Below are 71348 nucleotides of genomic sequence, written 5' to 3'. Positions count from 1 at the left end.
CTAGTGGGTCCCTTGGCATTTGCTTCTCCTCCCATCTGGGGCCTACTTCAAGAACCCGCTCCATCATCATGCTCATTTAGGGGTGTCAATGATACCCTTTTAGCCGTTTACCTGATTCGTACCGTATTCGATAAGGTTGATATGAGTAAAAAAAAAAATTTTCGTTAATTTATTGAATATGGGTATGAGTAAGGAATTTTTTTTGTTACCTAAACAGGTAAGATTACGGATAAAAGTTATTTCGTACTCACTATCCTATAGAGTAATTATATAAAATATAATAATATGATAATTTTTGAGCAATAATTAGTGAGTACTTTTATTATTTAGTGTATTGTTTTTGTTGTAAGAAAAATATTAAATATATTATTTTTATTTGTATGTCTTGTTCTTTAATTAAATAATTAAATTTGTCAAAAGATATATTTTTGTTTTTCAATTATCTTATTTTATAAAAAATACAATTTAGTTGAAATTGATTGTATATTTATTTTTATTTTTATTTTTTATCAGTAATATTATTGTTTATGTGAAAAATAAATGACTTTTGATGTTCTATTTGTAAAATATAATAAAACTAATTATTATAGTAGTATTATTCGTTATTCATCCGCTCCTGTTTTATTTTCCACGTGTCATTAATTAATCAATGACCGTCGGAATCGGTGATGGCGAACACGTAATAAATGAACCTGGACGTGGTCTTTCGGTCTCGAGCCAGCTACTTCTGAATCAGGCAGTTTTGTCATTCGTGCTCTCCTATCCTATAATGGAACTGATTCGTGAACCGTATGTGAAAGCAGTGGGCATTGGGTCCCAATGGCAGGTGGTTCCGTGTACTTTTTTCATTTGACATATTCTGTATGTTTTAGACCAGGTCTGTTTTTCTGGGTCCATAGTTAATCCACGTAGACGAAGTCCAAGCATCGTCGGCAGGAAATTCCGTCCAAGTAGTAACGGCTTCCTTCTGTAACTGGAAGCTCTCATGTAGTAGTTGTAGTTCCGATATTTGTAAAAGCCGAAAAAAAAAAAATTGTTGATCTGATTACATTTAGATGGTGGGTCGTTATTCTAACTATTCTTAAACTTGGTATGGTGTCCGTTATATGGAAATTTATACTGGAATGTTGTACAGAATAATTGGTACTTAACCCCTTCTCCTTTAAAAAATGGCAAAGTTACTTTTACTTCCTTTATACACTTTACCCTTGGAATCTATCTGTCAAACCAAGATTCCCAGTTCTCAATCCAACGGCCCAGATGTATCTTTCGCGTAGCCCGATCTCGTATAAATGGACCCTAATCGCCTCCACTGGAATCTTTACCCTTTTCCAATCTCTTTCCTAAATCAAATTCAAAATCTTTCAAAATAAATACAAAATAGACGAGCATTCAAGCTAGCAATGTCGGAGCACAAGGAGGAATCCGAATCGGTGGTGGAGAAGATATCTGAGAAGATCCATGGCCACGACGATTCATCGTCTTCGTCTGATTCCGACGACGATAAATCCGCGGCTTCGTCGGCCGCCGCTGCGGCGAAGGAGATGAAGGCAAAGGTGTTCCGCCTCTTTGGAAGGGAAACGCCTGTGCATACTTGTTTGGGTGGTGGAAAGCGTACGATCTTGATCCTTTTAACCTTTTTAATTATTTAATTGGCAGGTTTGGATGCGATGTAGTATAGGACTTTAAGGCGATTTACTTTCTATATATGAACTAGGTTAGATTCATTTCATTTACTAGTTGGGCTTGGTTAGGTTGCTGTTGCCTGTAAGATCCCTGACTGTAATTACATATTCGTATATGTGGATTTAGGCTTTTGCCTGTCCAAACCTGCAAGCGATTATATATTCACATTCCTGTTCTTAGGTCTTTCTCATTTTCGGTTTTTATTTTTGCTAGTCTTTATAAAACCTCTTATACTGGTGAATTAGGACACTGGAAAATTATTTCCTAAATAGTAAATATTTTTTTTTATATATGTTTTATTTTTGTGGATCTAGGTGATGTCTGGATTTTTAAACTTACTTCTTCTAAAGATCCTAACAATTAAATGATACAATTAATTTAATCTCATGTTTATTTCTAACTGAGATCAAGGGAATTGCATAAGTTCTACGGTAGTGTTCGGCAATCATATGAAGCTTAAATTTTAAGCTGCACTGAGGAGCACCCATTCAGCAATAAAGTTGAGAAGTAACTTTCTTAAGAAAGCTTTAAGCTTGGCAAAATGCTTAAGCCATGTGAAACTATGGCTTAAAAATTTGGGCAAGCTTAAGAAAGGTGGGCAAAAGGAGTACTAAGGAGGTGGCACTAAGCTTGATAAAGGAGCACCCATTCGGTGAGCTTAAGACTCCTTAGAGCTCTAAAGAGCTCTAAGCCATGGTTGCCGAACACTACCGGCTTGTAGGAACTATTAAAATTTGTAGTTAATAGCAGAGCAGCTGAGCATATCGTGTATTGTATTCCTTGGAAGAATGAATATCTAATCAGATATAGAAATCTCCCCTTTCTTAATTTCTTTGGACTATACCTGAGCTATTCTTTCTTTGTTATTAGAAATTGTGTTCTTCTATCAAGAAAATGATATGACTCACTCATATGTTTCCTTTCCAATGAATCTTCTACTTGTTAAAATCTATCTAATGTGGTAAGAAAAAAATTGTAACAAATGTTCTGGGCATCTAAATGCAGCTGCTGATCTGATTTTGTGGAGGAACAAAAAGCTCTCAGCCTCAGTACTTGGTGGGGCAACAGTCATCTGGATTCTGTTTGAAGTACTGGAATACCGCCTTTTGACATTTGCCGCCCACAGCCTTATCATGTCCTTGGCTGGCCTCTTTATCTACTCTAAGGCCTTGACATTTATTCACAAGTCAGTTCTCTCTGTTTTTTTTCTTTTTTCTTTTGAGTGAAGCTATGGTATTTTGCATAGTGCGGATTGGTCCGTACTATAAATCTATATCTTCATTTTCAAAGTTCAAATAGTCGATCTGAACTGTTCAACATGATCACCATAAATTTTACATTTTTTAAAATTGTTTTACTATTTTTTAGGTAGGTAGAAAATCACTACTATTGAATGGTCTAGAATTTTTAGATCCAATGATATTCTACCTATCTTATAAAAATGTTTAGAATTTAAAATTTGATCTACAAGTACATTTCCATACGGAGGTCATGTTGAACGGTTCAGATCAACTGTTTGGACTTTGAAAACGGTAATATTGATCCATAGTACAGACCAATCGGCGCTATGTATAGTGTCATAGCCTCACTCTTTGCTTTTAGTATTAGATGGTTATATGTGGTGCCTGTCTTCAAATGGATGCAGTTTTGGAATGTGAAAGCTGTATTCTCAGTTTGCCATTTCTGTCAATTGGATTTCTGTTTGTGGTATTGATGATGACATTAAATTTTTGGGAAACCTTCTTCTAAGTATGCTGGATGTAATGATATATGGATTTGTTTGAAGGCGGGCAATAGAGACAATTTAAGTTAATATAGGGTGTGCAACACTTTGTGTTTGTGTACCTGAAAAAAGATAAAAGAACCTCAAGTGGTATCCTCTTTTTGATGCTTCTATCTTTCCACATTTAAAAATTGCAGAAGTGCACCTAATATTCCAGAGGTGAGCATTCCGGAGGACTTGACGATCAAAATTGCACGCTCTTTGTGCTACGAGATTAACAGGGCTTTTGCTGTGCTAAGACAAATTGGGCTGGGACATGATCTAAAGAAGTTTCTTATGGTGTGTGTTTTTCTTCAGATTCTGCTGTTCTGTTTTTTGTTTCTTTTCACTATGGTTGATTGAATTTCTTAGGTTTCTTTTATTGGATATACAAATATGAATTAATGATGAGTTGTTGCTTATTATTATGCAGGTTCTTGCAGGTTTCTGGTTTCTGTCAATTATTGGAAGCTGTTGTAGTTTCTTGACCTTGTTCTACATAGGTAATTATCTCTCCAACTGATTTATTTTTATTTTACTAATTTGTTTCTTTTTTTTATACCCTTGCATGTGCATAACTATCCTCCAGAGTATAGATTTCTGAATTGATGTTTAGCCGTAGATAAAATATTAAATGAAATTAACTCTTTCCATCATTTGTTTTGCTGGAACAGTGTTTGTGTTGCTTTACACACTACCAGTTCTGTATGAGAAGTATGATGACAAGATCGATGCATATGCTGAGAAAGCCTCAATTGAATTGAAGAAATACTATGCCATTATCAACGAAAAGTATCTATCCAAAATTCCAAAAGGCCCGTTGAAAGAAAAGAAATCTGAATGAGTTAGAAACTCGATTCTACACTATTGATTTGATAGCTAGCATCTTTTTGTAGTGTTGATGTGATAGTGTGTTATCATATCATCTTTATTGCTGCTACAGATTGTTAAGTCTTCCTTTTTGCCACTATTTTAGTTTGATTATTATTATTATTGTTGTTATTTGTTATGGTAGTGTGTGTTCAGGCGTCTTGTGCTGTACTGTGTTATTGTTATTCTCAATATGAGTTCTTGTTGAAGCTATTGAAAACAATGCCATTCACTATTGAAGTAATGGTGGGAAGTAATGAGGAATTGAGGACCATTTTTGCTTGTTTTTTGTTTTGTTTTGAAATTAGTAGGCGAAACACCTTGTAAATTGAAGTTACAAGATAACCGTAACTACTGTTCTTGTGGTTTATTTTTAATCAACAACATGAGTCTTTCTCAATACAAGAGCGTATCTTCATTTTTATTTTTTAGCTTAATGAGGGAGAAAAGGTTTCTGTCCACTGGGTTTTGTCCACCACCTGTTCACAACCTTATCAACTCCCATTCTAACTGTCGGTCCCCATCTCGTCTTGCTTTTTAAACACCAATCCCTCAAAAACTTTCGATCTCTCTTTCTCTCTTCTTTCTCTCTTCACCTCTGACCCCAACCAACTGGATTCATATTGATTCCCTCAAGATTCTCTAAGCCCGTAACGGCTTAGACATGATTGTTCGTCAAAATCTGGAGAAGGCGAGTTTGAACTCTGGCATTCAAAGACCGCTTGTTGCTTTCAAACATTCCGAATCTCACGAAGAGTGCAAAGCGGGTGGTCCATCATTGTGCGTGGGAAATTTCTGCCAATTGCCTTGTCCAAGCTGATGGAAGATGCTTACTATTCTTGTGTCTAGGCTTCGGCCTTACTCACCCAGGACCTGAAATGCTTTCTTCCTCGCCTAGGTGTGCTGCTATTGATTGGTGCCCTATCTAGATCTCTCATTCTGATCTCTCCTTCTCTCTTTCTCATATCTTTTTTAGCACAAAACAAAACAAATCAAAGTTCCGATCTCCTTTTATCTTTCTCTCTTTCTCAAACAAAACAAATCAAAGTTCCGATCTCCTTCTCTCTTTCTCGTCTCTCATTCTGATCTCTCCTTCTCTTTTTTTTATCGAATTGGTTATTATTTTCTTGCATTACTTGATCAGTCTAAAAAAGAGATGATCGGATCAGATCGGATTGGAAGAATAATCTGGATCGACTGCGACGGCAACGAAATCGTAATTGTTGTTTTTTTGTATTTACCTTCTCTGATTCATTTTTCCTTTGCAATGTCGATTTTAATTGAGATTACTGACTCGATCTCGTTTTTTATACATGATCGCAATGAAACCTTCAATCGTGGAGCACGATCGAATAGAAGTTGTTTTTGTTGAAGAGCACGGCAAAATTCAAATCTAGTAAGTTATTTCTGTTGAATTTGTTATTTTTGTTGTATGCAGTAACAGATCTAGCATTTCAAATGAAATCTGGAGGAAATAGATGATAGAGAGGCGATATGGAGTATTGATCTGTTAATTTTATTGTATTGCCCCGTTAATTTTACAGTATTCATCTTGTCATTTTACAGTATTCATCTTGTGAAAATCTGTAGGAAATAGATGATAGAGAAGCGATATGGAGTATTAATATGTTAATTTTACAATATTGCCTTGTTAATTTTACAGTATTCATCTTGTCATTTTACAGTATTCATCTTGTAAAAATCTGGAAGAAAAAGATGATAGAGAGGCGATATGGAGTATTGATCTGTTAATTTTATAGTATTGCCCCGTTAATTTTACATTATTCATCTTGTCATTTTACAGTATTCATCTTGTGAAAATCTGGAGGAAAGAGATGATAGAAAGGCGATATGGAGTATTGATTTGTTAATTTTACAGTATTTATCTTATAATTTTACAATATTCATCTTGTATTTTTACAGTATTCATCTTATGAAAATCTGGAGGAAAGAGATGATAGAGAGGCTTCTTACTAATCCGAACAATGAACACAAGAGGTTTTTAATGTAAAAGTTATTTGTCCATAGTTTTTTTGTTGCTATTATGTTATTCTGAATGTTGCGGTGAATATTTTTATCTTGTGTTGAACAAATATTATTTGTGGTGAACATATGTTGTTTTGTGGTGAATAGATTTTGTGTGATGATGGATGTATGTATAGATTTAGCAATTTTAGAGTATACATGGTATTATTTTATGGTTTATATTTTGCAATTTTACAGTATACATGATTCTTTGTAGGTTGTAGTTTAAATTGAAATGTAGCATTTGTTACATTTTATCTTACAATATAGATGGTATTATTTTATGGTTTAGTTTTAGAAATTTTACAGTATACAAGATTCAATTGAAAATTTACAGTATTATGTGAAAATTTTACAGTATACAAGATTCAATTGAAAATTTACAGTATTATTTGAAAATTTTACAGTATACAAGATTCAATTTTACAGTATGCAAGATTCAATTGAAAATTCTACTGTATACAAGTTTTAATTTTTACAGTATACAAGATTCAATTGAAAATTCTACTGTATACAAGATTCAATTTTACAGTTCTGCTGATTCAATTTTACAGTATACAAGATTCAATTGTAAATTTTACTATGTAGAAGATTCAATTTTACATATACAAGATTCAATTGAAAATTTTACTGTATACAAGATTCAATTTTACAGTATACAGGATTCAATTTTACAGTATACAAGATTTAATTTTACAGTATACATGATTCAACCCAGTGTGGACGCTAATAATTAACTCTAACTGCCAATAACCGCTAATAACTAACTCTAACGGTCAATAACTTTCTATAACTGTAATTTCCGAAAGTACAGTTTGAAAGTACATTTATTTTGTCCTGTTATGCAAGTTGCAATCTTTTTCTAACTATCATGATCACTTCAAATAGTTGCTGGATGTTTTATGATTAATAGATATATTTTATGTGACATATTGTCTAATTATACAGCATGTAGAAGTAATTTTACAGTATTCGCGCAAGTCAAAGCTGTGAACAAATGGTGGACAAAAAACTATGGACAATTAGACGCCTCCGAAATGATGTAGGCATCTCACATATAGTCTGGATGCATAATTAAAGATATATGCCAACTAATAGTGGGCCTATTTGGAAAGGCGCAATTATTTTCACAGAGCAAGGTCCTTTACCATTTTTACCTTCCAACTTCCAAGAATCCAAGAACAATTAATTATTTCTCCGAGGCTATAAATTCGGATATGAACCATGCATATGATCGCCTCTCTTTTGGTACCAAATGAAAGAGCCACAAAGTGAGGTGAGAGAAGTGATTAGGGTTCCGGTATGGGACTGCGGGAGCCATCTCTACGACTCCTACGAGCTTGTCTCTTTCTCTCACCTACTAGACCGGCATGTAACCTTGCTTCCCTTCTTAAAGAATTCATCAAAACAGCTTGACTGCACAAGGTTTTGTGAAACTGATGAGGTGGCAAGAAGCCGGCATCAGAAGAAAAAGGCAGTGATGGGGCGTAGAATCAAGAAAGAGAAGGTCAAAAGGAAAAGTAAGGTGATTATGTCTTCTGTGGTTAAAGCCATTGCATGTTGGAGTGACTAAACAAACTCCTTTAGCTATGTTAAAGGTTCTTTTATCAAGTAATATTTGAATTTATTTTGTTTTGGACATCTTTTTTCTTATGTTTTATAATAATACATGGATGATTTGCAAAAATGGGATTACTTGTTGCTTCATAGAATTGTTTTTGCTTTTTGATTAAAAGCCTGTCTCGTTTCCTTGAATAATCGTCGCTTTCAATTAGATAGAAAAAGCCTGTTTTCCGGTGATTATTACTTTTTGTTTACTGATCCGTCCAATTCACTAGTCTTTCTTGTTGCTTTTGCAAATATTGATACAATCATATCCGTTTGATAATCACGACAATCGATAATACGATTATTAAAATAGAATATTATTTTTTTACAAACTTGTTGATCATATTGTAGATATATTATTTATTAAAATTTAGAAAATGATCGATAAAAGTATAAGACTAACATTTAATTTTTAAACTACTTAATAGGCGTTCAATTGATTTTTCAAATGTATCAAATTTGATACATAATTTTCTGAACTATAAAAGATAAGTGAACTTTATTTCTTTGACTTTGATAACTATTTGATTTGTTCAACTATTATTAAATAATATTGTTATAAATACAGCCTATGCTGATGAGACTTACTAAATAATCAGTAATAACAAAGAAAAATTTGGTTGAATCTGTCAAGAATATTCAGGAGAGATATGGTTGCTTGGATTCTTTATTAGTAATATTGTAATCTAGTTGTAGAAAGTAATATATATCTAAATAAGATCTTGCAAGATATAGATGATCTTCTGTGATTTAGATACGTTGAATGTAAACAACATCTTTGGATTATATAAAGAATCTCTTACTCCATTGTACGACACTACGACGTAACGATTTGAGGATAAAAATGAATGATTTTGTTTAGGAGTTGAGGAACTCTTTCTTTTTCTTTCCCTCTTTAAATTTCGGTCCGCCGCTATCTCGTTTGAGAAAATAATCTTTTAACATTAAAAATTGTAGCAAGTTTGCAATCTTTGACACCTCATGTCCGTATTAATGAAAACTGGAAGTCCGAGTCTATTTTTTGTTACAATTGTAGCAAGGTTTAAATTATGGGATCATTAATGAGGATATGTATTGTTCTTTCTTGATTAAATTTGAAATCCCCAAGCGCTAAAACTGCTATGGTAAGGACAAATGGACAATATCTCACTCTTTGTAAAATGTTACTGCTGTCAATGCACTATACAATATTCAAGGTTTTTGAGGGATATACGTGAAGTTCCCCATTCAATATAGTGATTCTCCCTTCTATGAACAATATCTGACTTTTTTACATGTATAAGAAATTCTCCAATTTTATATCCAATGCATAATGTCAGAATCAGAGATATAGAGGCCCACTATTAAAGCCCATTTTAAAGCTTAAGTTTTTTTAAAATTAGCTTGAGAAAAGATGAGTGTATCATCACTCATCACTCATCACTCATCACTCATCACTCATCACTCATCACTCATCAGTATAGTTGATAACTTGAGATTAACAGAGAACCTATTCCATCTCTGAGCTCTGGAGCAAGCCCACCCCGTATTCCAGCCCCTATCTTTGGATAGAATCTTGTTTAATTTATTTGTCACTGTATCATAAAGCAAGCAAAGATGCAAATCAGTTCTTGTTGCTTATTTAATGAAATAGTCGGTCTGATTTAATCGGAATAAAATAAAATTTTAAAACATAAAAGAAGAAAAATGAATTTGAGTTGGTACAAAACCTTAGGTGTATTTGAATTAGATATATATAGCGGTGACTTGTATATATGATAAGCATAAATTATATACACATTTGATCTAGATTTTATCATAAAACAACCTCATATATCTTGTATTTATAATATAAAGTGATTAAAATACACCTGGAATCAAGTTACTGCGGTTGTTTGACTTTAAATGCAGGAAAAGGTGAAAAACAGAAGAAAATGACCTCCAGTGCGGACGCACTCAGCACTTAGCCGCATTTCCAACATCACAGCAAAACCAGAAATTTTTCCTAAGCGTAATGCGTCCGCACTCAGAAGCCAGTGCGGGTCAACCACCCGCACTCAATACTTAGCCGATTTCTTCAAGCTCCAGAACAACACAGAAATTTCACCAGTGCGGGTCAGCCACCCGCACCCATATCCAGTGCGGACGCACTGAGGAGATCTCGCAGGAATTGTCTAAGTTTAAATAAGGAAACTCAGAATCCAGTGCGGACGCACTGGATCCGCATAAAGCCAAATTTACACAGTTTCAACATGGTTTCTATTTTTGACACTTCATGGACGCATTTTACAGCCAAATGTGGACAAGGCGTCCTGAGAAACAATCCAAATATAACACCCACTAACTCCACTTTCTAGGCTCTTAATTGGGCATGATCCTTGGCTATAAAAGAGGGGGTTCATTCTCCATTCAAACAATCTCTTCCTCTTTCATTCTCTCTCTACACACACAATACTTAGCGATAAATTCTGAAGTAAGGAAAGCTTTCAAGCAAGGAGAAGAAGGGTTTCCTGAGCAAGAAGTCGGCAAGATAGAGGTTTTTGATTTGTTAAAGGGTGTAATTACTTCTTTTATTTCATTTCTTCTTACTTTGCCAATTTTTGTAATGGATCTCTCCATGAGGGAGTAGTTCTCTCTCTAGGGGTTTAGGTCAATGCATGAACTTGTTTAATTGTATCTTATTCGGTTATTTGTCTTTGTTATGATTGTTTATTGGGATTTGATGTTAATTTCTGTGATTTATCATTTGTGTTAATTACATGATTAGTACTTGAAATCGCAGTAGTCCCGCTTTGGCATCTCTTTGTCATGCAAAAGATCCAAAGAAGTTAGGATGAGAGGAGAGTACCAAATTATGAATGCAAATACCCTAGGTTTGGATTAGGATCTAACCAATTTGTAATATAAGCCGGAACTACAGAAATTAAGGTTAGGAATTTGGTGAAGTACCTAACCGTGAAGGCAAACCCTAATTAGGACATCTCAAATCGAATCGGGTATTGGTATGAAGGACTTAATCGTGAAGTATCAATATTTGAGGAGAGGAGAGACTAACAAGAGCTTATGGTCTAAGTAGCTAGGGTGAAGGACCTAACCGTGAAGTCCGAATTACTTAGACACGTTATTAATTCATGAAAGTGACCCTTAATGACATATTAGGTTAGAAACCTTATCAAATCATACATGAACTTAAACAAATACCGAATAGATAGAATTAGCAAGGGATTGTAGACCGAATACCCTTAGATCTTCTCATCTAGAAAGCAATTCAATCTTTCTTTCATTCATTTACTTTTATTGTTTTAAACTCTCTATTCGGGTATTGAACCCAACTTTAGGAATTGTTAGAACAAACCCCCCAATTTACTTTTATTGCACTTTACTTTATTTTATTTTCTGAAATTTATTACTAAATTTTAAACTAAGTTTTTATCATACTCCCTGTGGTTCGACACCTCAAATACTACTTTGATAGAATTGTGCACTTGCAATTTAACTCAAACGTGTGTTAAAGGTTTAAAAAGTACATCTTTGTACTGAAACTTTGCACCATACCCTTTGGACGCATCAATATAGATTGGTTGTCAGGTCATATTCTGGTAGAATTTTAGATTAAAATAGTAAAATGTCACGATCTTAATTGGAGCACAATCAGAGATGAGGAAATCAAGCAACAATCTAGTGATTTTTTTGAAATGGAAAGAATTCGGATACAACTCAAGCTTTAGCTAACTATAGCTGTTGCTAGTCTATTTGACAAGAGAAATGTTCTGGTACCCAGAGCCACCAAATCTGAGCCTGTCCTCGAACTGATTTAACTGGGTTTAACCGTCCGCTAATAACGGTAATTTATTAATTTGTCATTAATTAACACATCGTTATTTTAATGCATCGCTGTTTTAATTTGATTGTTTTAAACGTTAGCTTTGGATGCTTTTGTACTGTGTTTTAATTTCGTGAACAGTTTGTTAGGAGCAGTTGTAATCATCAATCTCCGAGCTAGTTCCCTAGCTTGTTAACGGTCCTCTAATCATTTGCTAACTACTTAAGTACTTTAACTAGTTAAACTAGTTATAAGTACTTTAAAGTACTTTAGTTTACTTTAAAGTACAAGTTATAATCATTTGCTCTATTATCTTGTCATCTGGAGACACTATTAGAGTGCTCTAAACACCTTCCATTGGAGTGTTGTATTAGAGCTGTGAATGCCCTATTATCTTGCTATATAGAATCACTACAAGACTGCTTGAAACAATTTCAATTGGAGTGTTGTATTAGGGTTGTAAATGTCTTATTATTTTGCTATATAGCGTCACTAGTAGAGTGCTCCAAATACCTTCAATTGGAGTGTTGTATTTGCGTTATAAATGCCCTGTTATTTTGCTATATAGAGTCACAACTAAAGTGCTCCAAACACCTTCAATTGAAGTGTTGTGTTAGGGTTGTAAATGCCCTATTATCCTACTCTATAGGGTCACTACTAGAGTGCTCCAAACAGATTTAATTGGAGTGTTGTATTACGGTTGTAAATGCTCTATTATCTTGTCATCTGGAGACATTACTATAGTGCTTCAAACACCTCCAATTGGAGTGTTGTAGTTGGGTTGTATATGCCCTATTATCTTGTCATCTGCAGACACAACTAGAATGTGTTGGAGAGTGGTCTTGAAAAGCCTCACCAATCAAGTTATCAAAGCATCGATATCGATTTCGGAGAGTGGTCCAATGCTTTTTACTGCCAAAAATATAAACCTACCAGATTTTGTTCACATAGTCAACAAAGACCAACCTATTGCGTATATAATAGAACCAATAGATTTATCAATTGAATTGATATTAGAACGAGATAGAGGGTATCACCCTCGACAAAGTGTCGTCAATGACAATGTCAAATATGACGATTATAGCGATGAAAATTGCAGTTTTACTTTTCCCATAGATAGCACATTTACTTCTGTGCTACAGGTCAATTATACGTATCATGCGAATAAACAGTATTATGATCTGCTTAAAAAAAAATTGACTCCGAGGAAATAGAATTTCTCGAGATATGCACGAATGGAAGTTTGACTCCTGTAGAAGCACTTCGTGAAGCTTGTCTTCATTTGATTGATTCTTTTCAAATTTTGCCCTTCTTATGAAGAAGAAAATCTCTTTTTGAGAGAAAGGGATGAAAAGGATTTTGATATTTCAACCAATTTTTCAGAAATATCTGCGTATGGATATACAAAAGTTATGGTATAATAAAAAAAATACTTCTTCACTTCACCATCCATATTTTTTTGCAAAAAAAAGGACATAAAATGAATGAGTAAAATATTATTTTAATGAAAAAAAAGAGGAAAAAAATGAAAAAAAAATTATTATGTTCGTTTCTATTCGGTTTATGGAATCATTTTGTTCTATTTTTTATTATGTTTTGCTCATTTTGGTTTGAACCACGATTTTATATCGTAGAATTTGATTATTTCACGAACAATTTTGAATTGTACATTTTTTCTGTGTTCTATAAATTTGTAATAGAGATTTTTCTCTATTTTATAGGATACATTTTCAAAATGTTCAAATTTTAAAATATTCATTTCGAAATATTATCTTGCCATCTGGTGACACTACTAAAGTGCTCCAAACACCTTCAATTGCAGTGTCGTGTTTGTTATACTAGTTGCACCACTAATTGCTCTAAAAAATTGAAAATAATTGCAATTAATAGTAAATAGATGAGTTTAGATAAATTTGACACGTGGGATGTTAACGAAGTTCAGCAAAACAAAGGCCTACGTCTCCGGGGCTTCGCAACATCTTGTGGGTGTGCCTTTCTATTACCTAATACAAAAGGATTACAACTTGTGAACCGTTGAGCCCTTACAATCAAAGCGGAAAGTCAACCGACCAACTCAAAGAGATGAGAACAAGGTCTCAAAGTTTAAGCTACTCAAGAGAAACACTCAATAGATCACTCTAACCTAATCTAACTCAAGATTAGTGAAGTGGGTTTGACGTTATTTGAGAGATTTTGAAGTTTTAAGCTCTCACAACAATGGAGTGACTAAAGGTCTCTGAAAAATGTGTTTTAGAAGATTAGGGTCGACTCAGATGCTTTGGGAAGAAAATCCAAAGCCCTATTTATAGAAATAGCTCAAAAATGAGCTAATTGAGCTAAAACGTTACTAACGTTTTAATTCAAAATGCGATTTAGGGTTTTAATTTTCTGACAGCTCAGCTAATTGATCAAAACATTGCCAACAATTGTATAACGTTTCTATAACGTTTTGCACTGTAAAATCTTGATAAAAAATAAGAATTTCTGAAGCTCAGATTTAATTAAAACGTTACAACTTTTGTCAAACGTTACAACGCTGCTTTAACTAAATCGTTGTAACTATTAACAAACGTTACAATGTTTGTAACTTGAATTTTGAATTTTATACAGCTGTACTTAACGTTCTGACATTCCTAAAACGTTACAACGTTTCAAGTTGATTTTGTACAACTATGCTTCAAGTTTATAAAAACGTTATAGCGTTTTAAGTTGTTTCTGAGTTTGATCAATCTGTCACTTCAGCGTTTCTGACAAGCCTAAAACGTTACCAACGTTTGATCCCTGTTTAAACAGCCTCAAACTTACTTTACCAAGCTTTTGATTTTACAATTTGTATTCTTGATAAATGTCTTCATGATTTCTTCAGTCCAAGTATTTCATAATGCAATTCCATTTGACTTGAACCTACATATATTTCAAAAATAGAAGAAATTTTGAGATACGGGTCAGGTATCAAATGGGAATTGGAATGAACTCTTACCTGAATTCACTCCCCCATTCCCAAAGGAAATATCGAAAGCACAAATTAAGATTTCAATGGCACTTTTTTTATCCATTTATCCGACCCGTACCGTATTCAAAAGGACGAATAAGAATAATTTTTTTTTTCTGTTATCATTACGGGTATGAAAATGCTTTCACCCGATCCGTACCGTACCCGTTGACAGCCCTAGTTCTGGGCTTGTTCATAAAAACTTTAATTTAAAACTGCCAAGGCTTAATTTAATCAATTAATCTAGTATAAACATTCTCTCTGTGATCATGAAAGCTAACAGTCTAGTGTCTTTATTATAACTAAAATTCTTGAAGAACAAAATTTAGAAAAAAAACAAATTAATTTATAGGTTGTATTTATCACCCTTTTCTAGCTACCTTCTTCTACCATTGAATGCAATAATAGTTTGTAAAGAATTTATTCGGTTATTTTGGTTTACAAAATTTAACAGCAATATAGTTAATATCATTTTGCAAAATCTAATTGATTAAAATTTTGTGATATCTTAAATTCCAGAGATAACTTTTATTCATACTTGAATTCTCTAGTACCATAATAAATTACCGTAGTATGCATACAAATACATAATATAATTAAAATCAGCTTTTTTTTGTAATCTTTCATTAACTTTCTTCTTTTCACTAATAATTGTATTATTATTCTTTTGAGGAAAATAAGGATCAAAGTCCTTATTTGAAAATTATTGATTATCGGAGGGTTCGGGTTTTGAATAAAGACCTGTTTTACAAAAACAAATCGAAAAGATTCTGTCAACTGAGTCCGCTAATTTGTAAAACAAAATGAGAAAATTAGAAGATAAGAATGATAAAAACAGGAAAAGAATAAAATAATCCTCTGAATCAACCTTTGCAGATTGGTATTTATTCTTCAAAAGAAAAAAAAGTTTATTATTATTCTTTTTAGTAGCAAATTTTAAGAGCAATGAAATAGTCCAATCAAAATGAGAAAATTAGAAGATAAGAAGGATAAAAACAGGAAAAGAATAAAATAGTCGTCTGAATCAACCTTTGCAGATTGGTATTTATTCTTCAAATGAAAAAAAAATGTATTATTATTCTTTTTAGTAGCAAATTTTAAGAGCAATGAAATAGTCCATCCTGTTTAAAAGTAATGAAACAGTTCATTCACTAGGATTTCTTACTCTCATTTTTGAGGCAGACAATTTAAAATATAGTAAATAATAAATAAATAAACTCTCTATTATTCATATTGCATCCCCGTTTGCAAAGTGATAAGCAAATTATAACGTAAACAACCACACCCACACACACAAAAAAAAAAATTATAGAGAGAGAGATGGGCTATGGTGCATTGCAATGCATAGGCACCATTGTGCATTGGATCATAAATCAACGATTCAAAGTCCAAATGACCGATCCAAGTCGTTCATCTTGTTCTCCATATTAATATGTTCTTGGAGACCAAATTTTACATTTTTTGAAATTTTTATACTATTTTTTTAGATTTATTGAAAATCTGAAAATCCGGATAAACAGTAAAAACAGTAAAAATTTCTGAACCACCGGATCAACGATTTTCAAAGTGGCTTAATAAATAGTAAAAAAATTCCAAAAAATGTAAAATTTGGTCTCCAAGCACATATTAATATGGAGAACAAGATGAACGGTTTGGATCGGTCATTTGGACTTTGAATCGATGATTTATGATCTAATGCACGAGGGTGCCTATGCATTGCAATGCACCATAGCCCATCTATCTCTCTCTCTCTCTCTCTCTCTCTCTCTCTCTCTGTGTGTATATATATATATAAAATATGATGCTCTCATGGCAATCTGAAAGATCTTCTTCGTTGAGTCTGTATTCTATTGATCATTTGATCATTTACCCAAACCAAGACACCATAAAGCATTTTTAAGCGACCACTTTCCATGGACGAATAATCCCCAGAGAGATTCAGATTAGAAATTCCATTTCTCTTAAGAACCTTTATCAGATGCGGTATCCTTTTATCAGACTCATGGCATATTACCTCAACTGAGTTCAGATGTCGGCATTGGAAACATAAATCACTAGATCCATTAACCGATTTCACTTCATTCAATTCTCCAGGACCCTGCAAATAAAAAAATAAAAAACAATTATAAAAAGAACAACTAGTGTAGAATTCCAGGTTAAACAGTCAAGATGGTACCAGTATGTACAGGTTGTACCAGATTGAGAGTGGGCAAAACACCAATTACTTGCACAAACACTTACAAAAAGATAGCAAGCAGTTGCTCACGTCTGGTTCCATTGTGTATGACTTGGGAGTATACCAATAAAAAGATACCTGGCTGCAGATCAGAGTAAGCTTTTCAAGCATCGGTGAGTGCCGAAGAAAGAATGGGACGGCATCAGGGTAACTTGCAACCCAATCATATCCTCCAAGTAATAAGCTCTTCAAATTTGGGACATCTAGCTTAAACTGGTAATTCGAAAAAGATATATATAAAGATCAAGTTAGAAATCTCCACATCATATCAGTTGAGTCACTATACAATTACATAACAACCGGAAACTGCCTATGATCCAATCTCCTTATTATGTTCTCTCTTTCTTTTGTGTGTGTGTGTGTTGGTTGAACAGTTTTGCCAGCCACCCAACACCCCCCCCCCCCCCCAACAAAAAAAAAGAAAAAAAAAATCACATATATGCTGCCCCCTTACCCCGAATCCCAAACTTCATGATCAAATCACCATCTGTTTTTTACAGTTTCTGAAACATAAGGGAGAATGAACAGGTTAACTTCTGTATACTTTTTGAACAAATTAGATGGGCAAGATTCAAAAGTTCTTAATAACTTATATAACTATATAATATTAAAAACATACCATTTCATCAGAATTCTTGTGGCGTGACAATGCTCCACATCCTTGATTAAAATGCAAATGTGTGAGGCTTGGTGCACAAATGTAAAACTTGTGCTCCCTCTTAGTCTGTATTCTACAATTTTCCAATATTAAATTTCTCAATGTCGTAGAATATACTCCTGAAAAGGTTACTCTGCAAAAATGCATATTCAAATTTTCAAGCATTGGGCACCCTAAAAGTATCTTCTCCAAAAAAGCCGAATTGACCTCCATTCGTTGTAGGCTCAAAATTTTCAGCCGGCTTAAACTTATAACACTTGGTGTAATTATTCTTACATTTGGGGAAGTAAATAAACCCAATTCCTCTAACGACTGACTGACTAAAGCAGATCTCGGCAAAATCACATTTCCGCCAGAATTTTGAAGCCGAATTATAATGGAAAGAACCCGAACATCGTTTTTAACTGCGTGACTGATCCATCTTGTACTTTTTGCGAGATTAGTTGGAGAATCACTGAACAAAAATGTTTTAAAATTTTGAAAGTCTTGTTTTGGGCGGTGCGGCAGTGCAGCATTGACATATCTGATGAAGTTCTCAAGCCCAAGATTCACAAATTCGTCCATGTAAAACGTCAAATTTTGCATTGAGGCCCATACATTCCTCCACCTATGAGACAATATGCTGGTCCGTCCGGCTTGTTTTAGTTGGAGAAAGGAAAGGATATGATGTAAGAGATGATCTGGTAATTTACTTATCCTGTCAATGGTAGTTGGATTTTTTTTGGGTCTGGTACCAACAGGTCGTTGTTTTAATTTAGGCTGGGTCATGTGGCCTCTTTTGTTTGTAGATTTCAGTGATTTTTCACGACTAGTCATGGTCAGTGCCTTGGCTTCTGAAAAGAAAACAAACATAAGAACAAGTAATAAGTACCAGCATTGAAATATTAAGTACAATACTGGTTTGACTGAGAATAACCACGATTTTACAACTCTACTTTCAAGTTTGACTGGGATTTGAAATAAACAGTTTAGAAGAGTATATAAATTGGTTGTTATTTGTTAATCAGTATATTATACAATGAAGCAAAGAAGGTGCAGTGGTAACTCATAGAAGCAAAGATTCCATCATTACTACATATCCAACAGTAACTCTAAATCTTTCCTCACCTATTACTAGCTATTATTAATCAAACTAAGAAAACTAATCATGCAATTGATATTAACTAACAGCATCGTGCCTTTTTACAAAGCAAAGAAATTAATGAGAATCAACATTGAAAATGAATAAGAGTATAGGGTAACAGTAGGCCAGCAATCAGTCCCCCAGCTAGGTATCAGAGCCAAACCAATATCACATGAATAAAGAATCAAATTGCTAAAATGTGCAGTTTGACGGATTAAATTAAAAACCGGACCTAAAAATTTGGGAACAGCAGTGAAGTCCCAATTAAAATAAAATTAAGAGGCTTAATCCAGGTTTTGCTCAATCCCGACATAGATAGAAATCTCTCCCATGATACGAGCTCTATAATTTCAGAAATTTTGACCTAAAATCAAATAACAAAATAATTGTCAGCATTCAAAGACAAAAATCATAAAACCCGGTGGTCTGTGTGTGATAGCGAGACTACGCGCGAGAGACAGAGAACAAACCTCGATGTGGATTAAAAGCTGAGTCGAGAAAAAGCAAAAGAGGAAGGGGAAAAATGAGAGGCGACGAGGGTCGTGGAACAGGAGATGATTACAGGGAAAGGTGTAATTTGAAGAGGGTCTGTCAAATGGATCGGATCCTCTGATAGAGCGTGTAAATATATTGATAGAGCGTGTTTCACTATATGCAGCAAAATATAACAAAAAAGGAAGTTTAAAAGCGGGTAAATATATTGATAGAGCGTGTTTCACTTTATGAAGCACATAAGTTCCATGCAGCTTTCTTCGAGTTTTGTTGTATGTGCGCTATATGAAGCAAAAACTACTATGTAAATATCTGTTCCTGTAACAAGCTCCACAAAGAATGTAACTCGATTAAGATTCGAGTTAATAATTATAGTTTATTGATCAGATTGATGGGCTACTTTTCTAAACGGTTATATTTTTCTAAAATAAAATATTAAGTATATAAATTATATTTTGAAAATGACAAGTATATCAATATGAGAAAATTAATTCATATTCAGTCTTCAGAAAATAAAATAATTACAATACTACAATTAATTTGTACACAGAAATGAACAAATAGAATGAGACTAATGTTTATCATTATTTGTTTATGCATTTGTGATACTTTTGATGTTGCTAAAGTACTTTTTAAATAAAAATCAGATTTGAGCTCATGAAAATTTAAATTTATTTTATTATTGGCCCTCCATATTTACAAGTAGAATTCTAATATAATTAAGTGAAAATATCAAAATATTGTATGGTAACTCGGTAACTCCGCATTTGACTATTACATATATCAAGTGATACTGCAACGAATCATCAAACCATTGTTGTTTTAATTCTCGAATATTATTTCAGGATTTGGGGTTTTAAATTAATTAATTTTTAGCATCACATACAAAGACAACATAGCATGGTCATAACGGGTCCTACTCATAGGCGTAATAAACTTTGATTTGCTAATTAATTCAATGTATCACATCTCCGAATTTTCTCAAGAGTTTTATATGTTCATTCATTTTTATTTTTTGGGAAGAATGGCTGTTCGAGAAGTAAAAAAAAAAGAAAAAAGAAACAGAGATGTGAATTTGACATGTAAAAGGAACTAGATTTTTGGACTTTAGTGGTTGTCTTTGTTCACACTATGTTTCAATTTTATTTTATTTTTCTGATAATTTTGGTGTGAATTTTAAAATTGGTACATATTTTCAAGCCGTGAATAAAATAAATTGTATGTGAAAAAGTTACTAGTTATATCTTTAAGTTGTAATTTTCAATTCACTATGTTGGTCATGTGAAATTGTTAATCGCTATTAAATATTAATATATTATTTGTTAAAAAAACACTTTTAATATAACTTACACAATTTTTCATCTTAGATATGCCAGTGAATCAAATATTAATATAATTTTCTGCATTATAAAAATTAATTGTTAAGGGTTGTGACCCAACAAGAAATGAGTTAATACTCACTAAGATAATTTTCATCCTGGATTACATAATTGCAATGTCGGTCGGTCTTAACATGTATGCACAAGCATTTGTTCTAAATAACACCATTTTTATTTAAGCTTTTTTTTTTAATCTTGACAGTGGCTGTTAAGTATAATTTTTCATTAAATAAAAATAAAATTACATTATTTCACATTACAACACCCTCATTCAAATAACGTAACAAATCTAAAACACACATCAACAACTAAACAACACCGCACAACACAACATTTGACAAACTAACTTCAAGCGATTGTCAATCTCTTCTCTCACCTTCTTACTCTTCGCTTATATATACATATACATATATTATATTATATTATATATACATATACATATACATATATTATATTATATTAATTTTTCTTACGGTCGTAAAAAATCCGGCATGAAAAATGTTAATCCGAATTATTTGTAGCAGTCTTTCAAATAAATCAAATTATATAGTATTCCATGTATTTTAAAAAATATATATTAAATATTTGTAATACTTCAATACAAAAAATAAATAAATTATAAAAACTGAAAAATGAAAAAAAAAATCCGGAAAAAAAAAATTTCCTAAAAAAACAAATTTTCGGAAAAAAAAATTCCTAAACAAAATAAAAAAAAAATCCTAAAACCGGAAAAAATTATTCTGGTTTTAATATCCATTTACCGGAAAAAAAAATTTCTGGAAATTGGTGTTGAAAACGGAAAAAAAATTTCCGGTTTGGGTAGTTTTCAAAATAAACAAGAGGTTTGGTTAGTTTTTTTAATTTATATATATTTTTATATAAATAAAAAAGTCGGCTAGTATATTATTTGTGATTTTAAAATAATATTGGACAAAAAACTATTATAGTGTTTAACTGTTTATGTAAACGTAATAATAAGATTTATGAGTTCTAGCTTGCTGTAAGATATTTTCTAATTTTTGTCTTAATTTTAGACACTTAATACTTTTTTTTTATTCCAAATTGGATAAAATTTTATTTTGTATAAAAAAAGCTAATGTATTCTAATATAAATGAATCAATATGCACCGCATTGTTTATATTATTGTAAATATTAAAATAGTTTATATACTCTCAATTAAAAATATTAAAGCAATTAATATAAAAATTATTGTAAATATTAAAGCAATTTATATATCACAATAGAACTAAACTTACTTAAAGGGGATTTATTACCATAAAATAATTATTGCTTAATTTTTTTCAATAATAAAATAAAAAATTAAAAAATTTATTAGTTAGTAAGACCATAAATTAATTAAAGAACATACGGAGAGCTTTATAGTGAATTAAATTTCACTCAGATCGGTTTTAAAACGACAAAATTATTATTATACTTTTAAAATTAATCGTATTAGAACTATACAAAAGAAAAAAGTTTGGCTAAGACCTACTGACAATAAACTATCGAATTGCACTGAATCTTGGTATTGGACCAATCTATGTCTCCTTAATTATCAGTTATACTCCCGAAATTTTTAAAAATACCATTTTCGGAAAATTAATAAACCAAAACACCATTTTCAGAATTTTTTATTAAAAACAGCATGACCGCTTCTGTAGAAAGCGGCCACATACAATCGGGCCGCTTTGGAGGGCAGCGGCCACTGGAAAATTTCTGTTTTCCAGTGGCCGCTGCCCTCCAAAGCGGCCCGATTGTATGTGGCCGCTTTCTACAGAAGCGGCCATGCTGTTTTTAATAAAAAATTCTGAAAATGGTGTTTTGGTTTATTAATTTTCCGAAAATGGTATTTTTAAAAATATCGGGTTATACTCTCCTTATTGGTATTGGACCTAATTCGCATGACAATACCAAGTTACCAAATCGCATGAACACATAAATTATGTTCCTTCTCATACAATTTGATTCATTATTGTTATGAAACTATTTTGCTTCCATTATTTAAGTGATTATCCTAACTTCATTTCAAAACGTACAAGTTTAGTATCTATTACTTCTTTATGTGTTGCATCCTAATAATTTATTACAAAATTTATTTTTATATTATAAATAAAATTAATCTTCGTACTTACCTCTTAAATAAATAAATATTTTTTAAAATATTCATTTAGCTCTTGCAAGTAAAACGATATTAATATTGAAATTTTTCGAGATCATTTGGACGGTGGAAGATTTGTTGTGTATGTTTAGAAAATATAAAAGAGTGAGAGTAGAACTAGGTGTTACTAAGTTCATTAAGTTTCTTTGTGAACTCAACTCTAAAATCTATTGAATTATTTTCAAATGACGAATTCATATTGTTGAAATTCTTCTAGCTTTCGAGTGATGCGTCTACATGTGAAAATTTTAAATTTTAAAATTAATTTTGTATAGAGTCCAGTGATCAAAAGGCGTTCAAAAATGAATGCATTAAAATTAATTTATAAACCTTCTAATTTTGACTACTTGACTTTATACTAAATTAATTTGAAACTTAAAATTTTTTATATGTAGACGCATCACTCGTAAGGTAAAAAGATTTTAACAGTTTGAATTTATCATTTGAAGTCAATCTAATAGATTTTAGAGTTGAGTTCACAAAGAACCTTAGTGAACTTAGAAACACCCTAGTTCTACTCGAGAGATTGTTACAATCCGAAATTTTAAAACATGATTAGATGGATAAAACGATCATTTGACTTAAATAAAAAGTTTAATTAACTTAACGATCGTTCAGAAATTTTCTGACCGACTAAAACGAAACTAAAATTTTGAAATATAAATGAATCATAAAATTATGTACATTTAAAATTTAGAGGGTTAAAACATAAAATAAATAGTTGTATTGAGTTCTAATTTGGAGAATAAATATACAAAATTATTGTACCAATAAGATTAATATAAAACTTACGAATTTCATTCAATTATGAATTTTAGATATTTGATTTGATATTTATATATACACTATTTGATATCAATTTTTTCGGGTTCTAAAATTGAATTATAAACACTTGAAAATATTCGTACGTCTTTATAATAATTTACGAAGCCTCGATTCGAAATTTTATAAACATTGCGGATCTTAAACAAATTGATTGAGGCAAATTAGATCTCTGAATTAATTGAACCATTGATTACCCTTCTACACGAATCTTAAAGCAAGGGATTTAATTACCCCTCCCCACTCTCTTTTCTCTCTTTCCCTCTCTGTTGGCGAACCCCACACAACAGACCCCCCCTCTCCCCAACCCGTCCCCTTCTTCTTCTACGCCAAAGAAGAAAAAGAGAGACAGGGGCTCCGCCCCCTCTCGTCGCCGGCGAGCCGCCCGCGCCCCAGCCCCATCTCTCTCCTTTTCTCCTCGGTCCGACCCGCCAGAACCCGCCCCCTCTTTCTCTTTTTCCGCCTCCCCCCCTCTCTCTCATGAAACCCTAGAAATTAGGGTTGAGGGGTTGGCTCGGTGCTGACCCGGTGCTCGCTGGATGCCGTGCTGGTTCGGCTTGGTGCTGTTCTGGTGCTGCCTTGGTGCCGTGCTGGTGGTGGCTGGTGCTGCCCCGGTGTTTGCTTGGTGCCGTGATGGTGGTGGCTTGGTGCTGCACTGGTGCTTGATTGGTGCTGTCTCTCGGTGCTAAATTGGTGATTGGAGACGCTTAATTGGGTGTTGGCTGAGTCAATCTTGACGGCCATGAAGTGAGGCCCCACCTCGAGATCCAGCCGTTTTTATCACGTACCCTGCTGCCTTATGAATTCCTGTATCGAGTAAATATTCTAATTTTCTATTTGACTTCTCGATTGTTGTTGTATCGAGTTTATAAAGTGTTGTGCTTGTTGTGCCTTGTTGCTGTTCTGACTTGTGTGCACCTTGCTGTGATGTGTATCTGGTACCTGTTTTGCTGTATGGTTGTTGATGGTGCTGCGAGATATTGAATTTTTACGGCTTGTGCGGGTTGTTGATTTTCCCGGCAAGCCGATGCATTGGCCGTGTTGTCGTGCCCTCTGACATGTTGCTTGACTCTGTTCTGGTTCTAATGCCTTGACCTGTTGTCCCTCTTTGCCTCTGTTACGATGGCCATCTGATGTGTGTGCCGTGCGTTGTGTTGCTTGGCTTGTGCCTTGCTACTGCCTTGTTGATGCCTTGTTTGATGTATTGTTGAGTTAGTGGTGTTGTGCTAATTACCCGAAATTGGTACTGTCTAGTTTTACATGTTTACCAGAATATTGGATTGACAGGGACCAAAGTTTAAAACTTATGCTATTTGGGGCTGTCATGGGAAATTGTAGGTCATACGTGAATTGTAGAAATTATAAGGGCCTAAGTGAAAGAATGTAAATTTTAATATGATGGCCAACCATATACGTGATTTGAATAAAATGGGCCATGAGTGAATTGGGCTTGTATTTTATAAGCCTTGGAAATGAATTAATTGGGCTCTGATTTTTGTTGGGCCTATGTCTAATTTATTAATGAATTAGAACAAGGCTTGGGCCTTGGTACTAATGGGCTTGCCAGATTTTTAAAAACGGATAAAAAGAATTATTACGGTACCTGGAATTTTTCTAGAAGGCATAATTGTCGGATAAAACACGGCTTTAAAATTTAGGTTTTTATAATGTAAGTGAATGGGGGCCAAATTGTAAATGTGGTGAAATTTATGTATAAGACCGGCCATATGTATGCATTGGACTAAATTAAATAAGTAGGCCATTGGATTAAAATGTATGACATGCATGAGAATTTTATACATGGGCCTTGAAAGTGAAAATAGTTATAATGGACTTGAAATGAATTGTGAATTGTTAATTAGAGGCTTAAACCTTTGCTAAATTATGGGCCTTTAATTAAATTGAATTGGAATAAAATAATTGATACGTCAACAGGACCAAAGTGTAATAAGGTGAAAGTTTATATAAGGGCCGACCATATATATATAATTTTGGAATTGGACTTGAATTAAAATGATTATAAATGAGCCGAAAGGTATAAAAGAATTGACGAATTGAAAGACGGCTTTTGGAATTTAAGTTTTGAGAATGTAACCGAACTAAACCAAGTAATCGTATAATATAGGTGTAGGCTCAGTCGAGCAAGATATCGCGAGGTAATTCGAGACGCCCGATCCGTAACTAAGCGGTACGCTCGTCATAATAAGGTGCGGGATTCTTGGACTTGTTTGATACTTTATTTTCAGGAATTAAACTGTGTATTCGTTTGTCATGTTGAATATCATTGATTGCATCATTGAATTGTGTAAAGCATTTGCATAGCCCAATCAAATTAAACTCGAATTGATGTGACTTGAGTGATTTGCATGCTGGTATGGTTGTAGGTTGTGTCGATATATTATGATCTGATTTGATTGAAAGTCACCACGATTTGATTTGATATGTATGTGAATGGATTTACGAAGTTAAGCACTTGGATCCAATGAATTTGCCAAGTCGGGCTGTATGCTGACTTGGATTCCCAGGATCCTAAATGGCCTTAGGTGAACGGCCCTCGATGTTCCCAGTACCGGTTGGGACGAGGGAGGGTGATTATGTTATGAGATGTGATTGGAAATCGTGGGTGACTTGTGTAACGTCTATGGCTCGGTGGCATTCTCCTACGTGTTAATGCATTTGGAAGGTCAATTGAATATTACGACTATTGGAATGATTCCAAAGAGGATTTTCTTTATATGATTCGAACCAGACCTTAATAAACTGTTAAGCCAAGCGATTGCAGATGGGTGTCAGATAAAGGGTCCAGCGGTTGGCCATCTGTAGGTGTCAGTAACCCTACAGATGTGGGTTTGATAAAGGGTTCAGCTCGAAAGAACATCTGCAATTGCTATAAGCCCTAATTGATCGAGTTAAGCCAAATATATGTTGTGTTTGAAATTCATCTTGGAAATTCCGTAAACTGTGTTGCAGGTTGATTAAATTGTTGTCGAGCATTGGCATTCTGTTATTTATGATTATATGTATCTGTTTGCATTGTTTATTTTTTGAGTTTCATTTTTGAATATAGAGTTTGATTGCAAGTCCAATAATCTAAACTGTGGCAAATTTCGCACTGAGAATTTATTCTCACCCCACCCTCCCGATTATTTTCAGGTTTATTTCACAGATGCAGCAAATGAGGATATTGGTAATGCATATAAAAGATCCACTGCCTTGCGTGTATGTGTGACGCTTGATTTATATACGCGGCAGGCTGTCAGACCCGCGGGATTTGGGGTGTGACAGAGATGGCCATATAATTAAGCTCATCACATTATGTAATTGAGACATTAAAATGAATAAAAGTCTCAATTTATTTTGAGTAATTTTACTCTTATCCCCTCTCGCTCCATCGTTCCAATCTCAATTGCAAATAGCCAAATTCCAAAATCAATTCCATTTCTTCCCTCAATCCAATTTCGTTCGGAGGCTGTTACATCTTGGATGTAACAATTGGATGGACCAATCACCTTGGCAGCTTCTGCTAAGTTTATCACAAAAAAAAAAAAAAAAACCAATTGGATGAAGGACCAATCACCAATGCTATCGAATCAAACTGAATGTAACTTAGATTGAGATTTGACTAAAATTTTGATTCAAAAGAGAGAGAGAGAGAGATTTGACTAAATTAATAGTTTTAGTTTACTGACCGGGTTCATGAACTACTTTTCTAAACAGTTATATGTTTATAAAATAAATGTTAAGTATATAAATTATCTTTCTAAAATGATAAGTATATTAATCTTATTTTTTATCATATTCAACATTCAGATTTTTTTTTATCATAATATAAATTAATTTAATTTTTAAATAACAAAATTAATTATTTGATATATTACTATGCACAAATAAACAATTATGAAATTCGACTTTATTTTGATATGCTTCGAGATAACAAATCTAACAGTTTTATGTTGTTAGTTTAAGCACAAAGGTAAATTTTGCTTGCAATGGAGTCTGCACCGGACTACTACCGGTCCAGTACCCATTGAATTAGTATGTTGTATGTAGGTTTTTTAGATGATCTCTAACAATTGTGTGTGCTCTATTGAAAGCATTTGCTACAATAATTAATAATCTAATTTATAATGTTATCACAAAATATCTATGGAGAGCATATTCATCCACACGTACCACAAATTATTTTGTCAGATTCTCTCTCTGGAAATACCCGGCAGACCTTTGTTGTTACAAGGATTTAATCAACAGTTGGATTGATGTGACACATGAGCTGGTCACTAATTCATTATGTGCATATATAATCATACTTTGGTTTGATCATGCTGCAGGAAACCACAGATAGGTTTTGGTTTGAGCTTCCAAATGACATGCTGAGTGAAACTATTAGTATAAATTCTCCAAAAAGATTACGTACATTTCATTGCTGTTTGTCAAAGATGGCACTCAATTGCTCATGCTCTAAATTTAGATGCATGAACACATCACATGCCCCACAGAAAAAAAAAAAAAAAAAAAAAAAAAAAGTTAAGGAAAATAATATGATGTTCTCTTCTTTGTTGAGCAAGCTCCAAAGAAGAACATATTTTTTCTCTTAGCAGTCCAAAAGATCTTCTTCTTCATTTAATCATTTATCCAAACCCAGACAACATAAAGCATTTTTAAGCAATCACTTTCAATAGAACTATAATCCCCAGTGAGATTTAGATTAGAAATTCCATTTCTCTTAAAAACCTTTATCAGATGAGGTATCCTTTTATCAGCCTCATCGCAAATTATCTCAACTGAGTTCAGATCTCGGCATTGGAAAACATAAATCACTCAATCCATTAACAGATTTCACTTCATTCAATTTTCCAAAATCCTGTAAAGAAAAAAGAAAAACAATTATACAAAGAACAACTAGTTTAGAATTCCATGTTAAACTGGCATGCCTATTCTAGTTGGCACAGGCATCAAATATGGTACCAGTAGGTACAAGTGGGTACCGGATTGACAGTGGACAAAACACCTATTACTTGCCCAACAATTACAAAAAACTTAGCAAGAAGCGATACCTTGCTGCAAAAAGACCAAAGAAATGATACCTTGCTGCAAATCAGAGTAAGCTCTTGAAGCATGGGTGAGTGCCGAAGAAAGAATGGGACAGCATCAGGGTAACTTGCAACCCAATATCCACCAAGTAATAAGCTCTTCAAATTTGGGACATCTAGCTTAATCTGGTAATTCGATAAAGATATATATATATATATATATATATATATAGATCAAGTTAGTAATCTCCATGTCATATCAGTTGAGTACAATTACATAACAACTGAAAACTGGCTATCATCCAATTTCCTTATCATGACGTCTGTTTTATTTTTTATATTTTTTTTAGGTTGGTTGTAGACCTTTTCGACCCCCCCCCCCCCCCCCCCCCCCCCCCCCTTAGGGAGAATGAACAGGTAACTTCTGTATACTTTTTGAACAAATTACATGGGCAAATTTCAGAAGTTTCATAATAACTAATCAGCTAGAATATTACATTAATAACATACCATTTCATTAAACTTCTCATGGTGTGACAATACTCCACATCCTTGATTAAAATGCAAATGTACGAGGTTAGGTGTACAAATGTAGAACTTGTCCTCCCTCTTAGTCTGTATTCTACATTGTTCCAGGATTAAATTTCTCAATGTGATAGAATATACTCCTGAAAAGGTTACCCCGCAAAAATGCAAATTCAAATTTTCAAGCCTTGGGCACCCCGAAAGTATCTTCTCCAAAAAAGCCGAATTGACCTCCATTCGTTGTAGGCTCAAAATTTTCAATCGGCTTAAATTTATATCTCTTGGTGTAATTATTTTTACATTTGGGAAAGTAAATAAACCCAATTTCTCTAACGACTGACTAGCTAAAACAGGTCTCGGCAAAATCACATTTCCGCCATAATTTTGAAGCCGAATTATAATGGAAAGAACCCAAACATCGTTTTTAACTGCGTGACTGAGCCATCTTGTACTTGTTACGAGATTAGTTGGAGAATCACTGAACAAAAGTGTTGGATTTATTAATAGGTACACCCATTATGGGAAACCCAAATCCAAAACCTAACCCATTATGAAAAGGTGTTGACCCGTTATGAAGAGGTGCATTGGTTTTTATATAAACCCAATCCCTCTCTCACTCTCTGTTATTTAACAGAAATAACAGATTCATTAATTTCGTAATACAAGAAAAACACCAAGAAGTACTCTGTTAATACAAGAAGGTCTTAGGTCGTGGAAAACGCAGGGCTTTCGGTTTCGGCTTGTGATTCCTTGCAGAACCAGTGATACTGCTACGTTTGCAAGATCCGCTTCCGCACGAAGATTAACGGAGTAATTTGTAAGTTTTATCCGTTAATTAACAAAAAATGTTTTAAAATTTTGAATGTCTTGTTTTGGGCGGTGCGGCAGTGCAGCATTGACATATCTGATGAAGTTCTCAAGCCCAAGATTCACAAATTGGTCCATGTAAAACGTCAAATTTTGCATTGAGGCCCATACATTCCTCCACCTATGAGACAATATGCTGGTCCGTCCGGCTTGTTTTAGTGGAAGAAAGGAAAGGATGTGATGTAAGAGATGATCTGGTAATTTACTTATCCTGTCAATAGTAGTTGGAATTTTTTTGGGTCTGGTACCAAGAGGTTGATGTTTTAATTTAGGTTTAGGATTAGTCATGTGGCCTCTCTTGTTTGTAGATTTCAGTGAAATAACATGACTACTCATGGTCAATGCCTTGGCTTCTGAAAAGAAAACGAACATAAGAACAAGAAATAAGTACTGGCATTGAAATATTAACAATACAGTACACTAGTGAGGCCAAGAATTTTATGAAATAAACAGTTTTTAAGAGTATATTAATTTGTTGTTAATCAGTATAAATTATGCAATGAAGCAAAAAAGATGCAATTGTGACTCGTAGAAACAAAGATTCTATCATTACTTACATATCCAACAGTAAATCTGAATCTTTGTTCACCTATTACTAGCTATTATATATTGTCTCGTTTTGCCATTAAAAACATTATTTATTGTTTCATCTGGTTATTATGTCTCATTTCGGTCCGCCACTATCATATTTGTTTTCCTCATGCTCGTTAGAGAATATAATGTTCTAGACTTCGCAGCATGATTTCAAAAGAGAAAATAATCTTCTAACATTAAAAATTGTAGCAAGTTTGTAATCTTTGACACCTCTCCTGTCCAAGTCAAATTTTTGTTACAATTGTAGCAAGGTTTTATGGGATCATTAATGCAAATATGTATTGTGCTGGCCTGAAACTGCTATGGTAAGGACAATATCTGACTTTTTGCACAAAGTTACTGTTGTCAATTCACAATTCAATATTCAAGATTTTCGAGGGATATACGTGAAGTTCCCCATTCAATATGGAAAAAATGGGATGGGAAATGAGAATGGGAATTGAACTAATTTTTACTGTGCTTGTGGAAAAAAAAAAAAAAATTCAGTCTGAATAAAATTTTTTTTCTCATACACACAGTAGCGCACCGAACAGGCCCTAAAGTGATTCTCCCTCCTACTAACAATATCTCACTTTTTCAGCCTTGACAGCTTCGGTCAAGTTCTTCAAAAAAAAAAACAGTATCTCACTTTTCTACATGTGAACTACTGAACAGTGAAGTCTTTCTCAACTTTTTGGATGATACAATCCTAATACAATCTTAATCTTTTTCTCTTTTTCTCTTTTTCTCTTTTTATGGTTTTTCTCCAATGCAAAGGAACCATATACATTGAATAGGAAGTTCTCCAATTTTATATCCAAAAAGATAAGCCCAATGCATAATGTCAGAATTAGAGATATTGCCGAAATTTTTATTAATAGAAAATATATTAATTAAATATCGAGATTAGATAACGTTTTTGCGTTTTTTCGAGATATAGGAAAAACGTGATGATTAATCATGTCCACTGGCCGTTATAGACTATCACGGCCAAGTTTAGCACTAATCACCGCACTTCTTAAAAAAAAAAAAAAATTCCTGGCCGTGATTATCAATCACGGCCAGACATGCATGCCATATTAAAATGGACAAACTCATATCTCATTCTACACATCAGATCTCATTCTACACGGTCAGATATTGCACTGGATTTGAATTCTGGCCATGATTATCAATCACGGCCAGGAATTTTTTTTTTTTTTTAAGAAGTGCGGTGATTAGTGCTAAACCTGGCCGTAATAGTCTATAACGGCCAGTGGACGTGATTAACCATCACGTTTTCCCTATATCTCGAAAAAACGCAAAAACATTCTTCATTTTGGATATTTATTTAATTAATTTCCTATTAATAAAAATTTCGGGAGATATTGGCGAGTAAAAAAAAAGAATCAGAGATATTGAGGCCCACTATTACAGATTTATCATAACATACTTTTTCAAATCCCACCAAGTCCATTTCAAAGCGTCATCTTTCCTAAAATAAGCTTGAGAAAAAAATGAGTGTATCATCACCGTAGTTAAGAATTAAGATTTATAGAACATATTCAATCTCTGAGCTCTGGAGCATGTTCATTCAAAAATATCCAGTTATTTTAGTATTTATTATCTCATTTGTTGAGGATTTATAGGACGATTATTTTGTGTTTGAAGGAAAAAAAAAAAAAAAAAAAAGTCTAGCCGACGGGCATTGTAGTAATAAAATAAAATAAAATAAACATAATGAAGTCACAATCAAGTGGCCGTGCGCGCGCCACTTGGCAAAATGCCAATATAGCTATCGACGCCGACGCGGACAAATCCATTTTTCTTCAGAAATCGGATAATGCCGTAACAATCATTCTTTCAAGTGTGAATTGGGTCGGGTACAAAACAAATCCAAGATACCATTATCCATCGAGTATAATATAGGCAATATTTTAACCTAGCAGTTTATTTTGTGCTCATAGAAAACTTATTTTCCCTCCAATCTGACTTCATGTTTTATCGATTGCTGAGTTCTGTCTTAACATGTATACTCGGATTTAGTGAGAGCTTTAACGGGTTTGGTAGGAAAATGTGAGTCGGACCCGGTATAATATCTCTAGGTTTTGTTTTCTCAAGAAGTCTGATCCACAATTTTCTCCCCTGGCCCTGGCACTGGGACACCAACCAAGCAAAGGGCAACTATTCTTGATCAAATATGAAAACAGAGTTTTGGACATGGTCTAGCATTTAAGGAGGTGTGTTTTTTTTTTTTGGTAGTGCCTACAAGGAGGTGCGTTTTCATTATTATCAATGAATAGTAATGTGTTATCAATGATCATTTCATCTTGTTCAACAATTTGTTTAGTGTTTACATGTAAATTCAAAACAAAATAATTCTATACCCTTCAAATAATCATGTATATCCAGATCTAAATATAGTTATATATTGAGTTTTGTAATAACTTGCTATTTTTTTGAAATAGACTGAATAGTTTCTAAGCTTACGAAATTAAGTACGTATTGTTCTCTTTCTAATGTATATTTTTGTCTACTAATTGTTTTAGTTAATAATAAGGTGGGTGGCTGAAATATTTCATAAAAAAATGTCAATCCACATCTAATGATCTAAAATAATAAAATTTTGATGAGAGTTACTTAAGGTTGGTTTTTTTTTTTATACTTTGACCTTGTATGTATGTATTTTTGCATGTATGGGTGGGTGTGTAATTGTGCATGTGCTTACAAGTATGTATTTATTTTTTTCCATATTATACAATTTAGACCAAAAATAGAATTTTACGATTAGATTATATGCAAATACAAAATGAAAAATTAAACTTAGAAACCTCTTACAATAGTGGTATTTATTTTGACAAATGTATATAATACTAACTTTGTTTTATTATATGATTAAACTGTATGGCCTTTATGTTGAATGTTGCGATTCTATTTTGTATAAAATCAATTAATAACAAATAACAAAATTGAATTACTTCTATAAAAGTACTTAAGAACTTGCAATAATTATAAAATTATTTTTACTACATCCTTATAAAATTGGAGATAAAATTTAAAAAATATATCTTTTCTTTTTACATAAGAGTCATCTTATCTAACACTACATCCTTATAAATGATTAAATTTCTATTCAACTACATTCCTGTGAATACCCTCAGAAACCACTATACTTCTAACACTATAAAATAAAATTGTTAACATACCTCTAGTGATAAAATCATAGTTACTCTGTATGTTTATGCGTCAAAATTAAAGAATCCAACAAATTAAGCAAGCTGATATCCAGAATTACGTATTAACAAGTAGACCGAGTGTACTCAAAATGTATCAATTTGGGAGCCGAATCACTGCCTCCTCTCTCTGGCTCTCTGCTGCCCCCACTCATTCTTCTCTCGCTCTCTCTTTTCTATAATAACGGATAGCCGCCACTGATACCAAGCTTCTACCCTTCCCCACAGAAATACCAACCCCACAACAAAATTTAGCCCAAACCTCAATTCGGAAAACATATAAGAACAGCAGGGGAGACAAATACAAACGATCGCGCAAAGAATCCATCCAATTCATTCCGATCGGATTTCCGTTTGATCCGACCTATCCATCTCTTCCTTTCCCTTCTCCGATCGGTGGGATCACCGTTCGGTGAGCGCCTTCGGTTTTACTTGTTCTTCGTCAAGGAGTTAGGGTTTGGGTTTTGGAATGACGTCAGAGGATGTGATGGGGAAGAGCACCGGCGAGACAGCTGTCTCTCGCATCGTGATTACGGAGGAATCCAAGGCGACACACGCGGTAGTCACCGTGTGCAAGTCTCTCTTCGCTGGTGGTGTCGCTGGTGCAGTGTAAGCTCTTTGCATTTTCCTTTTGTATCTCTCTGTTTTTTTTATATGAGTTGACTGGTGTTTTGTTTGTATGGTTTGTTCCTTTCCCTTTTCTGGTGCTATTGTTATTTTGGAGTTATGATATGATGAAAATTATTTTTCTTGAGGAAGTGGAAAAGGGCTGTCAGAAATTGATTTGAATTTTTGGTTTATTACTTGCTTGTTACCTTGCAATTCAATATGTTGATATGTTATCGGCAGAATATCTCAAGTAGAGTTTTTCTGGATAAACAAGATTTTTCTTTCTTTTTTTTAAATAAGGTTCTCTTTGGCTAGTAATGGCAAACTTAGGTTTTGAGGGTATAAATGCATAGTTTGGTAGTAACTGATGTAAAGAATCTTTCCAATATTCATGTCCTTCTTTTCATTATGGAAGAATTGATTCTTGCTTCAACCCCCAAAAAAGCTTAAAAACCTTTTTATTTTTATTTTTTAACAACAACAAGAGCATTCATGTCCTTTTGTTATTATATTATTTATTGATTGATATACCATATTTGGTATGCTTTTTATTATTAATCAACCCGTTCATGGTGCTTTATATAGAACCTGGCTTTCAAGATGATGTCATTTGTTAGGGATTGAAATGAAATTTAAGGTGATAGGTACACATCATGTAACAAGTGGGATTTTGTGGAAAATAGTTCACGGAAGTTCTATCTAGTTGTGTCCAAAATTGTTACTTTTGTTTTGTGAGGTTGCTGCAAGGGCTTTCTGCCTTTTTATCTAGTTGTGTCCAAAATAGTTGTGTGCTGATTGGTGATTGAATTTACCAAATGTTAGGTGCATAGACAAATATTAAAGTGTTAGTGCAGGGTCACTTGTGGTCATTTAAGAGATCAAATTAAATTTGGCCGTCTTATAAGAAAGGACTCAATTATGGTATTCCTTGACCAAGGGACTCAATTATGGTATTCCTTGACCAAGTTGTCATTTCCCAACTAATTATATTTTTTGAAGATTGTAACCTATTTGGATATATTTGTTGTCTGGGCCTTTTGTGCTGTTTCCTTCTTTCTGTGTCACTTGCATTTGCATGTACTTTATTATCATTTCTGATACTTAATTGCTCATTTATGTTGAGAAGTACTTTTCACTTTGCAGAATTATTTGTTTTTCATTTTTGCCTGTAAAAGAACTAATAAGATAATGTTTATACTTCTTCACAAGTAATATAACCAAATGGAAATATTCTGTACTGTTTATACTTTTTTCATTTTGTCTCGTTTTCAATTCGATAAGGAGTAGTCAGGTTTATGATACTTTAAACAACACTATAATAACATAAGTGAAGTTCTTAATATGAATATATAAATGACAAATATTCGTGCAATAGCATTCTATATAATCCAACACAATACATTTTTAACTAACAATAAAAACATCTTACAGTAAACAACACTAAATATAATGATGAATTAACAAATTGTTTTAAGCAAAATAAAAGATAAATAAATTCAAGGATGCATAAGCATAATTCATTATAAATTTATGTTGATTAAAAACATAATTTAGAGCTCCGAAAAATTATGATAGAGACAATATTCAGTTATATGCTGTCAGATTTGGTTTTAACCAATATAAATTTAGAATCCATAATCAATATGTATTTTTAGGGTTTATTGAAATTCAATCCACACCTAACCAAGTAAAATTTAAATCCGTTATTTTTCGGGTTAGGCAGGTTGATCGGGTCAGGGGGGTTGGTACACCCCTACAACTTTTTCATGTGCCTTTTTTATTTCAATGATATTTATAATGATTTTTTTTATGTACTAACCAATTTTTATATAAATGTTACATATAATAATCTTTTTCTTCAATCTAGGTCCCGCACTGCAGTAGCTCCACTTGAACGGCTAAAAATCTTGCTCCAGGTATGAGCTCTCTCTCTCTCTCTCCCTCAATTTTTTGCAGCGGCTGCCAAATAAGTCCTTAACCTCTATAGCACAGTACATGTCAAGTCCTACATACTAAAAAAAAAAATCTCTCTCTCTCTCTGTGCACCCTCTTTTCATCCATCAATCTTATGGCATTGTATCATTTCAGGTCCAAAATCCCCACAATATAAAGTACAATGGTACAATTCAAGGCCTCAAGTACATTTGGAGAACTGAGGGGCTTAGAGGTCTTTTTAAGGGAAATGGTACCAATTGTGCCCGAATTGTACCAAATTCAGCTGTCAAATTTTTCAGCTATGAAGAAGCATGCAGGTTGCTTTTTGCTCCATATTTCCAATGTAAACTTCTTTTTTTACACCTTGATTATTATTTCCTAGAGAAATCACTAATTCCTCATTCCTATTGCCACTTGTTCTGGTACTTAATTTTGGCAGAGGGATTTTGTGGCTTTATCGAAGCAAGACAGGAAATGGTGCGTAACCGGTAACTCTGGTTTTTCTGATTTAATGTTGTATTTTTTATAATGCAACATATCTTCATTTCCTTGAGAAACTAAGATTTTTAGAATTCTCTATTTACATATCTAAATATTTCTTATATAGAGCGTAAGATATCCGTTGCATTTATATCCTAGAAGAATGTAATTAACACATCTTTCGCTAGTCCTTTTTTCTCCCTTTACCACGAGAAATGTCACCGAGTGTGTGAATTTTAGTTGTCTAGTTTGCTTAATCAATGGTAGATTTTAACACTTGTTATATAATAATGAAATTGGAAAACTAATGTTATGTGAAATTAAAATAATACAAGTTTTACCATGTAAGAGGCCGTATGTTTGACTTCATTAATAACTGCAGAGGATGCTCAACTGACTCCAGTGTTGCGGCTTGGTGCTGGTGCATGTGCTGGTATAATAGCTATGTCTGCCACTTATCCCATGGACATGGTTCGTGGCCGGATTACAGTCCAGGTAACTCTTTTTAAAATTTCTTGCACCCCTTCACAATCAATCCTAGTACAGGTAAGAAGATGCTTGTCACCATGTGATCTTTTCTTGGCCTGTTGGGGCTACTTGTCCCGAGTTGAGGTTTTCTGAAGTTAGTTGAGATCCAAAGTTTAGAGTGTTGTGTAGCTGGTCCTATCAATACCTGCATGTCAGGTTTAGCATCTTTATGTAAAGCGTTTAACACCCACTGCATACTGGTACTGGTACTGGTACTGGGCATTATGGTATCCCTTCTGAATTTATTGTACTTGGTGGATTGCTTAATCTTTTTGTATTTATGGTTGTTACTTTATGCTGTTTGCATATTTTACAGACTGAGAAGTCACCATACCAGTACAGAGGCATGTTTCATGCATTAAGCACTGTGTACAGAGAAGAAGGCTTCCGTGCTCTCTATAGAGGCTGGCTTCCTTCTGTTATTGGAGTGGTATCTCTCTCTCTCTCTCACACACACACACACAAAATTTAAACTTCAAGTTCCTAATCCAATTCAGGATGTTGATTTTAATCTGCATTACAAATTGTTCATGTGTATAATAATTGTTAACTTTGGGTTTCACTTTGTACGGCTTCAAGCTGAAAGATCAATATTTTAAATTGATTACAATGAATCTTGTGTGGTGTTTTTTTTTTCTCTGCCATCGTCATCTTAAGGTGCACTGGAATTGAATTTTAATTGTTATTATTCTGCTAAAGTTCAATTGTGACATGGCACAGGAATCATTTATAGGATTGTCAGAACTCTTGGAACAATAATTGATCATTTGTGATTCAAGGATGTTACAACATGCATCTTTTTGAAACAACTAAAAGAATGAAAACATCTATTCCCTTCTTTCCTCTTCCTTCTCTCTTTCTTTTTTTCTCCTTTTGTTTTTTTTAAGGTAAAAGTAACTCTGTTTAAAAAGTTTCAACCAAACAGTATGTTAGTATACTAGTTTGTGGTAAGAATCAATCATTACTCTCTACTATTCATTTTGGTGCAGATTCCGTATGTGGGGCTAAACTTTGCTGTTTATGAGACGCTTAAAGACTGGCTACTGCAGTCAAAACCCTTCGGATTAGTTAACGAGGATGCAAAGGAGTTGGGGGTGGCAACGAAGCTGGGATGTGGGGCCGCTGCTGGCACAGTGGGCCAGACAGTGGCATACCCTCTCGATGTGGTCCGTCGGCGCATGCAAATGGTCGGCTGGAATCATGCTGCCTCCATTGTCACTGCTGGGGCCCACGGTAAGGAACAGCCCCTCCAGTACTCTGGCATGGTTGATGCGTTCAGGAAGACAGTTCGCCATGAGGGGTTCGGCGCTCTGTACAAGGGCCTTATTCCTAACTCTGTCAAGGTATTTTAATTAACTTCTTTGATTTTGTGGGATTAAATTCAGGAACTCTGATAAGTGGTAAGAAGAGTAACAGTTCAAACTTGGTGGACTGCATGTACATCTTTATTACAACTTGAGTAGCTACACTGCATGAGTACTAGAGGAAAATACCATGGCAAAGCACAGAAAGCGCTTTTAGTTTGGAAACAAAATGATTTCATAGGATATCAGAGAAACAGCAGCATCTAATTTCCATTTGGATATTCTTAGAAGAGTTCCATTCTGCTGCCATAGAATCCCAATGTAGTGAGTGATGCACCAAGTTTCATAGGGTGCAATTAGGTTGCTGATATACTGGCCCATGCATTGGGACTTATCTGTCACTGTCCCAATGCAATGCTATTGGGTCAAGGCAGTAGGTGTGAACTTTCCAATAGAGTTCTGCTGTATATTATGGTAATTTTCTAAGCACATGAGCTTGCAATGATGCCTTGTGTTAATGTTATATTTTTAAGGTACTTTAGCACAATTATGGGCTATGGTTATGGCATTTTTAAATTTAGAGGCATCTAGGTTTTTTCAAAATAAGGTTGGGTCTTGTAACAGGCTACTAGGTGCCCGTAGATGGTTAAACTTGAAAATATAAGTTGAGTTTTGAACTCATATAGCCCCATATGATAATAGCCTTGAGTTTTCAAGAAACAATTTGGAAGTTTGAGATGTGAGTTAAGATGTATGTGTCAAGATTTAGAATAACTTCCAATGTTCTAGATATGAATTTAATGAAAGCTATTCAGTGCAAAATTATGGATGTTGAATGTGAGGTCGACTGATAGGGCTTTCTACTATGTTCAGGTTGTCCCATCAATTGCAATTGCTTTCGTGACATATGAATGTGTAAAGGATATGCTTGGTGTGGAGATGAGAATATCGGATTAAAGGATAAAAGCATGGCTTGTTATTTTTGTAGGGTTCTGACTCCTAGCTTTGTAGGTGGTGCGGTAATTTAAAAAGAACTTGTAGAAGGGAAGGTTGAAGACCTTCTCTAATTTGTGTTGATAATAGTCAACAATTTGTTTTAAGTTGTATTTGCAGCTGGGCAACGTCTTACCTGCTGTGGCTATTCACAATAAAAAAAAAAATTAATTGGCTTGCAGTTATTTTTTTGTGGATCTGTTTCAGTATTCTATGTAGATTGTAGAGACCAGAAATCTGGTTCCAGATGGAAATAAATCTTCTGTTATTTTGATCCCAGCCATTCAAAAATTTTCATGCATGATAATCAGTGTTCTAAATAGCTAGTTATAGCTTTTTCAGATCCTAAAGGCTATGGTGCTATGGGCGATATATAACTAGCTAACTACTTAGTGCAATTACTTTTGTTTTTAACCGTCCCGCTATACTGCTATAACCGCTATTTAAACCATTGATGATAATTAATACAAGTGCCTACGGGCTTTTGATCAAAAAAAAAAAAAATCATGTGCGGATCTTAATGAAGAAATTTTGTCATGAATGAATCTCGATGAAGATCAACACCTGTAATCGGAATAACAGATTCCTGTTATTCCTTTCGAGTAACAGCAAAAAAAATTCTGTTTCAGATATGGAAGAACTTTTGCCGTGTTATTTTTGTGTCTGCTTTTATGTTAAGGGTTCCAAAATAAAGGTATAAAAATCAGCACATGCAATAATCTATTATAATTTGGCCATGTCAAGGCTGATTATGTTCTAAATTTATTCGTTTTCTATAAGCTGGTTATGCAAGTGCATCCTATGCTACATTTTTTTCTTGAATATCAAAACATCTTGGTTATGGTTGCATCTGTTTAGGAATCACAACAGCTGCTGCTGTCTTGTTAATTGTGAACGAAATGTCCCTTTCTTTTTTTAATGGACTAGTTGGATATTGTCCAGAGGTGTAAAGATGATGAAAACATAAAGTTACTTTTTTCATGTGATCATTTTGCTGCTCCTTATTGTCAGACATGCAAAATCTGAACGGCGTGTATTGTTTTTTAAACATCCAATATGCTGGTGTCCTCGTGCTAACTTGTTGACGAAGTAAAAACTATCAGATCCATCACCTTGTAAAGTGTTACTTACACCACCAAAATCATTCAAGAACCATTCATATCTATTTACATTAAAATGTGCAACGCAGAAAACATGAAAAAACAGGTAAAGCAATTCGAATTTAGTGGAAACTAGAGATTTTTAAGAAAGTCAATCGGTACCAAGGGTCCTGAAATCCTGTAGACTGTCAGAAAAAATTCAGCCAGAAGAAAAAAAAGGAAATTGCCAGTTTGATCAGGATCTTGATGATTAAAGCAGTCACACCTATTTTAGCTCCCTGATTATTAGACCAGAAAATAAATTGAAAAGAAAAACAAGATAATGTACCTCCTGCTTTTGACTCTATGCAATAGGTTTGGAACTCCACCTAAATATAATTGCAACTAACTACAACACAATAATATGTCAACACAGATAAAATCTAAATGTGCAGAAAGAAAAAAGAAAGCAAGATTTGTCATGCATTACACAACAATTTTCATTTATATATACTGAGGCAACCTGAAAGACTAAACTTCTACCTTAAAATGAAATTTACTGAAACTAATGCCGAGTTCGTTTGGAAATTGCAATGAGAATATTGCAATTCTCACGGTAGTACTCGATCGCCATGCAAAGCTGCCTGATCACCTCCTTTTTTTCTTCGTCTTTCAAGTTTATCTGCATTTCCTCCTCCTTGATCCTTCTCTCCAGTTCCACCAATCTAGTCTTCATTTTTTCCTTCTCAGAATGTTCTTCATCCAAATTCTTTTTCAAAAATTTTAACTCCTCATTAAGCTCCAGAACCCGTGAAACAAAACTGGAGAACCTCTCATCAAAAATTGATTTCAGTTCTTTGATTCTATTTCCTAAGGCTGAGATCCCTACCTTTGCATTTTGCTCTGTTTCTACAAGGTGGTTTTCAAGATAATTGAGTCTAGCTATCATTTTTGACATTTTCCCCTCGAGATCTCGCACTTTCAGGTTTAGACCCTCGACCATATTCTTGGAGTTCTCCTCTTTGTATCTACACTCTGTTTCAGTGACTTTCAGCTTTTGATTTGACAGCCTGAGCTGCACCTCGAGAGCTTGAAGTTGAACATTCAATTTTGCAGTTTCACCCTCTGAAAGTGCAAGCTTTCCTTTTTGCTCCAAACAGGTTTCTTCCAATTTTTTTATCTCTCTATTTTGTTCTGTGCTGAGAGACTCTAGTGCAGTAATATGCACCATGGAATCCACGTATGCATCTCTCAATTCTTTGCAACTAGATACTAACTCTCCAAAGTAATAACCTAGATCATCTACACAGGCTTCTTGATTGACAATTTTGCCCCTCAACCTCTCCTCCCCATTCTTACCCAAAACTTGGTTTTCCAGGCATTTCTCAAAAATTAATTTCACCTCCTCTTCTACTTTCAACTTTTCAGCAGATAGATTCACAATCTCCCCTTGAAGTTCTAAATTTTCGAATCTTGCTTCTTCCAAACCTCTCTCCACCTGCTGCAATTTCACTTCCACTCCCTCTTTCTCTTCTTGCAATACTTTCAGCTTGTCTCTCAAATCATCTATTCCACAGTCCAACTCAGATCTAATGGCATTCAACTTGTCTCTCTCATCTGTCAAACCCTGCAACTCCACTTCCCTCTTTTCTACAACATTTGCAAGCAAAATATTTTCGTTCTCTTTTATTTCTAGAATTTGTTTCAACTCTGCCTTCTCTGTTGATTCTCTTTCTAGCTTCGCATTTAGATCACCATTGGCATCACACAACTTCTCTCTCTCATCCTTCAGCTGCTCACATTTTAGAGTAAGTTCACTTACGATACTCTCTTCTTCTTGCAGTTTACTACATAGTCGCTCTATCTCCTCTTGCATATTCTTATGTTCTCTCTCTACACTCACCAATTTACTACTCAACTCTTCTATACTTGTATTAGCTCTTTCGAACACAAGTTTCAAACTCTCTCTATCTTCCTTTGCTTCCTTTAGTTCACACAAAATCCCAGAATTTGTCGATATTAGCACTTCCTTCTCAATATTTGCATCATTCAGTTGCCGGTTCAGATCAGCCTCTAGCTGGTTCTTTTCCTCCATTTTCTGGTTCAAATCTGACACCTCATCTCTCAACCGATCCATTTCAAAATTTGAAATATGCACAAATTTCTCATTTTCCTCACAAATTACTCTCAACCGTTCATTATGTTCTCTCTCTACACTCACCAATTTACCACTCAACTCTTCTATACTTGTATTAGCTCTTTCGAACACAAGTTTCAAACTCTCTCTATCTTCCTTTGCTTCCTTTAGTTCACACAAAAGCCCAGAATTTGTCGATATTAGCACTTCCTTCTCAATATTTGCATCATTCAGTTGCCGGTTCAGATCAGCCTCTAGCTGGTTCTTTTCCTCCATTTTCTGGTTCAAATCTGACACCTCATCTCTCAACCGATCCATTTCAAAATTTGAAATATGCACAAATTTCTCATTTTCCTCACAAATTACTCTCAACCGTTCATGCAATGCCCCATTGTCATTTTCAAGGGTCTCCATCATATCCAAGTTTTTCTTCAAATTTGAAATCACCAAATTTTTTTCCCCCAATTCTTCTTTTAATTGTAAGGTCTCCTTTTTCAGCTGATCATTTTTAATTTCAGAAACCTCCAATGTTTTCTCGACCTGGCTCAACTGGCTGAACGCCTCCTGTTTTTCTACTTTTAGCACCTCGTTCTCATCAGAAGCTGTCTCCAGTGAGTTTTTCAAGTTTGAAATAACTGATTCCTTTTCCTCTGCCTCCTTTTCCAATTTCAAAATCTGTTGTCTAGCCTCCTTACTTTCTAATTTCAGCATCTCATTTTCTCCACAAACGCTCTCAATTTCTTTTCTCAAATTCGAAACAACTGATTCTTTTTCCATTGCCTCCTCCTTATATTTCAAAATCTCTTGTCTAGCCTCCTTATTTTCTAATTTCAGCATCGCATTTTCTCCACAAACGCTCTCAATTTCTTTTCTCAAATTTAAAACAACTGATTCTTTTTCCTCTGCCTCCTTTCTAAATTTCAAAATATCTTGTCTAGCCTCCTTATTTTCTAATTTCAGCATCTCATTTTCTCCACCAACACTCTCAGCTTCTTTTTTCAATTTCGAAATAACAAATTCTTTTTCCTCCATTTCTTTTTCAAAGTAGCTAATATCTTGTTTAACCATTTTATTTTCTAATTTTAGTGCCTCGTTCTCTCCAGAAACACTCTCCAGTTTGTTATCCAAATTTCTAATTAGAGCATCTTTCTCCTCCAATTTAGCCATGAGAGGGGTGGTTTCGTCCAAATCTGAATCTGAAGAATCAGAGCTGGATGAACTGTGCTTCAACTTGAGATCGCCATTTCCTCTCTCTTTGGGACTAATCTTGTTCTTCAATTTACCAATCAAATGGTCATAGTTGTGGTACAAGGCTTGGTAACCATTATGAAATTCTTTTATGAGAGAAGACAGTTCTGATTTATCAACTGAATCAAGGGAATATTCTTGATGAGTACTGGTGTCATCCCCTATAAGCTTCAGTATTTTATCCAAATTCTTCTCCATTTCTGAAAAGAAAACAATAATCAAAGGTGTTATTTACAACAGCAATAATTAATTTTCATTTCATCGACATAGTATTCATCTTTTAGCACAATTAATTGTAGCTAATAACGGTTAGGTTACAAGACCAGCATTAACTGATTCATGCCAACTGTGAGATGAGTGCTTTAAGATACTCATTATTCTCTTTTATTGTATCCTTTTATATTTTTGTTTTGCTTGTTCCCTGCATTTTTCAGTTCAATGGCAAAGTTATGTAAGATAGAATAGGATCAGGCTGAGGCTGAGGTTTAGTTCTATAATCGAGGGCTACATAAAGGCTTAATTGGAGTTACGATGCCATGAAGACAAACCAATAAGTTCTGTTCATGAAAAGCAATCATAGGTTTCTAAAGTTACAAAAAAGATTAGCAGGTGTTTAAGAAGTGTTAACAAGACTAAATGCAATAACATCTTACATAAATTACAGGTTTTGTAAATTTAAAATATCAGAGTAAATTTCTCAAAGATTGAAGAGTAGTTACCCTTTTTCTTTTCCAGTACATCAGAACTATCAGAATGAACATTGGTCCCCACAATGGACGACAAAAAGTGCTCGATTCGGTGCTTCCTTGTCATGTTGAGCAATTGACACCTTTAAAAGGACACTTCACCACCTATCGGCCTCTCAATAGCCAAATCCTTTTATTGAGTCTGCTAATGAAATAAACTGCCAAGAAATAAAAAAGAACATGTTTGTTAACCTTCTCAGGATGTGTATAAAACATATGTAAGGACAATTCTATAACCCGTTTATACTGGTATCAGATACTCCATTCTCTAGAATATTTCTCTTGTATACCGAAACTAACCAAATCTCACAAACAAAAAAATTATAAAATAGACAAAAACCTAGCATAGTATAAATATAAAAACTTCAAAAGCATCTTGCTAAAATATAAGGGTGAAACCTTCATGTTAACTGATATTTTACAAAAAAAATTAAACTTTTTGGTAAATATTAGAAATTCCACAGATACATATTGTAATTAAATATGGTTTTGGTAATTTAAGAATTCAAACCCAATTCAGAACAGCTCACGTTCTTTCTGCACTAAGCTATGTGAATTAGCCAAAATAAGCCAATCTTTTGGAGATTTAAATTATCACAATTAAGCAGAACTAAAAAGTCAGCATAACAGAATGTAATGGCATTGAAATTTGATTGCAGAGTCCATGAAATGAAATGGCAAAGAATTAGAAAAGGATTTGTAGTTCAATTGATTTTTTTTTATAATAAAATTTCAATTGATTTTCAATTTAACTATCAGTTGTCCACTGGAAATGCTAATGTACCAATCAGTTTCTTAAAATAAGAATTTTGATTTTGAAGAAAAGAAAAAGATCTTATGCAGTTAAGATTTTGATCTGAGAATAGAGATACTTGCAAATTTTACTCAAAAAAACAATTCTCTCTCCTTTACTTCTTTTTTTTCTACTTCTTGACCAGACATCAGTAATCAACTTATTTTACATCAACTTCTGATATTGCAAAATTGAAAGCGTATATACAAGTGACCTAAGATTAATTGCTTTAAGATGAAAATTTAACAAACACGAGTCTATCAAACCATTCAAAATGAACTTTGGCTCTTTGCTTAGAAACTGGATCATATTACACCTCAGCAATTACCTACCCCACCTAGATCCTCAATAGTCAATAGGGTAAAAATAATAGTAAAACAAGAGACACCACAAAAGCAAATTGACGACTTACATATCCTATCAAAATCAAAGAGAGGTTGCTAGAGAAGTGAAGAAACTTTAATCGTAAGATTTCATGACTAACATCGGAAATGGAACTAAAATCCAAAAATTGATGACATGATTATGGAAAACAACAGAATTGGAAAAACTGCTCAAAAGATTAAAAGTTGATCATTTGAAAATTGAAAGTAATAATCAAATCAAGAACATTTAATTCAGACGATTCTGAAATTTTAGATCGTTTTCCTGTTAAAATAAGTGGGAATCTAATAAAAAAAATAAGGTGACAAAAATGTCAAGGCATACCTCAATCTGTTCCAATCCTATTCCTCTGAAATATCCTCTAGAATCTGAACAAATTAAAAAAGAGAACGAAATTACGAAACGGAGATAGCTCCCAGCGTCGAACAACAAAACGAAATTAGATCGGGACCCTGATTCAATTTCTTCGAGGAGAAAACAAATGAGAAGAAAGTACCTGAAGCGTTTCTCTTCAGAGAAAGAGCGGTGAGTTCCAGTGGAGTATAGAGGAGTCGTGGTAGCATGTGGTAGATTATAATTTTGGACGTTACAAAAACATGTTTACACCCAACGTTCTCTGTATTTACAATGATGCCATTGCTCACATGGCCAGCGTTTGTTTTCTGCTGAGCGATAAAATTTCCCGTGGATTCGGTTCCCAGACAAAAGACCATAATTCAATGTTCTTATCAAATATCGAAATTTTTTAATTAGCACTCCATAAAATCAAAATTGATTGATAACCACTCTATTAGCTGTTTCTTAATTAATACCATCTACGTAGACTGGTTCAGCGCACTAAATTAGATTTGTACGCGGATTGAAGATGCGCACCAATTCAATATGCACACTGAGGATGTGCACCAATCAATGCGCATACTGAGTTGGCACACCATTTCAATTCAATAAAAATGTGAATGATAGTCAAAGTATGAGGACCAAGCTGTTGTGTTGTATATTTTTTCTCATTATCGGTTGACGCACCAAGTTGTTGTGTTATTTATTTTTTCTCATTAAATGATCTGAATAGAATTAGACACTGTCAAATAAAAGGTGAAGTCCAAGTGTCTCATTTGAGACAGTAAACCATGAGACAATGTCAAATAAATGAGACAAAGTCAAAGGCACGGTTTAGACAAACAGGACAAAACTAAAAAAAAAAAAAAAAAAAGCTTGGTGCGCACAAATTGGTGCGCCAACCCAGTCTTTGGTGCGCATCCCCAGTCTGTGCACCAATTCAATTTGGTGCGCCAACTGGGTACGTCCGTACGTGTAGGTGGTAGATTTTGAGATTTGATCAATTGGATGGTAATCAATTAATTTTAATTTATTAGAGTGATAACTAAAAAAATTTGATATTAAATACATAAATATTATTTCCATTTTATACTTTCTATTTGCATACATGATGCTATGAAAAATAAGAATTATAATTTATTTAAATTTAAAACATTTGGTTATCATATATTACATTAGTTACAGTAGACGGGGTTTATTTAGGAATTCCTTAATGTAGCCACCGGGTACGCAGTTGTGTGGCGGATGCCAGCTCAGAGGCAAAAACAAACCAGGCCAATCCAGTCAAATACTCCGGGATCCAATTACCGCCTAGTATAGTTACCGTCGGAATAAACCTGCAGTGTGCTGACGTGGAGAAACCAGAGGCTCTTAGGTGACGACGGTGACCCTGTGGGGTCGGTTCTCATCTCCCGCGTTGTAGCCCGTTGAATTTCTTTCCCGCCACAAATAAAGCAAATAAGGAGTGGGGACACGACTACACGAGTCCCCATTCTCTGAAGTAACTCAAATTTTGATTTCAAAGCTGGACCTTCCGATTTCAATCCAGATTCCAGAATGGACAAACCCCATAATATTCGTGCCAAAGATATGGATACAAAATTAAATTCGATGTACTTTAGATGATCCTTACCCGACACACTACATCACTACCCAATATGAATTTAGATCCTCTCCAGTACGTAATAGAGAATCTTTTACAATTACTGGATCTAGACCGTTCTTTTTAACTTGGCACGAATCTCAAAGTCCAATAATACTTCCCTGCGCTAGCTCGAATCCAAAGCGGTTCAGAGTTGATCTCAACCGTAAAATGAAGAGAATCTTTTACGGTAATGGAGAGGATCCTTGTCCACCCAATATTTCGTCCTGAAGTAATGATTTTAATCACAACAACGTGGGACCGTAATCAGAAGTGGAAAAATATGTAGTTTCTGAAAGGTCCCTTCATCAATAGTTTTGAACTCCGTATTTCCTCAAAAAAAAAAAAAAAGTTTTGAACGCAGTACGCAGATGCCACGTGATAAAATTTTGATAACTGATAAAACTTTGGTTTTTTTCTTTTTGTTATAGGCGCCTATCATACGTAGCTCCAGCTTCCACCCAATCACGCAAGAAATGTTGAGGATTTTTTTTTTTTAATTCAAGCCCGTAGGCACTCACACAACACACTCGCGCGACTCGAACCCATGTTCTTCCGTATGCTCTAGAAATTGCTTGTGGCAGTAGTGAAGAAAAAAAATGTAATGTTGACCAAAATTTTTTTTTTTAAAAAAGTGATAACGTCATTAAAATGATAGAGGACAATCACGTTATGCAAAAAATAATATATGTGACTGTGGTCACACCGTAATGTGATCAAACATGATGTTACAAATCAAATTACAGCTTTTAATTTGATTCAAATAAAAAATATAAAAAATTAGGATATAAGAAATTATTGCAAAATTAATTAAAATAACGAAACAATGCTGAAAAAGTTTATCGCGTCGCATGACGTGTCAGGATGTTTTTTTTTTATTGAGAGGAACACATGCTACGCAAACAGACACGTCATGTGACCAACGAGCATGATGTGCCGTGCTGTAGTGGGTCTGTAACATGCCGTGACAAAATTAATAACCACGTGATTTCTTTTGCTATGCAAGATATTTACACAAATTTCTATTACAAAATTAACAGATGCATTATTTATGATAAAGATCATCAAATTGATATAATGTAATTAGTTATTTTGTTAACAAAAATGTTAAGAATAGGACAGGAAAAAAAAATTGGGTTCGTTGTCAATTATATTCATACATACAAAAATTGCAAATAAATGTGGACATGTCAAGTACCCTAGTTGAAAGGAAATATGTGAAGGTTAAGCAGAGTAATTAAGTGATTTATTAGGTATGTTAGATGGACTGAGTTGAAGCACTTGGCATGTTTTAGGTCAAGTATTGAAAGTACTAATTTGATTCAAGTATATTTTCAATAGCATCTCCCTTTCAAAAATTCAATGCCAAATTTACTTTACAAATTCCAATATCACAGTCAAGTATTGAAAGTATTGAGGATTCCTGGCTTTGTTGACTTCATTTTTTTTCTCAAGCAATGAACTGACAATCCGAGCTGGCTGAATCTCGTTTCAAATAAATTTGAATCAAAATTTGCACAGGGTTTGATTCTTTGATTCCAAAAACGAGGGAACTGAAATTAATACACATGTTAACTGATGCTTGGCCATGTGAAACCTGGACCCACTGGTTTTGGATGCAAGTATCAATTTGGTGAAAGCAACAATTTAATGAAGGTGTTGATGCATTGTACATTTGTACTATTGTAGCAAAGAAAATTGTATGAATGCTAATTAGAGCGGTCCAGATTATTTTTGTGGTAATTAGCTGTTATGTGTCGGACAATTTGCAGTAACATGTTTTGTCAAGTTACCATTGGAGTCGGATCTTGAGATATTTCAAATGATTCTAAATCTGAATTTTCAGAATTGAAATAATTAATTCTAGAGTGAGGCTATAGTACTATGCATAGCATATATCGGTTCCTACTATGTATTCATAATATTATTTCGAAGTTTAAATAGTTAATTCAAGTAATTTAACATGATTTTTATATGAAAATATATTTTAAGAGCAAACTTTAAGTTGTTTATATTTTATTTTTTAACTATTTTTTAGATGGTAGAAAATCACTGATTTCGAGTGGGCCTTACATAGATCAAACAATTATTCTACCTATCTTAAAAAAATGATACAAATTTTTTAAAAGAATGTAAATTAAAAAAATTAAGTATATTTTTATATTAAAATCATATTAAACAGTTTGAATTAGGGGTATAAACGGATACAGATAATCCGTTTCGTATCCGGATTAAATGGATACAGATTATTGCGGATACCGATACGGATAATTTTTGCATATGGTGAAAAAATGGCAGATACGGATAATTTCATGAAGGTGAATATCCATATCTGTGTCCGCAATTATCTGGATCCGAAATTACTTCCAATCAGTTTTAACTTTACTGCTTCAGATAGAAATTGTTATATATTATCCCATATTAATTATAGTCTTGGTTGTGGTATAAATGATAATACGATATGGTTTTTAATTTAATATCTTTTTTACTAGTGGTAGTGCTTCAATAATGCACGCAATTTTTTTTTCTTTTTATCTCCATTTCTTCATTCTTCATTCTTTTTCATTCAAGACTTTAGTCCGTGAATGTAGTATACTTTTAGTCTCTGCTAAATTGGTTTTAGTCATTGTTTCAAGACAAAAACAAATCATTTTTTTGTATCTTAAAATGCATAACTCAATTATCGGATAATTATTCGTTTCGTATCCGTTTAAGGCGGATATGGTTTTAAATTTTGATATATATTTACTTTCTGTATCCGTATTCATATCCGCTCATTGAAAAACAGATATAAATATGGTATTAGCATTATCCGCTCCGAAATCACTCCGTTTACACCTCTAGTTTGAATCAATTATTTAGAGTTTGAATAAATATATGAATCCATAGTTCGCATTAGTGATTATTTATATTTTGAATAAATATATGAATCCATAGTTCGTATAGTGATGTGCGCTATGCACAGTACCGTAGCATCATTCACTAATTGATTGTGTAAGAAAAACCGAAGTCTAGAGGAGAAGACGATGTCTGCATGAAAAATAATAATTATTTTATTTGTTATCACATCTATAATAACAAATAAAATAATTATTATTTTACATACATATATATCATCTTCTTCCACTACATGATTGGATTTTTATTAATAATTAATTATTCACACAATTAGCTTTGGACACCTGCCAAATTAAAAACAAACGTTGGTAATGTTATAAGTTATCACTATTATTTCTAGATGGCAGGAATTCAAACGTATATAAGGATAATATAAACGTATTTATTTTCGTTATCTCCATCGTATATTCAAGCTTCTAAATTCATGAAATTAAAAATTCTATTTTTTTTGTTTGAAAAATTCTAAAATATTTAAATAACAAAATACAACTATTATGTATAATACTTCCTCCACATGACATATTAAATATTATTGTCATTTCGACCCGAAATTTTTATAAATATCCAAATCAACTAACAAATTACGGAATCTACCCTGTTTTGCAATGAAATTCGAAAAATACCCAATCCGGTTGTCCAATAACCGGATTTAATACAAGTGTCCGGTTATCCACTCCCCGAACTCAAAAATACAAGTCCGGTTAATGGTTAACCAGATTTGTGCATTGTTTTTTTTTTTTTTTTTTTTGAAAACAGAATTTTTTTATTATTTTTTATTTTTTGTATTAAAATATTAGAAATGTTGAATATATTTCTTTGAAAATAGATGAAATACAATATAATTTAATTTATTAGAAAGACTGCAACAAATAACCCGGATCAATATTTTTCAGATCGGATTTTTCGCGGCTGTAAGAAAAATTAATATATTTCTTTATGTGTTATTGGAAAAAAATAAAAATAATTAGATTCTGAGTTATTGATCCCGGTTCAAAAGTCACTTCTAGGTAATCCAGAAAATATTGTGATCCTTCTAGTACATTTAATTTATAAAAAGTTGTATCTATTTTTGAAAAAAATCAAAACTTTAATTTATTTAATGATTGTTTTTCAAAAAGAATTCTCAAAATAGATACAACTTTTTATAAATTAAATGTACTAGAAAAGTCACAATATTTTCTGGATTACCTAGAAATGACTTTTGAACCGGGATCAATAACTCAGAATCTAATTATTTTTATTTTTTTCCAATAACACATAAAGAAATATATTAATTTTTCTTACAGCTGCGAAAAATCCGATCTGAAAAATATTGATCCGGGTTATTTGTTGTAGTCTTTCTAATAAATTAAATTATATTGTATTTCATCTATTTTCAAAGAAATATATTCAACATTTCTAATATTTTAATACAAAAAATAATAAATAATTTCTGTTTTTAAAAAAAAAAAAAAAAAAACAATGCACAAATCCGGTTAACCATTAACCGGATTTGTTTTTTTGAGTTCGGAGAGTGGGTAACCGGACACTTGTATTAAATTCGGTTATTGGATAACCGGATTGGGTATTTTTCGAATTTCATTGCAAAACAGGTTAGATTTCGTAATTTGTTAGTTGATTTGAATATTTATAAAAATTTCGGCATTTCGACTCTACATTCTTGACTGAAGAACTTAAAAAAATATAAAATCATCAGAAGATAACTATAACAACAAACAATTATTATTTGTTGGAGGTTGTATATATGTTAAAAATCTAAATAAATATATACTGTAAATATTAAATAATTTAATGACTTGATTTTCGGTTTTTACTTAAAAATATTATTTAATGTAGCTTCTAAAATTTAAAATTATCTAATATGTATCTATTTAATTAAATATATAATTTTTAATTTTTAAATCAAATCGGTGGCAGATTAGTAAGTCGAATCGGTGGCAAATTAGGTTTATAGTTTTCAAGCAAAAATACAATGGAATTAAGGGTGGCAACGAGCTAGCTCGTTACGAACTAGATCTAGCTTGAAATTGTTATGGATTAGCTCGTCTGAGTCACAAGTGAGTTGATTTTAGGAGTCCGAGCTAAAATCTCAGCTTAAAATTGTCACAAGTTAGACTGAACTGGCTCGCTGGATCTGACTGGACCTTGTTTTAAGAAAAAAAAAATTCTACAAACTTTTTTAGATCGAATCGGATCGAGTTGAACTAAGCTGGACCAAGTTGGACATTCTAAAATATACACAAATTGATGTCTAGCGAGCGAGTTAAGTTCTAACTTAAACTTGTTAATTCTAAATTGAAACAGTGACAAGTTAGTTTGTTAATAGCTTAATTCAGTAACAAGCTAACTGTTAGTGAGTGAATCAGCCACAAACCACGATTCAGGGCAATCCACAAACCACGATTCAGAGCTTTGTTGCCACCCCTAAATGGAACTGATACCACGTGGCGTGCTTCATAATGAAGTAACGTACTGGCGATTTCTTGACTGATGGAACTGATACCACGTGGCGTGCTTCATAATGAAGTAACGAACTGGCGATTTCTTGACTGGAAATTAATAGCTTATTAATATGTCGTCACAACATAAATTTATTGGGCAATGGGCAATACTAAGCTACCTGCGGCCAGTTGTAGGGGAACTTTTTTTATAAATCATAATTAATTAAATAAAATTTAGCAAAGTAGTATGATTATTTTTTTTTTCAAAAGCCACAAAGACTGAATTGGAGATTCGGTCTTCCCATTTTACTTTTTCGTAAATGCGGTCACAGAAGATCCGAATAACCCCAGACCGAATTGGAGAAATTCGGTCCGCAGAAAATTGGTTTTTTTTTAATACCCTTCTCCCTCCAAAAAAATATTAACATGCAAACCCAATTAAATATTAACATTCATTCTATTACTCTACATTATTATATAATTACACTACAAAAATCTAAATTACACTAAAAAAAATTAAATCATTCAACAATTGATTTATATTACATGCAAAAAGCTAAATTACTCCACATGCAAACTAAAAAATTATACAATTAATAATTACACTACATAAACTTAAATTCCACTAGAAAATTAAATCATTCAACAATTAATTTATACTACATGCAAAAAGCTAAATTACTATATATGCAAACTAAAAAAATTCTACAATTAATAATTACACTACAAAAACCTAAATTATACTAAACAAAATACCGGTCGTTGTATGTTTACTGTTGAACGAAAACTTAAACTGAATTTTTGAAGCACTAAACGACGTTTTTTTGAAATTCTAATGCTTTGGATGCGCGGGGTTTTCCTCGGACAAAATTCGGCTCTGTCTCGTCCCCCCCCCCTTTCCGAAAAGTGGTCATACGCGCAAATCCAACTCTCATAGCCAAAGTTATTGATGTTTAAAGTTTTTTCAAAAGCTGAACTTTGAAAATTCATAACTAATTGTAGAAAAATCTAAATAAATTGATATTTGTGTCAATTTTGTGTATTTTTGAATGCTTTATATGCTAGTGTAATCACTTTTTGAATGCTCTACATTAAGTTGGATATTAATAAAAATATTGGTAAATTACTATGCATGCAAACTAAAAAAATTATATAATTATTCATTACACTACAAAAACCCAAATTACATTAAACAAAAAAATTATTTTTATTAATTATGGTTTATAAAAAAAAACATGGGAGATCGGTCTCAAGAAAAATAACTTTCTACACAGTTGGCAGCACGAAAAATGGAAAAAAGCTTGGAGACCGAATTGGAGATTCGGTCCCAGGAAAAAGCAAATGGGGAGACCAAATCCCCAATTCGGTCTTTGTAGTTTTTGAAAAAAAAAAAAACTAATCATGCTGCTTTGCTAAATTTTATTTAATTAATTATGGTTTATAAAAAAATTCTATCACAGGGTCCCAGTATCTTCATTGCATCAGAGTAAATTATGGATTGCCGACTTTACATTAGACGAATGTATCGTACTCATGTCAATAACATTTTGTCATACATAGACCAAAGTTTGAATTTGACAGCTTAATTTTTCAGATATCTGAATAAGATATGTTTGTTATATAGATAGGTATGAGTAGAACTAGGGTGTTCTTAAGTTTATTAAGTTTCTTGGTGAATTTAAGTCTAAAATCCATTAAATCGAGTTCAAATTACGAATCCGAACCGTCGAGATCAGCCTATCTTACGAGTGATGCGTCTATATGTGAAAATTTTAAACATTTAAATTAATTTAGTATAAAGTCAAGCGGTCAAAATTAGAAACTTAATAAATTAATTTTGATGCATTTATTTTTTGAAAGTTTTTTTACCGTTTGACTTTATACTAAATTAATTCAAATGTTTAAAGTTTTCACATGTAGACACATCACTCGTAAGGTAGGCGAGTGCTAGTTTCAACAGTTCGAATTCATCACTTAAAGATGATTTGACGGGTTTTAGACTTGAGTTTACCAATGAACTTGGTGAACTTAAGAACACCCTAGTTCTACTTAGAGAGGTGTGTGTGTGTGTGTGTGTGTAGGGGAAATTAGATCCATGCCACCCCAAAATGGTGAATTTAGAAAAATGTCACTTCAAAATTTCCCTTTTGCTAAATGCCACTCCAAATCACATTTATTCAGAAAATTGCCACAATTAACAAATTTTTATACATTTGTAATAAAAAATAAACATAATATATTGTATTTTGAGTAGTATCTTCATATATTCCAAAAATGCCCTCACAGTAACCCATTAAGTCCGATCCAATCCAAAAGAAATGGTGAGCCGTCTCCTCTCTTCCGTCGAGCAAGCTCTCCCAGTCGAGTCTCTCCTCTCTTCCATTGAGCCTCTCCTCCCAGTCGAGCCTCTCCTCTCTTCCGTCGAGCCTCTCCTCCCAGTCGCCTCTCTTCCGTGGATCTGGAATTTATCTGAATTGCGTAACTATTAATATCTCTTTTGATTTTATTTGGCTGAATACATTGGAATTTATTTGAATTGCGTAACTATCAATTTACTACTTGAACCACTCAGTGCCACATTTTTCTGGTACTAAACCCAGCACATATGCTTTAAGGTTGCTCCTAGTGTGCATGCATACCCTAATTATCACACAATTCCTTGTCAGATAGCCACATTAGTGAACTCTAATGGAGACATGACTATTCATATGTAGATGGTTTAATAGATACAATTCCTTATTGTTTCTTTTCACATCGATTTGAAATCTGATGGATCCCACTTGAAGTGTTTCGTTAACCTTCATTAACCTTCATTTTAATGTGCCAATTTTGAAGAGGAAGCCACGGAAAAGAGGCGAGCCTAAAATTGTTTATTTCTGTTGCGTTAGAAGAGAAATAAATTTTGAAGATAAGGTTATTTCTGTCACTTCACTTATACTATAAATTGTTTATTTAAAATTATACATTAGAATGGTATTTGTGGCAATTTTCTGAATAAATGTGATTTGTAGTGACATTTAGCAAAAGGGAAATTTTGGGGTGGCATTTTTCTAAATTCACAATTTTGGAGTGGCATGGATCTAATTTCCCCATATATATATAAAGGTTGGCTATTCTACTACCATAAGCATATGTGGGCATATACTTATAACTTGTTTTTGCGTTTCCAATGTCCAAACGGTCAATCTAAAGGGCTTAACATGTTTTCCATGTTAATATGTGCTTGGAGACTAAATTTTATATTTTTTGAAATTTTTTTACTATTTTTCCAGAATTTTTCAAAACAGTCATAAAAATATAAAAAAAAATAATTAAAAATATGAAAACCCTGTTTTGAAAAATTCTAAAAAAATAGCAGAAAAATTCAAAAAATGTAAAATTTGGTCTACAAACACATATTAATATGAAGAACGTGTTGAGCGTTTCAGATCGACCATTTGAAAAATGCAAAAATGAGTTATAAGCATATCCCCACATATGCTTATGGAAGTAGAATAGCCAACCTCAATATATATACTAGTATCATACCCGTGCGTTGCAACGGGGACATATTATAAGAAACAAATATATCAATGAAAATAATAATTATCTAAAAATTAAAACACATGTTAATAGAAAATTTATATGATTCTGTATTTTTAATTAACTTTAATCGTGATCTCTTATAACAATTTGATGATGTGATGATTTTTTTATTTTTAAGTACCAATAATATCAAATAATAGCTCGATTCGAATCTAATATCACATATCATACAATAATTCAATATCAACATATAATATGATATCAAAAAACACAAATAAAAAGTGTTATCGTGTGTATGTATAGGATATACACACACACACACACATATTATAAGAAAATTATATATTCACACACACGTTCCAATTTATATTCTTATTTGTTTCCAATTTAGAATACACACACACACACACATTGATATATTCTATATCGGAAATATATTCTAAATTGCCTACACCAATATGTATAGAAACAAAGAAAGAGAAATAAGGAAATAAAAAAAATGATTTCCATTGTGATCCGTATAGAAACGAAGAAGTAAGTAAGGAAACAATAAATAATAAAATGGAAGGTGGAGCCTTCTCAATTGAAGAGGAGAAATATGGAAACAAAAAAAAGGAAACAGATAAATATATCGCTAAATTTCAGAATTTATTCAATTTTAATTGTAACGTATCGTGTGGCAGCATATGTAGTGGGTATTTTTTTTAACTAAATTTAGACTTCTATACATAAAACAGATGCATTTAATCAAAAGAAGACAAATTATGTAATTGGAGAGCTGAGATCAAATCCGAAGTTTCATCTCTCAATCGTAGCCGTTGGCGGATCGGACACCCAACGTGCTTAATAATATAATCTCTCCTCCTTATTAAGGAGCTTAATGTCTAGATCCTGCAAGGGTCCTGATTTTTTTTTTTTTGTTGATTGAATTTGAACCATCTAAACAAATAATCAGCCTTCTTTTGATTAAATACATCATTTTTCTGTGTAGAAGTTCAAATTTAGTTAATACAGGACCCACCACACGTATTACCACATGTTCTTTAGTTCTGGACCGTCAGATCTGAATTAAAAATCGTGCATTCTCTGATGTGCAATTTTTTTTCGCTGGAGACGCCTCTCTCCCAGCAAATTATTTTTTGTTTACTGTCCCCCTCCCCGATGACCCGATCCCTTCTTCCCAAAGAACACAAAAAGGAACCCTAATCGTCTCCCAGCGCTCTCTGCCATCTCTCTCGCTCTCTCGCCTCAGACCCGCGCCCAAGCTCTCCGCCATCTCTATCTCGCTCATTCGCCATCTCCCGCTCTCTCTCTCGCTCTCTCGCCTTAGATCTGCGCCCCTCATCTGATGCGTAAGGGTACGGTTTGGGGCGCCTCTCTCTTCTCCTTGAGTATTTGTACCTCTTTCTCTCTCTCGTTTTGGGTTTGCTTGCTTGCTTGTTGTTTATTTGTGCTCATGTGCTGAGATTTTTTCCCTATTCCCCTCTATTTTCTGGTTTTCGTTGATTGAGAGAGAGAGATCGAAGCTTTAAAGCTTTCGATTGCGATTCTTGATCGAGGCTCTTGCTGTCTTGGTGCTTGGTTGTTGCCGTTCTGATGTTAGTTGTGTTATACTAAGTGCACCTCTAATTGAAACAAAAAACTAAAATTAAATTGCAATTGAAAGTAAATAGATGAGTTTAGAGAAATTTGACATGCGAGATGTTAACGGAGTTCGGCAAAACAAAGGCCTAAGCTACTCAAGAGAAACACTCAATAGATCACTCTAACCTAATCTAAGTTGAGATTGGTGAAGTGTGTTTGAGGTTGTTTGAGGGATTTTGAAGTTTTAAGCTCTCACAATAATGGAGTAGGCTAAGCTCTCAGAAAATCGCTTTTTAGAAGATTAAGGTCGGCTTAGATGATTTGGGAAGAAAACCCAATGCCCTATTTATAGAGTCAGCTAAAAAATGAGCTGTTTGACATAAAACGTTACAACGTTTTAGTTCAAAGTGCGATTTAGGGTTTTAATTTCCTGACAGCTCAGCAAAACGTTATAACGTTTTCTCCTGTAAAAACTTGATCAAAATAGATGTTCTTTGAAGCTCAAATTTAATTAAAACGTTACAACGTTTTGTATAAACGTTGCAACGTTTAAATTTAAATTTAATCTTTGGTACAGCTGTACTTAACATTATGACATTCCTTAAACGTTATAACGTTTCAAGTTGATTCTGTACAGCTGTGCTTCAGTAGTTCTGTCACTACTCAAACGTTACAACGTTTTTATAACGTTATGACGTTTTAAATCGTCACAACGTTTATAAAACGTTATAACGTTGTAACTTGTTTCTGATTTTGACCAACTTGTTACTTCTGACAAGCATAAAACGTTACAACGTTTTACAAACGTTACCAACGCTTTATCCCTGTTTAAACAGACTCAAATATACTTTACCAACTTTCTGATTTTACAATTTGTATTCTTGATAAATGTCTTCATGTCTTCTTCAGTCCAAGTATTCCATAATGCAATTTCATTTGACCTGAACCTACATATCTTTCAAAAGTAGAACACATCGTAAAATTCAATAATTGTATGTTTTTGCAAATTAGTCAAATAGATGAATAAGATTATTGCTCAAACAACAAGTTGTTGCCGTTCTGATGCTGGCTTTGTGCTGTTCTGGTGCTTGATTTTCTGACGGTCGTTTTGTTGTTCTCCTCGGTGCTAGCTCTGATTGGGTAATTCTTAGCACCTTACCTATTTTGTGACTTGTTTGGGTTGTTGATTTTCCCTACAAATCGAGGTGCCGATAAATTCGGGGCTGAGTTGTGCTTGTTCGTTTTTCTGTGTTGTTGCCCTGGCTGGGTTTTCTTTGCTCTGTTCTGGTTCTATTTGCTTTGACCTGCGCCTTGTTCTGTTTTGTTGGCTGTGTGCTTTGCCTCTAACCTGTTGCCTTGTTTTCTGTTTTGCTGGTCTTGCTTGTGCTTGGCTGTGTTGCTATTGTGTTGACTTGCGAAGTGCTGGTACCAGTGGTACCAGCCCAGTATACTACTGGTATTGTGCTGATTTTGTATGTATACCAGCATTTGAACTGACAAGGACCATTTTGCGAAATGTTAAAAGTTTAGGGGTTGTTATGCAAATTATCCCTAAATGGTGTAAATAATTTAAGTGAAGGGGGCAAAGTGTAAATTGGTGAAATTTATATATATGGCCGGCCATATGTATGTATTTATGTGAATGGGCTTTGAATTGGAAATTGATAAGTCAAATAGGCCGAAAGGTATAAAAGAATTGACGGATTAAATGATGACTTTTAAAATCTAGGTTTTGATAATGTAACCGAATAAAACCGGATGCTTATGTAAACTTAAATTTAAATCGGGACATGATTATACCGTCCAGGGTCTTGATGCCTCGATGATAGCTCATAACATAATTTGAGCAGATACTAAAATAACCCGATTGGACACTTGTATGATCCCGAAACAAACCAAATTAAAATATCCAACACATTAAATAAAATAAAAGTTTAATAAATAAGTTTTAGTTAAAACTTTTAAACTTTTTGAAATTTTTATAAAAAACTTCGTTGCTAATTAATAAAGGACAATTAATTAGCAACGAAAAGTATTGTTTTATACTTAGATTCAAAATGTCGAGATAAACGTAAAATTAGAGTAGTTATAAAATATTGAATTGTGCAGCTTAGTTATAAATAATTAAAAACACGTAAAATGGATAAACAATTCGTTTTTAAAATTTTATAAATAAATTCAGAAATAATATCTTTGGTTTACATTTAGCGATATTTTTTTCTCTATTTTTTATGATAACAAAATATTTTAGTAAATTAAGTTTTCTACTATATAATTTGCTCCCGTTGCTGTGCACGGGCACGATTACTAGTAGAGATATATATATATATATATATATATATATAGGGTCTGTCTAAATTGCTGCTGGCAGTATTTCGGCAGAGGTGCTGCCGGGGCTATATTTAGCTGTGTGATGTCCAAACAACAAATCCAAACCGTTAGATGTTTAATCTATATTATAATCTACTTGGAGACCAAATTTTACATTTTTTGGAATTTTTTTACTATATATTAAGCTGGTTTGAAAACCGCTGATTTCAGTAAATTTCTGCAGCATTGAAATCAGCGGTTTTCAAACCAGCTTAATATATAGTAAAAAAATTCCAAAAAATGTAAAATTTGGTCTCCAAGTAGATTATAATATAGATTAAACATCTAACGGTTTAGATTTGTCGTTTGAACATCAAAAAATAGAAAAAACAGTGGCAGCACCGCCGGCAGAAATGCTGCCGGCAGCAAATTAGCCACAGCCTATATATATATATAGAGAGAGAGAGAGAGAGAGAGAGATATGGACTATGGTGAGTTGCGAAGTAAAGCGACTATTTTACTTTACACTCATATTTTGCGATTTTAAAGTTCAAAACGTCGATCCGAACTGCTCAACATGATCTCCATATTGAAATGTGCTTGGAGACCAAATTTTACATTTTTTGGAATTTTTTTACTATTTATTAAGCCACTTTGAAAATCACCGATCCGGTGGTCTAGAAATTTTTACTGTTTTTACTGTTCACCCGGATTTTTAAATTTTCAAAGCGGCTTAATAAATAGTAAAAAATTCCAAAAAATATAAAATTTAGTTTCCAAGCATATTTTATTATAAAGAACATGTTGGAAGGTTCGAATCGGTTATTTGAACTTTGAAAATAAAGATATTGCGTGGAGTATAAACGTGTTTTACTTCGCAACTCACCGTAGTCTATCTCTCTCTCTCTCTCTCTCTCTCTATATATATATATATATACGCGTTAGTGCTCCATGGCACTATATTTTTATTTTGAAAATCCAAACGACCAATCCGAACCGCTCAACATGATCTCCATATTGAAATGGGCTTGGAGACCAAATTTTACATTTTTTGGAATTTTTTTACTATTTATTAAGCATTTTGAAAATTGCTGATCCGATGGTCCAGAAAATTTTACTGTTCATAGCAAAACAGCAATTTTCAAAAATGCTTAATAAATAGTAAAAAATTCAAAAAAAATGTAAAATTTAGTCTCCAAGCACATTTCAATATAGAGATCACATCTAACGGTTTGGATCGATCGTTTGGATTTTCAAAATGAAAATACGGCGTGGAGTACAAACGCGTTTTACTCCATGACTCACCATAGCCCATCCCTATATATATATAGGAACCTACTAGCATGCTACGCATAGCATAGAGGACCTCCGTGCAACGGCTCAATATTTGACTTTTCAAAATCCAAACCGTTCATCTTGTTCTCCATATTAATATGTGTTTGGAGACCAAATTTTACATTTTTTTTGAATTTTTTTACTATTTTTTTAGATTTATTGAAAATTGTTTTTTTTTATGGTCCAGATTTGTTGAAAACAACGATTTTCAAGAAATCTAAAAAAAATAGTAAAAAAATTCTAAAAAATATAAAATTTGGTCTGCAAACATATATTAATATGGAGAACAAGATGAACAGTTCGGATAGACCGTTAGGATTCTGAAAAGTCGAATATTGAGCCGTTGCACCGAGGCCCTCTATGCTACGCATAGCATGCTAGCATATTCCTATACATATCGGGAATCAAATCTGCTAAAATCTCCAAGGATTTCAGGAACTCTAAAATTCTAAATCCAATCGTCTACATTTTTTATACACAAATCTCAAAGCACACATTATTTTATACATGAATCTCGAAACATATAGACGATCGAATTAAAAAATTTAGGATCCCGAGAATTTCAGCAGATTTGTTTCCATATATATCGATACCTGCGTAACTATTATTAGTGTCACTTATTTAGAATTCAACTTAATACAATTATTATTTAGTTTAATAGTTTTATTATTCAGTCTATTCAAGTAACTTGATCTAATGTTAAAACAAAATTAAATTTATAGAGAATATTGAATATACATGCCAAGCAATTCAAATATATACTTAATAATTTAATTCAATAATGTCATATTGCTTATATAAACTATGTATAATATTTTTGACATTTTATGCACACTTCACATGTAATACAACAAGTGTCTATTCTACGCGATCAAGTACCAACTCTCTTCCTCATCAGACATTCAGATAAGGTATTTAATCATGTTAGGTTAGATCGAACCGTTCAATTTAAGTTTATACAAATAGTAAAATGGATCTCCTATGTAATAAGTAGACCCGAATTTCTTATGACTTGGTTGTAAACTTGTAATTTTCAGGGGATACGCACTCCCTTGTCAGTGAGCTTTCCAGCCTTCACTCATGTCATGTCAAAAGAAGAGTATCCTATGGATTCTCCTCAATAAAAAGAAAAGAAAGAGTATCCTATAGATACCGTACTCACTGCACACAATTCGAACCGAACAAAATTTTCTGGACCAGCTTTTAACATTTATGTCAGGTTAAAACAGATGGTGTAGATTCCTCATTTTACATGTTAGGTAACCCACTAAATAAATCTGAACTTTTAAGTCAAAAAGTTTAATTTTTTTTTTTCTGAATGAATAAATTAAGATTCAGAGTTGTTTGTTAAATGACAACACTGGTCACACTTCACATGGTCTGGCCCAATAAACAAAAGAATGGACTCCAAATTGAAACCCAAAGAAATTTCTCATATAGGAAGATTTATTAATTGTTCATTTCATAGTTCGATTAGGCCCGATGATGATAGTGAATTATTGACAATTCTGACATCAATTTTAAATCGATTTTTTTAAAAATAAATGTCGGTATATAATTCAAGTTATCTTCGTTATACAATTTAAGTACTGTTTATAATACACCAAGCAAATTAAATTCGAACCATGAAAAGTTCAAATTGTTTGATAATCAAGGAATTTTTTTTTATCTATGGAAATTATTAAAACCACACGTACGGAAACATAAAGAGTGCTTCATTTCTAACAAATATAGAAAGATCTGACTCAATGAGTCCGATCCAAATACATGGATCAGACTCAATGATCCAGATCTATCGATATATTTTATTTTTAAAAAATAACAGACATTGATGAGAAAATCTGAAATATAAATGCCACAAAAAATCAAGTTAGAAATGGATCGGCCTCAATGAATTTTGATACTGTAAAACTTTCTTGACCTCCAATTAAGAAACTACTTAAATAGATAAAATCTCGTGATCATATTGTCTCAACAAAAATAACTACAAATTCCACACAAAAAAAAATACAGGCCAGTGAACGTCCTACTAATAATTAATTGAAATAAGCTCAACAGTTGTTCAAGGCCCATTTTTTTTTATTTAAGCCCGTAGGCATTCACACAACACACTCACATGACTCGAACCCATGTTCTTTCGTGAGAGAACAGATGTCTTATCCATCTGATCTAGGCAGTGTTAGCTCAAGGCCCATTTCTTCTCATTGCCAGTGTATGGAGTTCCATTTATCTATAGGTGGCATTTATTGCTGTTAGGGTTGCAATTAGACGATTACTATTTATTTTCTATAAGAGGAAGAACATCTACAAAAAATAAAAATGAAGTGTTGGCCGCGGCGTAGTTTTCCAAAGCAACGCAAGAATTCAACAATTATAGATTGCTGATTAGTCGAGACATGAAGAATGATGATGGGTGGAGACTGGAGAGGACGTGATATTTGGTCATTTGCTCATGGAAGTTTTGGCTTATTCGTTAATGCTCTCTTTCACATTAAAGGTTTGTGTGGTACTGAATATCAACCATATATTTCTATTTTTTATTTTACAATATTTATCTTTTCAATATATATATTTAGGGTTTTAACCAAATCAACAATAAAAAAGACTACAAAGAAAAAACAAAACTCTCGGTACTTGTCGTAAAAATGTGAGATTGAACGCAAATACGTATACTTAGTTTTATTATTTTTTTATTAATATCTTTTGCTACTCTACTTTCATTATTATATTTTATGAAATTCGGTTATTAAATTTCCACTAATTTGTCATAGTAATCTCATAATTAAACTCGGAGGTAGATTTGGTTCCTCCTGATTTGTTAGGCTACGTACTTAAAGGTTATAATTTTTTATCCTTTTACAAAACAAGATTTTTCCAATTCCAAGTTTCTAAAATATCGTTTCTTAGAATTATGCAAATGACTGAACTTGATGCAAAATTAAGAAGCCGTTTAAGCATCTTTAAATTTGATGTACTTGGATCAATTCTTTATAGGACTTGAACCATGCATATAAGAGACTGATATGAACAAGGTCGAAGCGCTGTTGTCTTGCATTTACCGATTACCAAATCTTTAGGGGATATGTTGTTTGACATAAAATAATTGAACAACTAGACAACCAACACATTATGGGTCAAAATAAAAGAGGTAAAAAAGCATACACCTCTAAATTTATGCCTGTGCTTGCTTGACATTCTAGATCCTTCACTGTTTGACAGCATATCTTGCATTCAGAGGCTTTAAACGTGTATAATTAAGGATAAATGGATAATACAAGCAAAAACATTGTAATGGCAAAGAATGTTCATCTTCATGAAAACCAAAAAATAGAATGATGACCTTATGCCAATATCTGAAATTCTTATTGAAATTAATCTTGGAGATAAGATTAAGTTAGCTCTTGTTTTAGATTCATTTCTGTCATCAAATTTGCAACTAGAAACTTTTGTAACTTCAACTAGAAGTCTAAAATGTGCTGCACATCCAAAGCACTCTGACCCTGGATTGCCAGTGGTATATAGGGTACCAAATTTTGTTGTTGGTCTTGTCTATCTATTGGGATTATTTAATATGCACAATATAGCTCTATTATATTGTAATTAAATTCCATCGTGTTGCTTATCTATTTGGATTATTTAACTAAATCTTGTAACATGCATTTAGAGAGTACAAAAATGGAAAAGCAGGGTGATGAGGTGCTTGATTATCTTAAAGCGGAAAGCTGATATTGCAATGCATTGAAGATTAGTGTTAAAATATTGTTGTTCAATGTGGCAAGGATATGTTGGATTGACAATTAAATTGATTAACGTGGACATATATGTGGTAAAGGAAAGAGAGAATGAGAATTTTCATAATTCCAAACAATACCAGAAGGGAGTGATGACAAATCTTAATGTTAGATATTGTGCATGCATGCAATGCATATAATTCAAAACCAACACGCTTTTATTTGCTCCTTTTCAATGAGCTAAGCTAAATTTTGTCCATCTATGGCTCTGTATTAATTAGCCAACTGGCATTTGTTTTATGCATGTATTTGTTCATGGACTCTGACTATTTAAGCACCTCCTCTGGTCATTCTCTCTAAATAGTCAGAAAAAAAAAATACAAAGTCTTACAGTGTATACCACCAATATTCCATAGCAACTAAAACTTGATACGTGATGTGCAGACGTGTACTCGAGCACCAAGGAGCAACTTCACAAGTTCCGTGTAATCCGAGCACCAAGAGCTGTACCTCCAAAGGTATTCTTTTCTGTCTCTTTTAGAAGTCTCATCTTGCTACCATTGAATGTGTTTTTAGAGAGTATATATCATTTCTCTGTAGAAGTCAAGGTCCTGTTGTAGCATATAGCTGTTGTTAGACTACAATGTAAAAGGAGTTGCATTTTACTCGTTATCGATCATCTCATTTGGGTTTAAGAAAACCAGCAAAATATAAGCATCTAGTTAACCCAAAAAACAGTGACAAGGCAATTAATAGTGTAACAATATTGGAACCGAATAACTAATCGAGATATGCGCTAAATAAAATTCACACGTTATTCTTGAAATTATACCTTACTAATAATATATAGGTGTTCAGTTGAATGGATACTTCTTCAAGCAGGATTTTTTTTGTTTTTTTTTTCAGCAGAGTCTTTTCAATTGAAACAGAACACTAAAAATTTGCAAAAGAAAATACAAATTCATATAGCTTTTTCGTCATTAGCCATTAAAACTTTTCTATTGAACTTTTAGTTTAATTATACTTGTGATTGTTTTTCTTATGTTTCATGTAGAATATATTTTCAAAATTCTATAACCAGAATTCTTGTTTAAATTAACTGGATAGACGCTGACATTTAAGAAAAACATTATAGTGTCGGAGTATCCGGATTTTCTTAGTCACGAGGTGCTCTTGAACATCTTGATAAAGCTGGATATATAGCATCAATGTAGTATAATTCAACTTGATAATTGCATTCTACTAAATACACACATATTTATTATATACATAATAAATAATGCCATATATGCCTCTTCTGAACTCTTTCCAAAAGCATAGCAGAGGTATATATTATCATATTTACACTAGTTCATGTAATATTATGCAACCAACCATTAGTACCATAAATTATATATCTCACCAGAATGAAATTTGCAGAAACAAAAACAAGGAATGATGGCAAGCTGAAGCAACCCATGCGATAATCTTTTCACACCACCTGCGCAAGCTGCTTACAACCAAGCAGAAGCTGGCCCTTCCAACACTGGATCACCCTTGTCCTCCTCACCTAAACGACAACTTACTCGGGAGGAATTGCAATGCAAAATAAGTAAATACAGTAACAGGCTTAGAGAGTATGCTAGGCATGGGGCAAACGATTTTGAAGAGAAACAGAAGGGTCTAAAATCTCACCAAAAAGATGGTCTCCAGTATGCACCTGAGTATTTTAGAGCAAATGCTGATGATAATAGAACAATGTAATGGAAAAGGCTTTGTCTATGGAATGGTATCCGAGATTAGTAAGCCTATGTCAGGGGCCTCCGACAGTCTCCGGTCATGGTGGAAGAGGCAAGTCATATTTGATAAAACAGGTCCTGCCCAAATTGGCCTATACTACAGAGAATTCTCTTTACACAAATATGACTCATGTTAACAAGACCAAATCAGCAAACGAGCTACTCATGGACCTCTCCGACCCAACACTAGGGTCAATTCTGTCCCTTCTAATGCAACATTGTGATCCTCCCCAACGGAAGTTTCCGTTTGAACTAGGTCTGCGACCACCTTGGTGGCCCATTGCACAAGAGGATTGGTGGGGCCAAACATGAATCTCAAGAGATGAAGGACCACCACCTTTCAGAAAGCCACACGACCTTAGAAAGAAATGGAAGGTCACAGTAATAATTGGAATAACCAAGTCGATGTCTCCCAACTTCTCAAGTCCCTACAATCTCGTGGAGCAGACCCCTCACTTACGATTACGCATGAAGGCCAAAGAAAGAAAATTCTGGACTTTGGCGGTGGTAGCCAAGGAAAAGCAATATTTTCGAGAGCATCCTGACATAGTGACATGCTCGTAGATGAGGCAATTGCATTCGTGGAGACCTATGGTAGTTAGTTGGTTAGTTAGTTATGTCCTTCTTGCCCCCATGTGGCTCTGTTCTTTGTATGTCCTTAGTACATTTTCTTTTATTATTTTTGCAGTGATTAATTATGAAAAATGTTTAATTGTATAATTGAATTAGTTATTTGATTGAGCTTAGCTTTAGTCAAATCTTGCACCAATGAGCGCTATATTGTGTGGCCTAGATTTTTCAAATCTGATTCTGTTAAGACTCAATCATTTATGCAGTGAAAACACACGTTAAAAATAATATCTATTGAGACAGGAACAAAGGAATTGTCGACAAGAAAATTACAGCACATATAACCTACAAGATTTATTGTTACCTGAGTTAACAAACTTCTGGTTACTTTCTCTGTAACAGTAAATCTCTTAGATTATATGTGCTGTAATTTTCTTTAAAATTTCATTCAAGGTTTTTGGATGGTTAGCAACACTAAACAGAATTTTAACAATAGATAATTTGAAGAGAAAGGGGTGGCAGTTGACAAATTGGTGTGTGTTCATTCACTAAAGATCTATATCAGAAAATTGAGATTGTTTTTCACATAAGAAGGCTGTCAATGAGAACAATTCTGAGCAATAAGCACACTTACAATGAGAGATCCTTGTCACTTATAGCACAATTTGTGATTTGGAGGGAACGATGTGCGAGATTTTTCAGAGATTCAGAGGCCACAGTGAAGGAGCTTATGAAGCAAATCAAGGTGCAACATCACTACTCGCAAATGAAAATAAACTCCTGAGAGCAATTATGGTATTCTGGTAAAATAGAGGGACTGGATCTGCAATTTGGTTCATCATCTGACAGCCAGAGCTGAATTTGGTATTCTGGTAAAATTCAGGGACTGACCTGTAAATTTTTGGTTCATCATCTGACAGCCAGAGATGAATCTGGTTTTCTGGTATAATATAGGGGCCAATCTGCAAATTGTTCGGTTCATCATCTGACAGCCAGAGCTCTTACATTACATTTTACTTCTTTCTCATTTTAGCTTTCTTTTTCTCTTCTTCGTTTCTTTTAGCACTTGCTATCTTAGTTTTCTATTTTTTATTTTCTTTTTCATTTTTTGAGGCAAATTCATCATCATGAGCTGCATTGTATCTTATTAACTTTTTACAAACCTTATGTAATCTTTTATTACCAATCAAATGAGAGCTTGACTCTTATTTTTCCTCAAAAAAAAAACATTCATTTTATTTATTGGTCAACCAAGAACATTTAAAAACTACGAGGGGTCGAGGGATTGGAGAAACAAATAGCAACGAGATAGTATAATTGTGTACAATCGTTAAATGCCCTCCTTTTTTTTATAACTCAGTAAAGGCTACTGAGATTTTTGAAATAAATTACATCCAACTCAAAACAAGTAAACAACCAGCACTCTCATCTAAAATAAAAAATGGAAAATAAGAAAGAACATCTTAACAGTAGCTTCTCCAAAGAGTTGCTTCCTGCATTATCCATTCAGCCAATTGTACAGTGGCCTCATTTTGTTCCTTAAAATTGTAGCATTGTGCTCCTTCGAAACCATCCAGCATCCACATCCTATGAGGACTGGTGCAAGTAGAATCGTTAAATGTCAATGTTAGACTTTAGGATATAACTACAACTTGCCATTGATTGTGTGCATAAACTGAATCACGGAAAAAATGCAAAGGCTGTTTCTCTGCACAGTCAAATGTACCTGTATATCCACTGAAAATATTTTTTTTGGAAGTTATAAGAATATGTGAGTATCCCGGCTATATATCATACCCCAAACAGATTGATTTTTGTTAGGGATCTTCAAATAATCTGTCGAATCCGATTAATCCTTTCAATCAGATCAATTTAATTCGAAAAACAACATATTTGAACAATATTTGGTTTGGTATCGATATGGATTGAATATAGAATTAACTCATCATATACATATTGATTATGAATTTTGTTCATAGCTTGTTAGTATCTACTTGAGCGAGTTATATCAGATTGACTATATGGTAAATTCGACCTGTCTTTTCGTTGAATTCCATGAACACATTTCATTTGGCACTGAACCAGCATTTTGTTATCACTTCTGTGTTCAGGTTACTGAAAATGATTTTGTTTCTTCAATTGTGGTTGTTAACAGGAATCTTTTGGTGTATATATTATAAAATAAAATCTTTTCGTGTATACATTGTTTTACCATCTCTACATTCATGTGAAGAAAGAACCGGTGATTTTGATTCTGTTCTGATGGATAACCTTTATTTATATTTATCGGTTGGTTTCTTAAAAAATTTGGTCAAATATGAAAACAAGACGAAGCAAACGGTTTTAGACTCTCCGCTGTCCCAAAACCTACTAATAACTAAATTTAGCTGTTCAGATAGGCGTACATTTTGACATCATCTAACGAAAATCTATAGAACGCCCTCATTCTATTTTTACAACAAAAAAAAGGGTACTTATGTGACAACATCACATTTTTCTTTATCAAGCTCTATCTTTTATTTTCCCATTATTTATAAAAACTGAGGTTTGAACCAGGTCTCTCTCCTCTCTTCATGGATTATTCGTCTTCTTCTCAACCACAACTCAATCGACCGATCATCCAAGAACCACATGACACACCTCAACATTCTCAGCTGGTTCGGCCTGAGATCGGAAAACATCAGAGCTCATTTGAACAATTTCAGATGCGATCAGAACCCAATGGTGGAAAGATACATGAACTGGCGGCCGAGATGGCGTCTCTACGAGCAGAGCTCAATTCCTTGAATCATAAGAACGACTTACTCTGGAATCATTTAGCAAATTTAGAACAGCACAATCAAACTTTGTTGATGGAGGATGCAAAAAACAACAAAAAGATTGATAAGCTGATCGGCATTGTTGAGCAGATTTTGGGGAAACAAATATGAAGTAATTATTATCTTTTTATTGGTTGTTTTATCTTTTGTTGTGCGAAATTAACTGCCGCATCAATTATAAATTGCTTGATTCAGTTTGGTGTTTGTTCTTATATATCCAAGTTTAGAGTCACATACAGGTTAAGGAATACATGTATATTTGTAAATTTTGATTTTATTTTATTCTTCTTTTGGTTACATGGTATTTCTTAAAAAAATGTAA

At 33.4% G+C, this 71348-nt stretch overlaps 5 protein-coding genes and 2 long non-coding RNA genes across 13 annotated transcripts; 3 read left to right on the top strand and 4 right to left on the bottom strand.

Annotated features, from left to right (window-relative positions):
* The first annotated feature begins 1180 nt into the window (after positions 1-1180).
* On the top strand, positions 1181-4546 carry LOC144546656 (reticulon-like protein B4). Its single transcript, XM_078295187.1, has 5 exons — positions 1181-1614; positions 2692-2872; positions 3607-3748; positions 3882-3951; positions 4123-4546. Exons 1-5 carry the CDS (start codon positions 1404-1406, stop codon positions 4290-4292), a joined length of 774 nt encoding a protein of 257 aa, XP_078151313.1. The 5' UTR covers positions 1181-1403; the 3' UTR covers positions 4293-4546.
* On the bottom strand, positions 2034-2684 carry LOC144546657 (uncharacterized). Its single transcript, XR_013508849.1, has 2 exons — positions 2395-2684; positions 2034-2112 (listed from the first exon to the last, which is right to left on the bottom strand). It is a non-coding gene; the product is annotated as an uncharacterized LOC144546657 (long non-coding RNA).
* An 11404-nt stretch (positions 4547-15950) lies between the features above and the next one.
* On the bottom strand, positions 15951-19363 carry LOC144547057 (F-box/LRR-repeat protein 25-like). 3 transcript variants are annotated; one of them, XM_078295667.1, is made up of 5 exons: positions 19233-19363; positions 18995-19126; positions 17601-18472; positions 17060-17194; positions 15951-16843 (listed from the first exon to the last, which is right to left on the bottom strand). In XM_078295667.1, the coding sequence occupies exons 3-5, from the start codon at positions 18453-18455 to the stop codon at positions 16553-16555; spliced, it is 1281 nt and encodes a 426-aa protein (XP_078151793.1). In that variant the 5' UTR covers positions 18456-18472; positions 18995-19126; positions 19233-19363; the 3' UTR covers positions 15951-16552. The 3 variants fall into 3 exon arrangements, with proteins under 3 accessions (XP_078151793.1, XP_078151794.1, XP_078151792.1); XM_078295668.1 differs by lacking the exon at positions 18995-19126 and having other exon boundaries at positions 19181-19320; XM_078295666.1 differs by lacking the exon at positions 18995-19126 and having other exon boundaries at positions 19233-19320.
* An 8599-nt stretch (positions 19364-27962) lies between these two features.
* Positions 27963-29406, bottom strand: LOC144547058 (uncharacterized). The gene is made up of 3 exons (XM_078295669.1): positions 29155-29406; positions 28699-28830; positions 27963-28475 (listed from the first exon to the last, which is right to left on the bottom strand). Exons 1-3 carry the CDS (start codon positions 29404-29406, stop codon positions 28392-28394), a joined length of 468 nt encoding a protein of 155 aa, XP_078151795.1. The 3' UTR covers positions 27963-28391.
* Positions 29407-33958: 4552 nt separating this feature from the next.
* On the top strand, positions 33959-39861 carry LOC144546781 (mitochondrial adenine nucleotide transporter ADNT1-like). Of its 3 annotated transcripts, none has more exons than XM_078295330.1 (8): positions 33959-34430; positions 36298-36346; positions 36519-36682; positions 36805-36842; positions 37228-37340; positions 37690-37803; positions 38363-38716; positions 39551-39861. In XM_078295330.1, exons 1-8 carry the CDS (start codon positions 34291-34293, stop codon positions 39632-39634), a joined length of 1056 nt encoding a protein of 351 aa, XP_078151456.1. In that variant the 5' UTR covers positions 33959-34290; the 3' UTR covers positions 39635-39861. The 3 variants fall into 3 exon arrangements, with proteins under 3 accessions (XP_078151456.1, XP_078151458.1, XP_078151457.1); XM_078295332.1 differs by having other exon boundaries at positions 33989-34430; positions 36519-36708; positions 36805-36853; XM_078295331.1 differs by lacking the exon at positions 36519-36682 and having other exon boundaries at positions 33990-34430; positions 36805-36853.
* A 1234-nt stretch (positions 39862-41095) lies between these two features.
* On the bottom strand, positions 41096-46631 carry LOC144546666 (uncharacterized). Of its 3 annotated transcripts, XM_078295198.1 has the most exons (4): positions 46554-46631; positions 46382-46425; positions 44854-45038; positions 41096-44334 (listed from the first exon to the last, which is right to left on the bottom strand). In XM_078295198.1, exons 3-4 carry the CDS (start codon positions 44945-44947, stop codon positions 41315-41317), a joined length of 3114 nt encoding a protein of 1037 aa, XP_078151324.1. In that variant the 5' UTR covers positions 44948-45038; positions 46382-46425; positions 46554-46631; the 3' UTR covers positions 41096-41314. The 3 variants fall into 3 exon arrangements, with proteins under 3 accessions (XP_078151324.1, XP_078151326.1, XP_078151325.1); XM_078295200.1 differs by lacking the exon at positions 46382-46425 and having other exon boundaries at positions 46554-46603; XM_078295199.1 differs by lacking the exon at positions 46554-46631 and having other exon boundaries at positions 46382-46521.
* Positions 46632-64459: 17828 nt separating this feature from the next.
* Positions 64460-68355, top strand: LOC144547067 (uncharacterized). Its single transcript, XR_013508984.1, has 3 exons — positions 64460-64625; positions 66304-66377; positions 67279-68355. It is a non-coding gene; the product is annotated as an uncharacterized LOC144547067 (long non-coding RNA).
* The last annotated feature ends 2993 nt before the right edge of the window (positions 68356-71348 follow it).

The sequence above is a fragment of the Carex rostrata genome, chromosome 30 (genome assembly GCF_964058835.1).
Source record: "Carex rostrata chromosome 30, lpCarRost1.2, whole genome shotgun sequence".
NCBI classification, from domain to species: Eukaryota; Viridiplantae; Streptophyta; class Magnoliopsida; order Poales; family Cyperaceae; genus Carex; species Carex rostrata.
Note: the sequence above shows the minus strand (reverse complement) of the source record. Positions and strands in the feature narration are given on the sequence as shown.

Excerpts from the sequence above, each read along its gene's own strand:
- LOC144546781 (XM_078295330.1), top strand. The coding sequence starts at position 34,291 with ATGACGTCAGAGGATGTGATGGGGAAGAGCACCGGCGAGACAGCTGTC. Across the intron at positions 34,431-36,297 it reads GGTGGTGTCGCTGGTGCAGT|GTCCCGCACTGCAGTAGCTC; the intron begins GTAAGCTCTTTG and ends TCTTCAATCTAG. Across the intron at positions 37,341-37,689 it reads GTGGCCGGATTACAGTCCAG|ACTGAGAAGTCACCATACCA; the intron begins GTAACTCTTTTT and ends CATATTTTACAG.
- LOC144547058 (XM_078295669.1), bottom strand. The coding sequence starts at position 29,406 with ATGGAGGTCAATTCGGCTTTTTTGGAGAAGATACTTTCGGGGTGCCCA. Across the intron at positions 28,831-29,154 it reads ATGAGAAGTTTAATGAAATG|ATTAAGCTAGATGTCCCAAA; the intron begins GTATGTTATTAA and ends TCGAATTACCAG. Across the intron at positions 28,476-28,698 it reads TTACTCTGATTTGCAGCAAG|GATTTTGGAAAATTGAATGA; the intron begins GTATCATTTCTT and ends TTTTCTTTACAG.
- LOC144547057 (XM_078295667.1), bottom strand. The coding sequence starts at position 18,455 with ATGACTAGTCGTGAAAAATCACTGAAATCTACAAACAAAAGAGGCCAC. Across the intron at positions 17,195-17,600 it reads ACAAGAATTCTGATGAAATG|TTTAAGCTAGATGTCCCAAA; the intron begins GTATGTTTTTAA and ends TCGAATTACCAG. Across the intron at positions 16,844-17,059 it reads TTACTCTGATCTGCAGCCAG|GGTCCTGGAGAATTGAATGA; the intron begins GTATCTTTTTAT and ends TTTTATTTGCAG.
- LOC144546666 (XM_078295198.1), bottom strand. The coding sequence starts at position 44,947 with ATGACAAGGAAGCACCGAATCGAGCACTTTTTGTCGTCCATTGTGGGG. Across the intron at positions 44,335-44,853 it reads TGTACTGGAAAAGAAAAAGG|AAATGGAGAAGAATTTGGAT; the intron begins GTAACTACTCTT and ends TTTTCTTTTCAG.
- LOC144546656 (XM_078295187.1), top strand. The coding sequence starts at position 1,404 with ATGTCGGAGCACAAGGAGGAATCCGAATCGGTGGTGGAGAAGATATCT. Across the intron at positions 1,615-2,691 it reads TTGTTTGGGTGGTGGAAAGC|CTGCTGATCTGATTTTGTGG; the intron begins GTACGATCTTGA and ends ATCTAAATGCAG. Across the intron at positions 3,749-3,881 it reads ATCTAAAGAAGTTTCTTATG|GTTCTTGCAGGTTTCTGGTT; the intron begins GTGTGTGTTTTT and ends ATTATTATGCAG.